We start from the raw sequence: 71,917 nt of genomic DNA, 5'->3' as shown, positions 1-71,917 counted from the left end.
ATCTTTATGGCTGAGGTCTCAGACACTTTCGTTTGGAAGACTATGACAGGCTGCTGTCATAGTGGGGATTGTTTCTCTGAGCTTAGTATTCATTCTTCCACGGGTAGCTTAAAAAAAATTAATCTTAGTATATTCTTTTATATCCTCTTACACTCTTTCTTAGAACTCTGTTGTTACATCCACTGTCTTTGGAGGCCTTTGTCTGACAACACTGTGATGAAATTCCCTTTCAGGTTCCATTTTGGAGTCATCCGAACAGTCAGTCTCTCTGGTAAAAGGTGGCAGATCAGAGTATGCGGCAGCTCTGGCCTGGGAGAAAAAGGGGGCTTTTCCAGGACACACAGTCTTCACAAACTGGCTCCAATCAACAAAGGACAATCCCGTGGTAGTTGACTTTGAGGTAAGAGAAGAACAAGAAAAACATTGAGATAGTAAAGCACTCGTCATTTAGCAGCTCTTTAGAGAGATCTGCAGGTGTTTAGTCTTTTAGGTTGGGATGATGCTGTGTGTGATATGAATGCACATACATATGGGCATAACATAAACATACAAAACATTTATTGGAACTACTTCTTGTGCCTGTCGGTTTATAAGCTACACCAGGTTTGCATCGTCCACGGACAGTTAGAGTAAGAGGGAGGAATACAAGTGAATTACTCCAGCACCAGCAGGAGCTCAGGCATGGGCAAGGGCTAGTTACGGTGCAGGAAAGCAGTGCACGGTGCTGGGAACACTTTTTTTCCCTGCGCTCTTTCCCTTGTCAGGTCTATGTTGCAAGGTATGGCACACAGCTAAACTGAAACAAAACAGCAGTCCCCTGGTATGTCTGTCCTGCTCATTTAATGCAGCATGCTGGAGCTGTTGTGAGTGCCCTGAGCTGCCTGGCTCCCCGGCTGGCACAGAAGCCGCTCAGCAGCAGTGGCAAAGTGCTTGAGGCAAACAGCAAAACCTGCCTGAATGCGGCATGCAATGATCTTTCTCCCACTGCAGCTTCTGAGCTCCTAAATGCAGTGTAGGGATGTCTCACATGGCAGGGACTGGGTGTAAGCAAACCCCACTTCATCTATGGTGTCCTGAATTTTCAGACATGGCATCCCACTTGGTTGGTTTTTGCACTGGTTCACAAAGCCCTAAAATGAGGAAATAAAAGCAATATAAACAGGATAATATAGATGTATAGCACTGTCATGCTCCTTTAAAGCATCCATAACTTTCAACACGCCTGAATCCTGTGTGATATGGCTTCATATGTAGGCTCTAGTGCCTTTAAAATCCTGCAGCTACCCCCAGCAGGACCCTACTGTGTCTAGGTAACTGCTTACTGAATGGCTGTCTACCAGGTGTCGCCAATCGTGGATTTGGTGAAGAACGTGCCATGTGCCGTGACCAAACGTCGCAACCTGAGGAGAGCCCTGAGAGAATACGTGGGCAGGTTTGACCCTTGCCAGTGTGCCCCGTGCCCCAACAACGGCAGGCCTGTGCTTTCCGGGACGGAGTGCCTCTGCCTGTGCCAGGCTGGCACCTATGGCAAAAACTGTGAGACACGAGCTCCAGGTTACAAATCAGGTATTTGGGATGATACTGTCATAATGTAAATATGGTCCTTCTGGTATCTATTTGTCAAAGACGAGTCTGACATCACCATCCCTTACTAAATCCATAGCACTTCTTACCACATGGTGATGGTCAGAAAGTATAAGAATAAAGGCAGGATTAAAAATAAAAAATCAAACTGAATAGGCAAGGCTCAAAAGAAATTGTAAGATGTGGTAAAAGATTCCTTAGCTACATAATTAAGATAATAGGAAATGAGCTGTTCAGAAATAAGGATGAAGTTGAGATCAAAGGTAATTGATGCAAAAGTTAAGAAGCCCATTCCTTAGTTTTCCCTAGAGCCTGCTATGCTTAAGACTAAACGGCTAATGGAGATAAAAATTGTTGATTACAATGTGGAAGGAAAACTCAGTTGTCTTAAGGAGAGAGAACATAATCATTATTCTGAAGAATTTAAAGAACAATTCCATGCAAACAGGTTTTTGAATGAAATTGGCACTAGTGCCATACCTACGGGAAACAGAAAAGACTTACAGTATTATATTTATTATTACATAGATTTATATTCCAGGACCAAAAGAGGACAGAAAGGAAAGTCACTTAGGCAGCTACTTAAGTCTCATTATCTCATAGTCACTTAGGTCTCATTATCTGACCCTGATAAAGAATTTTTTTGAAATAAATAAACAATTGAAGTTATGCAGATAGAGATTAATATAGAAAGTGTATTGCATGCAGAAAAGAAAGGGCATGTAAATAAAAATTTTTATATATGCTTCATGGTGGCACTGACAAAATACCCCAGGGGTTAAGAAAAGAAAGTAGTGTTTTAATTTATCTTGCTTGGGATGTAGATTTGGGGTTTAGACATGGTGTTACATCTCAGATTTATTTAATAACTCATTAAATACTGAGCTATCTAAAAAGGTTTGCAGCACCATGAAAACTCAAACACCTGTGTGTGCAATAGAATTAGAAAATAAGCTGCTTCTGGGTTTGAATGTTACTTGCAATCAAAACCAGAAAGGAAGACATATTTTAGGTTTTCATGAAGCAGCTGGAATTTGACTGACCATCCCTTTGGAAAACTTCACGTTCTAGCGACAATCTACTCCCTTAACAGTAACAATTTTAAATCCTCTGAAAACAGCTATTATGAATTTACCACCATCCCTCTTGTAGGTGGCCTTAAGAGAAATACTATGTACAGATCTACCAAAAGATGGGATTTCTTTTATTTCTTGCAGTTGCTGTAGATGGCCGCTGGGGCTGCTGGTCTGAATGGAGTTCATGTGATGCTTCCTTCAAAACAAGAAGGACCCGGGAGTGTAATAACCCCTCCCCAATGAACGGCGGGAAGCCCTGTGAAGGTGAACGGGAAGAAGAGGAGGACTGTTATGTCTCTGTGTTCGTGGATAGGTAAGAAGATGGTTGATCAAAAGATCTCCATAGTCATGGGCAGAGTTAAGGAGCCCTCCAGAGTGGCTTTGTGACTAGCAAGGAGAAATAGCAGACAGCTGTCCTGTCTGAACTTCTGTGGTGGAAGCTGAGAGAAGGAAATGTCTGAAAATCTTCACAACTTGCTTCAAGTTTGGATTTATTAATTGTTTATTCCTAGAAAATGGCTGATGAATTACATACTAAAGTATGCTTGTAGATCTCTTACACTGCTTTGCATGGCTTCTTGTCCAAAGCCATAGAGAACTCATCTGCTTCCGTTCATGGGAGTTCTCAGTTTCCGTTTTTTTAGTATGACATCCTCTTCTCCTAGTTGTTTAGGTCTGAACTCAGTCTCAGAGATAATTCCACTGAAACTACCAAGCTTTTCATATTCCTGCTTTGAGTATATCTGATGTACCAGTTTTGCATGGTTTCAACTTAAAATCATAACCCCAACCCCAAACTGGCTCAGTTTCTTGCATCCTCAAGAGCTAGGCTTTGTACAGATTCATTTTTTCTACTGGAACTAAGAGCCAAAGCAGGATTTTCATCGTCCCTGTTGTAATGACTACAGAGGAGATTCTGGAGTGGATAGGAGAGGATTAAAAGCAATGGGGTCCACAGTTCTTTGTTACTCATCTCAGTTAGACACCACGGGCTGTAAAGCTCCATGCTCACAGAGACCAGCCTCCTTTAAGCGTTGCCTGATGGCAACAGGAGGGTTTTGACTACACTACCTTAAATCCAACCAAAGCACATGGACTCCTTAGAGACTTCCTCCATGTGCTGTTCTTTGCCTCTTTTTCTTACTCTATAAAAATATTTAATGAGTTATGTTGATAGAAATTGTAGCCCTGTATCTACCTCTTCTTTACTGCTCTCACAATCTCCCTCCTATCAACACCTGCAACTTTTGATGTCCACCATCTTTTATTTAACAGAATAACGTTTTTTCACCATTGGGAGGCGGGGAGGGACAGGACATACTCACAGCATTCCTGTCCAAAGCTCCTGACATTCTGCCATAGTTATTTGGTGACACCAATGCTTAAGATACTTCCTTACCAGCACATTTTTACTTTTCAGAGGTGCTCCTTGTATAAATGATGATGAAGACAGGAGAGAAAAGGATATCTTGATTGGTGAACCTGAGTCTGGATGCTCCAGACCAGACCCACCAGAAAACAGCTTTATCAGGGTGAGCATGAAAAATGAGTGATACAGAAGGAAAATGTAGTAGTTGCAGAGCTGGGAAATTTTATAACTTCTTTACTACATATGCATGATACCCAAGCTAGCTACGGTGCTGGTGAGCATGTTGCTGTGTGTGTGGCATGCTGTGGGACTCTAGTCCACCAAAGTCCACCAGCAACTGAAGGACAGGCAAGGTAAAATCCATTTCAAACAGTGGTCCTTGAATCCTTGTTTTGTAACCATGACATCAGTTAATGCACCTGGACAACCATGTCATTATATAGGTGAGTGGATGACTCATATTTCAAAGTAGGAAAAGCAAGCATTCATTGCATCATACCATCAAGGCTTTTATCATTGTTTCTTTTGACAATGTCCAGTCTTGATACCATAGATTTTTGGAGGGCTTTTTTGTTTCTTTTTTGTAGAACGAAAAGAACCAGTATGCTGTGGGGGAAGAAGTTGAAATTGCCTGTGTGAGTGGTCATGTCCTCAGTGGCTATCAATTCCTTCGGTGTCTGCCAGATCAAACCTGGACACAGCAACCTGTTGAATGTCAACGTAAGAAAGAGAAAATTAATTTAGCCCAGCAACAAAACAGAAGTAGAAGAAAAAGACACAAAATAGATCTTAATACAGGTTTTAACAAAAGAATCTGTAATAATATTTGAAAAGATAGCATTTTAAGAAGGTATTTCATGTATTCACACTAGAGATGGCAAAACCCTACTGAGTCACTATATCATTCCTCTTTCAATTTAGAAGTGTTACCATTATGTGTTTTGTAAGGATATTGTAATATTCAATGCTTTAGAAAACCCTCAGATGGATGCTGTGAGGTTCTTCTCTTGTCTAGTTTTAAAAATCTTTAACAAAAGGACTCATCTTTTGTTTCCAGACTTATATAGATATCTTTAAGTTGATGACAGTTATGCTGAAGAAAGTTTTCTTAGAGGAATTTTTCTATCACTTTTTGTATTAAATGGATAATGTGTCTCTAACCACCCCCACCCCCCCAGGCTGCCTTGAAAATCCCCACGATAAATCAATGCCTTGGAGTATTTATAGCCCAATTAAGAATTAAGGAACAGAACAGACCTGGGTTTGCTAACAGGAGAGATTCCAGTAGTTTTCTAGAACTCAGTGTAATTTCATTGACTTAGCGATCATTTTATCAAAAAAATTTACCTGAATATACTTATGAGCTCTCTATTGCCATTCATTTTATTTTTTTTGTTATAGCTTCCTTTACAAAGGAAAAATTAAAATATGCTGTTAATGACACTTATTAATTTTAAACTGTAAAATTAAATTGCTCATAGTAGTATACATTAGAAACACACTGTAATTATTTAGTTGTTGACTTAAAAATATTTTTAAAGCCTATGACAGTGCACTGAAAATTTCTAGACTTAATTATGTTAAATATTTATTAGTTTTGAATGTCAGTCAAACGTTCAGTGTTCTTGAGCATCTTTATGGCTCTTCAGCTGAATCATTATGACTTGCTGTAAATATCCGCACACTATAAAACCAACAAGAATTATACTTTTTTCTTGTTTTTTACAGCCTCAGTATGCCTCAGGCCACCAACATCTGACAGTGTCACGATTTCCCCATTTAAGCAACAGTACAACATTGGTGAAACCGTGAAGCTGAGCTGCCGAGCTGGGTTTAGAGTCACTGGTCAAACACAGTATACCTGTGGGAAAGATCTGTCCTGGATACCTCCTGTTCTGAAATCTATTACATGTGAAAAAGGTTAGTATGCCTGCAGATACTTTACTGTTTCTCTACTGCTGGTACTAACAGCATGGTTTATTTTAGCTAGCTAGAACTAGGAGGCGGATGACTGGTTTTAAGACATATAGCAACTGTTCATTAATTTTGGTTTTACTTTGTGCCTCCCACAGTGCCATATAGCTTCAGCCCCAAATTTCTGCACTGAGTTCAGAATTTTTGGGTGCAATGGACTGTACACTTTAATTATGAAATTGAGATACTGAAACTGTTTTCTTAAAGACAAAACAGAACAAACCCCAGCTGTATTAACAAGACTTTATGAAAGCAAAGTAGGAGAATGCATTCTATTGAAACTTCAGCTTCTCTTCTTGTACAGCATTTTCCAGTGATTTTTGCAAAGACTGATATGTACTTGTGGAATCCCAACCACAGCAGTTTTTGACGAGAGAAATATGGAATAAATGAAATAAATCTGTTTTAGGTTTTACAGCAGGACTCTAAGATATTTCTGTTCACTGTGTTACTGGTTACAATAAGTCTCACTTTTGTTTCAGATATGCAAACTAAAATTAGTGGTGTTTGCAATCCAGGACAAAAGCAGGTTGGATCTCAGTGTGTTTGTATGTCTCCAGAAGAAGATTGTGGGTAAGTAAGTTAAGTACTTTAATTAGAAAAAGAGAAGTTGAAGTTTCTCCACTGATAGACCAAGAGTCCATTGTGACACAAAACAGGAAGAGTAAAAAAAGACAACAGCAATTCAGGGCTACTCTTTGTTCAGATATTAGCCAGCTATGCCTCTGTATCCAAATTACAGCCCCATTTATGGCCTATGAAATAAACGAACAATGACATTAACCAAATGGCACACCATGGCGCATCCTTCTAATCTACATTACCATCTGCTACTGGAGATCCCAACTCCTCCTTTTCTTCTCTTTATTCTTCCAGTTTCTGTATTTTCACTGTCATCACCTTGCTATAATAGGTCATGCTCCTTGTGTTTGAGATACACCTTTTTCAGATGAACATGCTGCAAAATACACTGTATGTTTCAGTCTCCAGAGCATATAAAAATATGCAAGACTTGGATTTATTGTCTCTTTACACAACATGACCTGCACAGACCATTGAGCCTTCAAATGAATAGAGGGTTACCCTAGAGGATTTTTAGTGAATGACTGGCCAGGATGGAGGTGTGTTGTGGGGCTGGAGATAGGGAAGACGAGCACAGATTGAATATGAGCTGGGCAGTTGTAGGGCTGAGATCAGCACACATTCCACCACAGGGCTCCCGCGTGACCGCAGGCAAGTCCCTTGGCATGGGATTCATCTCCTTCATGTCAATGCCCAAATAACCAGGTATCTTCTCTCTCAAGAGTCCTTGGGTACAGCCAGAGCATGTTCAGAGGGTGACAGACATTGTCAAAGGTACATAGGCAAAGTTCTCTGAAAACTAGAGAGGTTTTGTTGACTAAAGCTATAAACTTATCTCAGGAACATAAACAAGGTGAGCTGTATTGCTCCCTCTTTTTGGGAAATGACTAAGCTCCACAAAATGATGCTGCTTGGAAACGCCTGCCCTTGCTGAGAACAAATCCATTCAGGAACCAAGAGCAATACAGAAAGAAACTACATGCGGCATGGCTGGATTTGCCTGCCATTAGTCCCAAACTAACTGTGCCTCAGAGGCAGACTCGCACACACAGCTGCAGGGATGCATTAACGCAGACAAGCCATCCCAGGGCCTGTGGAAATTTCACATGCCTTGTGGAGGTAACAGCATCTCCTGTTTTCTTGTGCAGGCACATGTCCTTCACCTCCCATCCATTGGACGGGACCAAAGCTTCCTCATCTCACAGCACTATGCTGTATCAGGTCCAGGTCCTGCAGTAGTTGGTCTTAGCTGTCTTAGGTCTTTAGACAGATATCCAACTTGGCCATGGCTTTGCTGTATTTTATCCAATGCTGGTGGAGCATTTAGAAACATGGACAGCCTGCTAAAACATTTTTTCTTTATTCCTTGGGGCAGTCACTACTCAGAAGACATCTGTGTGCTACATGCTGTTTCTGAACAGAACGTGACCAAGCCCAGCTGTCAGTATTCAGCTGAAATGTGCCTCGGAGAGCAGTCATTTCATTTCTTGCATGCTGGCCCTTGCCATGGTGATTCCAACCTCGACTGGGCTATTGAAAGGGCAAAGCTCTCTACAAATAGCTTGAAGAAAGTGCCCTGTGGCTATGACACCTGCTATGACTGGGAGGAGTGTCCAGGTATGACTTCTGAATGGTTGGATTTTTCCAGCCCTTTGAATCTAAAAATAAAATGTGCTGACTCCTTCACTGCTTCAAGAATGGGATTTACAGGCATTGCGGTCCACCTGAGCAGTTTATGATGTGAGGTGTAGTCAGTCCCGTGTCCCTGCTCCCAAGTGTTACACTTAGATATGTGCCTTTTCCCTTGGGTGCAAGTGGTGTAGCATTGCCACTTCCCATTAGTAAGGCACAAAAGGAGCTTGGAGATTAAGGGAACTTTTTCAGGAGAATTAACATTTGAATCTTTAATCACAAAAACATAGTTGGCGATATTATTGCCCATTCCTTGTGAGGCTACTATAACCACTAGTTTGTACTTCAGGACTTAATTTGGGCCACACCTTCTATAGCATATAATTAAATTATGAAACTAAATCATGGTAGTACTTAAAAAGCAAGACTGAGGCCATCAGGCTTAATGGGATTTTAATGGTAAAATTTGCAAATACCCATATGTGAAAACCGTGTTTATTAAGAGTTTTAATGAACTGGCTAAGCTGGTGAAATCCCTAAGAGGATTATTTTATAAACACTGTTGTGCAACTTGGCTACTTACTATGTAACTTTGTGATAAGAAAAGTGGGTTTTCCTGTAAATGTCTGAGGTGCTGGCTGGCTCCACGCACATGAAACGCTTGCTAGGAAAAGGCTGAGTGGCAGCCATGCTCATTCCTTCACTTGCCTCCAGAGACAAATATGATCCTTATCACACCTTGTCTACTTATGATAAATAAAGCAACAGCAGTGTACAGCAATCCTAAAACCCCGTTTTGAAGATGCAAGGTTTCTGCAGCACAGAATTTAAAGTAGGTGGCTGTAAAATTAGTGCATGAGATGTTGTTCCTTGTGGGGCTGAAGCAGAGGGCACGATCAGGTGTGCCCCTTGAGGGACATGCTGTGGTGGAGCCTCCAGGCACCTTGGGCTTCTGGGAAGGTGGTTATAATTTAAAAAAATATTATGCTTATTTATTCCAGAGTCCCTAAGAAGCCTAGATCTGCTCCCACTGTGGAAGTGGCTTAAAGCTGGATCTTGTGCCAGCACCTCAGTGTTTTTCTCTCAAAAGCCTACAGAGGAGTGCTGTACAGTGAGGAAAAATGAGAAAGAGAGGAGAAAAATACATTAAATAAAATAAGTTTTCATTGTGGTGCTCAAGAAGTTTGAATTGGACTTTCATCCTCACCATCTCCCCAAAAGTCCTCTTTCTCATGAGTATGCACAAACATTTAGGAAGTGGAAGTTTTGGGTTTCCTGAGAATGGGTAGTTGGTATCAACAGAGAGGCAGAAGATACTGCAGTACCATGTGAAAGCATCTAAACAGAGGAAAACACACATTTCATAAGTTTTAAGAAAGGGAAGGTAGAAACTTAGTTTCCTGCCTAGGGAATTTGTGGGAAAGAATATAAAGAGTCAGAATCTGATTAGATTAGAAATGGGTAATGAAATAACCGGTAGGACTGAGCTTTACCACAAGCCAGCAGCAGGTAGCTTAGCATTCATAAAGGGAGCTTTAATGAAATAAGAGCTGACACAATATGGACCTTAAGACTCCATTTCACAGCAACATTGTGTGCAAGGATAATTGGAAACAGAAAGTCAACTTAATATCTTTTTGTTTAGAAGAAAGGTCAGGGAAAGCCAGTGGACAGAAATAGTTAGATACTTCATTTCTGCTTCTGTATGGGCCACTGCTGCTAAACCTGATATTTAAAGCTGCTTTTGCCTCTGTTCCTAACACCCTACCATCTAGTGTATGCACTATAGGCTTTTTGTAACTAATGTATCACAAACCTCCAATAGTGTTTTTCCCTGTTGGACTTCAAAATGTTGTCAAACTATAAAATATGTTTTTAGTCATCAGATCTGCATCTAAAATCCTAACATGTTCATTCCCAGAGACACAGACCCAGTGCTCCTGCCTGATGCCTTACCAGTGCCCTAAAGAAGAGAGCCGCCCTCACTGCATCCAAATGGAGTGGACAGGAAGGAGGAGGACAGTCAGTCATTGCATGCTGGCAGCAATGAAGTGTGCTGGCATCAAACTGGAGGTGCTGGAGCAGGGGAGCTGCCTGGCATAACCCGTCAGCTCTCCTGCCAGCCACCACGATCATCCCACCATGTGCAGGCTGAGCCATCCTGGGAAAAACTTGGCTAGTTGTGAAAGGACAAGTAGATCAAAACCAAAGGATGAAAAAAAAAATAGAGCTCACTTAGATTTTTGGGAGAATGGTGGCAGTGGGCTTTTTTAGGTCTGAAAATGACCTGGGGTGTGGGGTACAGGGACTGCTCTCACTGCTGGTAACTGTGGATGTGCATGGGGTGGGAAGGAGCGGATGGGAAGGGAGAAAGAGGAGCATTGCCTCTGGTGTCCCCTGGTGCTGGATGAGATTTTTCCTTTCGTCAGCCATTTCTTGCTTTGTCCCTATGCTTGTGACTGCTGTGCATCCTGGCTGTCTCGCTGGCTGAGTACCTGCTATGTCATCCAGGCAGGCAGACCAGGCACTTCAGCATCATTGCACATTCCCTCTGACACTTAATGGGGTCATGAAGGAGGCTACTTGTATGGGCACTCATGGTACAAATTTAGGGAGCAATACAAAATACTGAAAACCACAAATAGGCAATGACTGAGTGAAGTCTTCAAAACCATGTGATTTTTAATCAGAGTAAGTGAAAGGAGGAAGTGTTTGCTTTCTGGGTTGGTTTGCTGGTTATGAGCCTTAGACACCATTGGGGAATTTTTATGGTACCCCTCAGCATGAATTAAACACACATTTGTGCTTAAATATAAAAGAAAAAATTAATGAACAATGCATTTTTCTGAGTCCTACAGCCATAAGCAGTTCTACAAAAAGTCTGCAAAGATGCGGCACAAGCAGATTCCTTGTATACACTTGCACCAGCACCAATCCTGAGAACAGTTGCATGGGGCACCTCAGCCCGCCCATGGGTCCATCACCCTCCCAGCTCTGCTGCCAAAGGTGGCCCCTGAGCTTGGGTCCCTGACCACTCCCATTCCAGGATGGCTACAAGACAATGCTGAGGCTGTTTCTTATCTCATTACCACAGGAAAATTCAGTCCCTTGCAAGGAGTCCTTTCTCTGGTATTTCTGCTTCCAGCCAGTTTAACCACTTCTTGTAGTTGGGCCTTCTTGCCTTCCATGCCAGATCATTCCTCAGTCACAAATTACTACTGCTGACCAGTTACAATTAGAATTTCCCCTTCAACACTCAGAATTTTACAAAACTGAGGACTAGAAACCTGCCTTCCAAGAAGCGGAAAGCTGAAAGTCACTTTTTTTTTTTTCCCCAACAGTCAGCAGAACAATGAAAATCAGGGAAAAAAAGCATGTGAAGTGTCCATTGGTGAATAACCTGTCTTATGTATAAGTGTCACAGCTTGCCAGGGGCTAGGCAGAGTCACCTGGGACCTGGGAGTGGGCTGGATGTGAAATGGTTATTTTCCCTCTAAGGAGGTATCAGACACCTATATTTGGGATGTTGCCAGGCTCCCTAAATCTGCAGCTAGTTTCAACTGGATGGAGCTCAAAGAAAAGAAGCAACTAATCCTGCTGCTAAATACAATAAAGCATTATGTTTCCTTGCTTAAAATGTGTAGTAAAAATGATTATAAAAAACTGACATAGGTTTGCCTTTTAGTTCTATAGCTCTTTCCTCCAACTGAAGATATATACTAATATGTTGATGATGGTCTAGGAGAGGGCTTGAAATTTGTTTGTCCTCAGGTTGTTTTTTAGTGCCCTTATTTATTCTTGCTCGTTGCATTCTGTGGGGGAATAATCACTCAGAATGCCTGTGTATGCTTTCTGCACCCTCAACAAGCAATGAAGATTTCTTGCTCCTGACCCTCTAACCTTAATACTAGCTTTTAATTACAGGAGTCTGATTCTAGTGTGACTGTCTAGCAATGTTTCTGATTGATAGAAGGAATTTTTTTCCCTGCCACTTCTCACCATGATAAATTGCCAGATGAAGTTATTTTCTGGTAAAGAGAAGGCAGCTGAGAGCTCCCTGGCTGCCCCCATTTCTCCAGCACCTCTGGTCTCAGAGTGGTTGTGTGCTGTGCGAGCACTTGTGTTAAGACTTGTTCTCTCTTGCTGATAGGGATAACTCCCGTATTTTCTGTTTTACAGTTGAGCATTATGGCACAGAATGGAGACATCATCTGCCACTCACTAATAAGGTGGTGATTCAGCCCTAAACTGTATCCACAGGAAATCTGCTGCTTGCTGAAATTAGTGGGAGTTTTGCTGTTGGCTTGAGTAGGGTCAGGACTGCACTTGAAAGGACTTTGGGTTTGCTGCTGTGCTCTGTCACAGGGGTCCCCAGCCCGCACATCAAAGACTGCAGCTCTTTAATGTTTCCTGCAACAGCTATCTTTTTCTTGGATAAGCTCTCCTCTTCTGCTGTGGTAACTTATATTAGGTAATGATAGAGTTTTCTTGTTCACTGGTGGCAGGAAATGTCATCCCTCCTTTGCCATTATAAGCTCCAAGTAACGTTATCTGGCTTGATGAATCATTGCCTTGGGTCATAAATCATAATTGGGGAAGATGAAGCAAACCTGAACTGAATCTATCAGGGTAACCAGGGTCACAGAGACCTTACCAGTTCTTGAAGGACAGCTTTCTCAGTAATGCAGCTTCTCCACTGCCCAGAAAAATTCCATCTATTTGTTCTTAACGTCAGAGAACAGGCGTTATCCAAAATGAGTATAATGAGCCTTCCCACTGACGCAAAGTTCCACACATCCCAGCATATCTAATTTTTCACTAGCACAAGAGTATGTGAAGTGTATGTAGAATACACTTACCACAGTGAGACAGCTGAGGCACAATTCAATGGCTGGACAATTAGCAGCTGCTGTTGTGGGCTTCTGTATAAACAGTTATTGCAATTGCAAAGTAGAATGCAAAATTTGACCAAATATAGAAGGGAACTGAATATATATAGTGTCTGTTATAATATTTATCCTTATGCAACCTCAGAAAGGGGTAATCCAGAGTTTGCTTCAAGGGTTTGAAGATAAGGCAGATATATAGGTTTAAATACCAACTAACTTTTGCCAATGAGCCACTGCTTAGTTACAGCAATTACTGTTTCCTGTTACAGCTATGACAGAAAATATCTTGTATTAAATGTTTGAGTCCTGATGTCTTTATTTCAGCTGCTATGTGAGAGGTAAACATCTCTTAATTTAAGAATTTGTTGCAAAATATGACTGTGACTATTAAATGTAAAGTTGTTAGATACAGTGAGCACAGTAGAAGATGGGTACCAGAGCTTTTGGCTGTGGCGCTGTCCCAGTGAGTGATAAATGAGAGGCAATATTGGCCAGTTTTTTCCCACTGAGTTCCTCAAGAGCTCACTGCTGGCCAGTGCACTCCTGGGCTTGCACACCAGGGAGTGCAGGGATGCATCTCCAGCAGCACCATAATTTGTGGCATTCATGATAGCTCCAACACAACGTATTCAGTTTATGTATTTAGAGGAAGAGGTCCATCACGTTTCTCCTCACCCAGAGATCCCCGAGCAGTAGGCTTTGGCTAGTTGTTTCAGAAAAGGGAGGCTTCAGCTATATCTGTAACAGAACTGATTCAACTCCGCTGGTGGAGTATTATGGGATAAAGATGCTACAAATAACATTGTTTATAAGTTAAAACTTAACTAGATTTAATAAACCCTCTGCTCAGAGGTGTCAATTTTACTATAAGGGGTCTTTCAACTGGCTCCCAAGGCTCTGTGTATTCATGCGTGAGTAGGTGTGAAGATTTTCGATGTGGAGGAGCCTGGGCAAGCTGATCTTCCTTTCTTGGTTACTGGGAATGAGACGCCCCTAAAGGTGTATATCTGCATCCAAGCTAATCATCTTTGGCTGTCCTTTTAGTCAGTGGAGGAGAGAAACAGTCCCTTAGAGGACAGGATTTCTGTCTTCTTAGGTAAGCATCTAAAATCAGACTGGGTGAGTCATGCCCTAAAGGTGCCTGTCTTCCTCTGTTGACTGTGAAGGGAGCTGTGGGGTGACTAGGCCAAATACAAATATTTATGCTATAGATGTCAAAAATTGGGTGAAACTAATCCTACCTCTTCTATTTTGAAATGTGTAGATAGATATATATTTAAAATACGTAAATATATATATATATATACTGCTAGCATTTAATTTCCAGCACTGCATTATTTGTCTTCCAGATCAGTGCCATTTATATTGCCACTTCTCAGGAATAACTGGCTCCATCCACAAAGGATAAAAGCTATTGTGGGGCTCTGCACTGTGATAACTCAAAGTTAGAGACTGGCTCCCAAAACGGTGCTGAGCACCAAAGGCGGTGCCTGTGCTTCCTTCCCATAGCATGCTCTGTGAACCAGAAACTGTCGAGCGTTATTCACATGTGTGTGGAAGAGATGAGCATGTCTGTATGAGACACAGCCAGCCACTGGCAAACTGGGGATGGGATGATTGAAACGTGTTGTGCCCTGCTCATTACCCAATGGGTCTTGGGGCCCAGTTGTTCCAGGACCTGCAATAACCAAACCCAGAGCAGAAGGGACTTGATTTTAACACGTTGGTTTTTAGATGAAGCCTGGTTGCCTTTTTTTTTTTTTATTATCCCTCCCTAGAGCCCCCTTACATCCTAAGTTGAGAGTCAAGGGGTCTTCAACCTGACACAAATGATCTTAAAGGAAGTCAAGACATTACTGTAGAGAGATATGCTGAAATTCCCATTTTGCTTTTGGCAGCTGTTACTTCCATAACTTGCAGGGTAGCAGAGCCTTTCACCCATCATCATCCTTCGTTGATGAAATCATTTACCCAGAGCACATAGGGTATCTCAAGCGTCAGGGCCTGAGGGCATCAGCCACACTTATGGCCCAGACCAGCTTCCCACAGGCCTCCCCCACCCTGCCCATGGCCCAGGACCCCATTCAGTCCCCCGAGGCCATCAGGCCCTGCCCTGCCTGGCCACGGACCTTGTTGATTGGGATCCCTGCCCATGGGCCAATGCCCAGCTTGGCCTTGGCCTGGCTCCATCCCCAAGGAGATGCTCAGGGCTGGGGCTGCCCAGCTCCCTGGGTGTGGGGTGGGACAGGCCTGGGCTGCGGGCACTGCCTGCCGCCTTGGGGGTCCCCAGGGAGCCCCTGGCCCCTGTGGCACCCTGACAAGAAGGTAAAGACGTGTACATTTAGCTGGAAGTCATAAAAGTGTCACAAAGTGTAAACGTCTAATGATATTTTCTTTATTGGGCATAAAACACGGTTGCCGATGACTTTCTCCCTTTACTGCTCTCTGCTGCTGAGATCTTGCTAAAATAATGAAAACAATCTTCCTTTTTTATTAGATCCTTCTGCAAGCATAGTCTGAATAGTGCAGATGATAGGAGAGCCTCAGATTTGTCGTGGTGATATCTTACTTTTCAGACAAATCAGCTACAAAAGCTACCACATATGAGTGATGGCGGGTAACTGGGCACCAACTGGGAATTTCAGGCCCCTGATGAACAAGTAGGTCTTGTGAAATGCTGCCTCGGAGACTTCAGGCCCTGATCAATGTGACCTGTGTGTTAAAACCCACTCAGGGAGAAAATAAAGTTGATTATCTGCTGTTTCCTCAGCTCACTGGCTGTTTACTTGTCTCTCAGGAAGGCTTCCTGACATGGCACTGCAAAGCAGCCGATCCATAGCTTCAGATTACAAGTCTGGAGAGAGAGCTGCAATTAACAGCACAGCAGAAATTAGAAGATCTGTTCCTGGAAATCAGATCTGCTAGAGACAACTGAAACTTATAGCAGAATAAACCATAACTGTTTGAAAACACTTGATTACTTTTTTCCTAATTTCCACAATTAATGTTTACGATGCACATGTATTCAGGATGATGCAGGTTATAATAAGCAGGTGGCATAGGTGCCATCACCACAGCCTGTCTCCAGAAATGAGTCACTGAATATGCTGCCAGCCACTCTGTGGGGTGCAAGACTGAGGAAGCCCCTGACTGCATCGAAGCCCATCGATGCTCCCCCAGGGGCTGTGATGATTGCTGCCTGCCACCTCCTGCTGCCTTTCAGGGGAGCTCAAGGGATAAATCGTAATTTTGGACAAGGCAGGTTGGATCCCAATGCATCCGTTTGACTACAGCTGAAGACTGTGGGTAATAATATGTGGGGAAGTTTGGTGTTTCCATTCCCTGAGATTATTACTGCATGAGATAAAAATAACCAGAAGCCCTGAAAGTGCTGTTCTAAAATAACCCATTAAAAATGAACCATGCTTACAGCCAGAGTGACGTGATTTCAAACCTGAACATGTGCCAGGTAGTGCTAGACTGCACTACAGAAAAATGGTCATCTTGGTTCACCAGGGCCATGCACCAAGAAAAATATCTATGCAAAAAAAAAATGTATCCAAGGACTGCAACAGGAGCAGGGACAACCAACCATGACACACCCTGGTCAGGCTGTCCGATTCAGCAAGTGTACTTTAGATTTCAAGAGGCAGAAGTGAACTGTCCTTTTATCAAGTTTGGGGGCTAAGGACTTTTTCTGCTTCATTTTAAGTTTTTCTCTGTTGATAGTGACAGCTCTGGAGACACCTGTGTCCTTGTCAAAATTGCAGAATAGAAGAGAATGAAGCCACACTGCCAGTATTTAGTTGAAAATATCTAGATCACCAGTAACTGCTCTTTCTGTGTCCTGGTCCCTGTAATCGTGACATTGACATGAATTGGTGTATTGAAAAGATAAAGTCTGCAGTGAGGACTGGAAGGAAACACCCTGCAGGTATTACACCTGCTATCACTGGGAAATACATTAGGTATAACTTTCAAATGCCTTGATTTAGGTCTCACATTTTCAAAGCTAAATTTGATGGTCAGTCCTTGGATTCACAGAAGTTTTATGACTGCTGGTTACAAAGCTTTGTACTGCATGTAATGACTTCCTGATTTCATTTGCAGAGGTTTGGAAGGTAGAGATGAGTCTGGCAAGTAAGGACTTCTCTTACGAAACCATTTTGGGAGCTACTGTTACTAATAGCAATCATCCAAGAAATAAAAATGATCTAGCAAATAAATAGCACTTTAGAATTGGACCTTAGCAAGGCTAATTTTCTGGAATTATTTCAGAAATGTTTCTTTATAAAACAGTTGTGCTTAAGATTTCATTGCTTGTTTCAGTTCAGGATATTTTGCAAGTGGAGTGTTTTTAGTCCTGTGTCCCCAGAAGTAGCAGAGTGGGGTCACCGTAACACTGCAGCCATTTCTGTCCTCTGCCAAGCAGCCTGGTTGTGTCTGTGCTGCTTAAACAAAAGATGACCAGGTCATGGGCTTCAGGAAAGGGCACATGGTTATCCTTCCTATTGAATTATTTAACATGGTTTTGGTTTGTGCTAGCTAGTCCTCCCCCAAAGAGCATTTGGGCCCAATTCAACCACTCACATGGGCCAAGGACTGTTTCCAGCAAGGCAACTGTTTTTGTGGCGGGGGATTAGCTGGCTGGATGTGAACTGACCTACACCCCTTTGCCTCTGGGATTGTAAAATGAGGCCTGTCCAGTTTTATTTACTGTTGTAAGCACTGGTTATTTGCTCTTTCCCAGGAATTCCTAGACTTGATTTACTTTATTAACATGCCCGTATCTGTTTTGAAACTCTCTAGCATGCACTAGGGACAGACAACAGTCCAAAGGGTCACTGCTCAGGGCCAGAGAAATGTTCCGGTTTTTGAAGTATAAATGAAACTTGACAGTAGTGTTTCAGTCATCTAGTATCTCTAAATGGGGCTGGGAAATTTCAAGAAACTAAGATCTTTTTTCAGTATTGGCTGAAACCTCAAGCAATGCTCTGTATGTTCCTTCAAGCTTTCTTCAGTTAAATCTGCATAGTACAATACCTGATGGTATCAGATGATTTATGATAATCATCTCATATCCTTGGTTTAGTTCGCTAGGGAATAATTTCTTAGTAAGTACATGTGAAATCCCGGGTTATTTTGTTAGCATCTGTGAATACATGGTTGTTTTGTCTGTGAAATTCCTCTGAGAGTTACTCTGTCAACATTTGTTGTGCAATGCTTTTATTTACTGTGTAACAGGGTGAGAACAGCAATAGGTTTTCCTGTAAATGTGAAATTTTTCTTGGCTGACAGAATGTGCAGAGCCTTGCCAAGAAAAAGCTGGGTAGTGGCTGCATTCTTTACTGGCTTGAGGGGTATGCTTGGGTGTGTGCGCAGGTATGTGTCTGCACACATGTGCAAAACCACACATTTACTGGAGGGGCTGAAAATGGTTTAGCACTAGCCAACACCACCACATGCTCCCATCACTGACATAGCCATGGATGTTGCAGTCCCCATTTAGGCTGCAGGTAGCTTGCATATGTGAGCATGCACAACACAGAGACTTCACCAAAGACTTAATCATTCTTGCCCCTGTAGGTACAAACTCAGTGTCAGGACTTTGGCTTACTTTTTAGCCTTATGGTATATGTCCTCTCTTTCTAAAATTAACAAAGCTTGTAAGTACTGAGAAACATCTTGAGTGCAGCAGCAAAACAGCACGAGCAGTCAGTCCTTGCCAGATGCAGTTGTGGCTGGCACTGCTGGCGCCGGCTCTGTATTTGTGCCACCTCTTCTCAGCCTAAAAGCTGGCTGAAGTCCCAAAGCGCTGCCCTGTGCTGAAGTTAATCCATCCTGATCTCCCCAGGGCTTATTAGTTCAGCCACTATATTACCCTAGTGCAGCTCCAGGGTCCCCAGACCAGGCTGTCTTGTGTCTAGACAGTTTTAAGAGCAGGGAGAGTAGATATGCATAGCCTAAGGCCATCTCTGGGACTTATTGGGATTTGGCATTCTTGGAAAGGCATTTTATTGGTGAGCTTCCATAAAATCTGTTAGAGGAAACAATGTAGAGAGAAAAAAAGAATAAAACTCCAACTATTCTGTAGATAATGCCCCCAAATTTTCCCACTGAGAGTCACAATACCTCTTTCTCTTGCTTCAGCCAGTGTTCCAAGGATTAGAAGCAGTCTGATTGCAACTTGGTGGGAGCTTCACACAGAAAGACAATATCCAGTATCTGTGTGCTGGGAGCAATGGTATATACTGAAACAAAGATGGCAATCCTGTTTTCAGGGAGATATCAGCATGTACATATCCTGGGAGATGATGCAAATTAATTCATTCTCACTTGAGAAATGCCAGCCTCAGTGTCTTTTTTCTATTTGGAGAGGATTTACAGCAGCCTTTGCTGCTACATGTGCCTGGACTAATTGCATAAGTAGAATGCTATAACCTGCTTTATGCATGTGACAGTACTTACATAGCTCTCCTCATCATAAGATTTGATCGCCTGAGTAACAGTTCTCAAAATACTAGAACATTGCTTGCATTTGTTGGTTGCCTTTAGATCAATAAAGCCTGCAAGTATGAGCAATTTCAGTTATCATCATACATTGCATGATTATTCAGAAAGCTAATACTACAGTCACTGTCGAAGTCTCAGTGTAATTGATACCAACAGGAAAATATAAAACCGTGACTTTGCTTTACCAGAAGATCTAGTCTGGTTAAACTACCACTCTGCTGAAACACACAATTTGCAGCTGTTTGTCACTGCTTCCCTCTTGCTAAATTTTATTTCATATATTCATATTTAATACAGTTCTTAGAGGCTTGAATATAATAAAAATCCATTTAGAGAAGTGCTGAAGTGAGTTGATAGTTTTCTCTTGCCTGCTGTGGGGCAGGACTCTGCCCACTTGTCCCTGACCACAAGAAATGAAAACAGCTGCATGAAGAACATATGCAGGAGAGCAGGACCCGGAGGCTGAGCCCCGAGCAGTTAATGTGTCTCCTGAGTTTGGCCAGAAGATCCAGGGTACCAGCACCATCCTTCTGCTGGTCAGAGACTCTTCTGCGTTTTGCAGTAGAGAGAGAAAGTAATCAATAGCATTTTATATTCCTGTGCCTCCTGTCATAAGCAGTAATGGCTCTGCTGTTACTTACAGTGGCAGCTCATCACAGTGAGCAATGCGGCAGAGCCACAGTGTGGTGGAAATGTAGCTGATCTGTAATAACTGTATGAATATGGTGATGCAATGGCTTTAGGGGCTGACAAGACCAGGGCAGGAGGTTATTGATTAAGCTTCTATTGGAGCTGGAGGGAGAACGAACAAAGAAGCAATGCAACAGCTCCCAGGTTGAAAGCAATTGGCAACATCATCAGGTATAGACGCCTGTCCCCAAAGAAATTGCAAGCATGTTTCATCAGATTATGAACTGGCAAGTGAGGGAAAATAGAAAGATAAGCCCTACAAGAAGAGGGATGGAATAGTGGAAGTATGCTTGACCAAAGCTGTCTAAAGAAGGCATTAACAGAACAGGAGAGAAAAGCGACTTCTCAGTGGTCAGGAATAGTATACCTTGTAAATGTTATTTACACCAGCTTTTTAATGTTTTTAAGTTATGTTTTTCTTCTAAACATTTTTGTTTTAGTTAGAGATGTTTTGCTTTAGGCGGGGAACTAAACTGCTCATCCATTGTCACCTGGGTGGTTCCTGCCCAGGGCTGCAGATCAGGGAGTGCTTCAGGAACCACAGCCTCCCACTCCACGTGTCTCTCACCCTGAAAGGTGGAGGATACCTATGAGTGCCAGAGGGTAAGTTCAAGGAGCTGTGAGAAGCATACCAGGGATATATACAATCTCCAGTGAAAAAGAGATTTGCAAATGGTAGCTCACACTATCAGTGCTACCATTATTGGTTTAACAACAGCAGGTTAGTTGACGTTACTTGCTCTCCTTCAGTTAGTCTCCAGATGCACATTGGTCCCAAATCTTTTCCATGTAGGCAAGCTCCCATCTGGGAGGGAGACAGGAAGCTTCTCCTATGTCACTGTATAGGAGGAGAAAGTGTCTGTCACTCTTCAGGTGTTCATTTGCTGCTCCCAGATTAGAAAAGGTACATCAGAAGAGCTTTATTTTTGCTAAGTTTCTGCTAGCTACTTGTCTGTTCTGCTTGGAAATACTCCATGACTTATGCTTAACCTGGGGCCACTACCACTCTGTGCCAGTTCTGCTGTATCCTTCCCACCTTTGCTTCCGGGGCATCTCCTTCCTTTTCCAGCTTGCCATTTTTCAGAAAGGGAGACTTTTACAGTGCCATTTGAGCAGGAGCCTATCTACCTATGTGCCCCTTCAATAGTATTTGAACTTGTTGTCTACCTTTTAACAACATGTAACGGAATGTTAGATGTCCCAAAGGTATTGATTCTTTAATATCTTTCATGAAAATAGGCAGCTGGGTAGAGGAAGATCTCTCCTGTGTCCTCCCCATGGGAAAGGATGCAGTGTAAACTTGTTCTTATTCATCAGAGAATCTGTAAAAAAAATTTCCTAGAAAATCAGGTCTTGATAGTGCTGCTGCTTAGGCAACCACTTTTTTTGCAAGGAAGCAACTAAAGCTGAATTTCACTCCACATGCTGGTACTGTTTACCAAATAGTGTTAACTAGGAGGGATTTTTTCAGCTTCACTGTTTTATAAAGGTCTCTCCACTGTGTCCTTGTATCTGCTGCTCTGCATCAGGTAAGCCTTTTTATTGAGCAGTTTGTGATGGTATCTTCCAAGTCACTGGCCTCAGATGATCCCATAAGTCTGGCTCATCAGTATGGATAACAAGTTTACCTTACCTTGATCTGAGTTAAATTTCGTCTGCCACAGCATTGCTGAATTTCCCAATTGGTTTCTGTCTCCCAGCAGCTTCTTATAGGGTAATATTTTTTTTTAGTTGAATGTCATGTGCAAAAATTTAGCTTGCTGTGAGTTTTCTCCTTAATTCTTTCTCCTTCTCTCTTCACACAATATATAAAACTGTTGGTCCCTCTACACATCCCTAGGAGAGTCTCATCGATAATAAGGGCATATGTTTACGATAATGTATGAACATTAACATTAAGGTGCTCCGTCTTGAGACATATATGCATTGCAGGTCTCATTGGATCTAGCATCATAAACTGGGAAATGTGAAAGCAAGGCAGAGTGATGCTCTCAGTAACTTAAAAGAGCCCAATTCCTGTAAAAACCTGTTGTCTGCCATGGAAGTGTCCTGCAGCTCTCTGAACTGTTCTTCACAGTTCAGCTGTCCAAAGCTCAGGTCATCTAATACCAAATTCCTCCCAAATATCCTAACATATGATGATGGGGCAAATGCTCACCCGATGCTCAGGTAAAACAAAGGGGTTTGCCACTCTCTGCCAGCTAATTTTGCTAAGCTGATTGACTCCATGGAACCATGGTCCCCTCTTTTTTCTTCTCATCTGTTGCTAATTCATCTGACTTTGCTTTCTCACCAAGAGAAAACATCCTGCAGATGCTTGTTAGTTTAACAACAGTAGGGTGAAGAGGTGGACCATGGTGACTGGGGATGCTTCTGTTCTGAAAGGGACAAAGTGTGGCCAGCAGATATGCACACGACAGGGATGAATGAACAATTGGACAGATCATCCTCCCAGCCACTGGTCCTACATGAACCTGGTTTTCCTTCATTAAATAGTCATATTGCTTTGAAGAATAGTTTTGCCTACTCACCTTACTTCTTCCTCCCTCACAAGCAGCATTAGACGGTCAGCTGGTTGTTGTTTTTTTTTTTTTTTAAAAAAAAAGGCATCGTGTCCTCAGATTTTCAGGAGATGATGGAACTGCAGGGAAAGGACTGTGGTGTCACAGCACGAAGGGGAGCAGACCCTCGCTGGAAACCTGTGGACAGGTGGCTGGGAGGGAAAGGGTCTATGAGGTGTCTACATGGAAGGAGCTGGTTGGGCTGAGAAGTAGGAAGGGAAAAGATAGAGTGGGTAATTAGAAAAAGGAGAGTTAAAGGATTCCCGTGAAAATTCAGATGGCTCAGATAAACAGTGAGATGTAAGGGACTGGATGAAGCATTTGAAATGCAGCTTTCATTAATATTTTGTCTGTCTTAAATTTATTTTATGGATGTGGAGGTCTGTTCATGCTGATGTATCAAGATGGTTATCAGGCAACCTTATTGTTTTTTTGAACTCCTTCTTAAGCAGGAATTCTCAACATTTCTTGAGGCCCTGTGCTGGTTTTCTACATTTCCCTATGTTTGAAGACGTGAATCACCAAGTCACTGTTATTTCTGTGCTATCTATCAGGAAATTTCCAGGTGATTTTCTCTTGCCTCCAGCAGCTATGGAAGCTACTGCTACCCAGTGGATTCGTCATCTAATCACATGTTGTGTCAGCTGCCCCAGGAAAAAGCCTAGAAAGTGTGGACAAGAGAGTTGGGAGCAATCACGGGGCAAACATCAGGCTGCTCTCCAAACATGCTACTCTTGAGCATATAATACAGAGCAAATAACTGATTAAATTAATTTGGCTTTTACATCTATAAGCTGTTTGCAAAAATTTACAAGCCGCTCAAAAAACAAAAAAGTGTCAATAAGTTCCAGACAGCATAAAGGTCAGGAGGTCCTTTCAGTTAATGCGGTGGCAACCTTGCCCTCCAACATAGCTGCTCCCAGCAGGGGGAGTCACCAAGGGAAATCACACTGCTCCTGTTCTGGCTTAATCCTCATTGCCAGCACCACGGAAAGCAAAGCTTTTCCAGCTGAGAGTAGGGTTTATGTGAGGAAGCTACAGGTACAAACACGAAAACCAAGAAAGATGTTTTATCTGGTAGGTATTTATTGATAGTGAGAAATAAAATCTGTCACTTAAAAAGTATACAGGCTTCCGGCTGATAATATTGCACTTGCTTGATCACCCACTTACTATCCAGCCCTTTGTCCTTATTCGCATCTGAGAACAGTCAGGAGGTATCAGACTGCCAGGACAGATACCTGAACGGACTTGCAAGGTATGCGGTATGTGAGCAAAGATGTCACTGCCTGACTACACTAGACAGCATGCCTAGCGGTGTAAGGAAAGAGTGTGAGAGGCTCCTTTTATTTAGGAACAGTCTTAGAAGATTGTCCAAAGGTATCTCCAGGGGGACTGTAGGCAGAGTGTCTCCATTTCTGTGAACATACGCTTTCCCTAATAGCTGCCTTTGAGAAAGTTTTGCTGTGGTGGAAGGCCTCTGTGTGCAATGGTCTGTAAGCTAACTGGTCTTGGCACAAACATAAATGCATGTGACAAATGCAACAGAGTTACCTGTGCTTACAAATGTAGCTCATTATGATAGCTGTCACAATATAAAATGGCGATTTTCATGAAGCAGTTGTGTGTACAAGAAGCTGCAAGCACAGGAAGTCTTCTCATTACTTTAAGCTGACTTCACTATTAATGCACATTGCTTTGACCTTTAAGAGCTTCAGGCTCAGCAACAGGCTCAATGCTGTGCATACTGTTTGCTCAACTGAATAAGGTACAATAGGAAGAAGTTAATTTATTAGAAGAGAAAAATCATGCCTCTTACTTTGTAAAGCCTATTCTTTTTTTCTGCAATCTAAATCTAATCAGTGCATGCATATGTTTGTGTGGCTTTAAGTAAAATGTATTTACAATGTCAGACAATGCAATCCATCACTATAAATGCTACTTTGGCAATTGCACTTCAGCAACATTTTTTAATTCTGATGGAAATGTGAAGTAAACTTGCCAGTGCTAAGTCTGGGACCTAAGCAAGAGCCCTGTCATGAGTGGTAGCAGCAAGTGTGGGTCTGCCTAATGAAGAGCATCAGGCCCTGATTCAGAGCCGACCAGAGCTGATGCACGCAGTCTCATCAGCTGTGGTGGCCTTCACAGCAGAGCTTACATTTGATAGAGCAAGGTTCAAAGTATGTCCTGCCCAAGAGTTGACACGTTTTGACATACCCCATGGCAACAAGCAAAATGAACCGTAACATATCTTATTTGCCCTGTACGTCACAGGGCCTTATGCTGACAAGGGTGACAGTTTCCCCCTGGCATTTGAGCCGCCCAGCCTCACACTCCGTCATGGTCCGACGGGCAGCAGAGCCACTTACTTCAGCACAGATCTGGATGCCTCCCTCCTCGCACGACCCGTCTTCATCACAAACACAGCTGTTGGATTGCGCTAAGCAAAAGCACAGAGGAAAAATACTCAGAATGGCATCCAAGTCAACAAAAAACAAACTGAAATTTTTCCAGAAAAACTGTAGGATTTATAGCAATTTTCTGGAGGGTGCTCAGTGCAAGAAAGACATCGACCTGTTGGAGCGGGTCCAGAGGAGGCCCACGAAGACGATCAGTGGGCTGGAGCACCTCCCCTGTGAGGATAGGCTGAGAGAGTTGGGGTTGTTCAGCCTGGAGAAGAGACAGCTCCAGGGATACCTTATTGCAGCCTTTCAGTACTTGAAGGAGGCTTATAAGAAAGATGGGGACAGACTTTTTAGCAGGGCCTGTTGTTACAGGACAAGGGGTAATGGTTTTAAACTAAAAGAGGGTAGATTCAGATGAGATATGAGGAAGAAATTTTTTACAGTGAGGGTGGTGAAACACTGGCACAGGTTGCCCAGGGAGGTGGTAGATGCCCCATCCCTGAAAACATTGAAGGTCAGGCTGGATGGGGCTCTGAGCAACCTGATCTAGTTGAAGACGCCTCTGCTTATTGCAGGGGTATTGGACTAGATGACGATTAAAGGTCCCTTCCAACCCAAACCATTCTATGGTTCTATGATTCTTCTCCTAACCAGAAGTAACATTAGCTGATACTCAGGTTCAGTGGAAAAAAACAGAAGTGGAAATGAGTGGTGCACTGTCTGGGGCTTTCTCTGCTCAGAGAGGCTGATTGTGCTTGTGGAAAAAGCTTGCTCATGGTGCCTGAGATACTGCTCTCAAAGACTTCTCTGATGTTACTGCTTGAATTGGTTTGTGTATCTACTGCTCCGGAGTCCAGATAACATGTAAGATGAGAGATCTGTCCTTGGACAGTAACAAACTGATCATGCAGACACTTACAACTTGTATCTTTATTTACATACAGGCTGTTTCACTAAGATCAAAGGATCTACTCCTGCAAATAAATGTGCATAGTTGTATCAGTGACAACAGTTAAATAATCAGATAAGAAGGTCCCATCTGAGATGTATTTTTCATAACTGTGTCTTTGTTTTGGTGTTATATGGGGTTTTTTTTTGCCTGTGTTTGTCTCTGCTGAAGCTCCAGCCAGTTTTGATTATCTTTTCTTGTTATTGTCTGTTCAACCCTGTTAGACAAAACAGATGAACTCCTATCAAGTAATCTTTATTATTTTCAAAATATGACAATAACTATGCCTCTATCTGGGGCACTTATAAAAACCTAATTTACTTCTTTATCTTCCCCTTGCTGGCAACCCTCCATTGAATGCAATGTAGTGTAGGACACTCAGGGAAATTAGATCAGGGAATTTGAAAACTTCCACTGCAGACAGATTGCAAAACGCTGGGACTATTTCCTCTGAGGGAAGAGACATTTGATCATCATATGAGGAACTGGGCATAGGCAGTGAAGTACAAACAAAAGTAAGTGGCTTTCCAAGATACGATAGAATAAGACATTCAATTCCTTGCCCTAAGATGCTCCTGGGAAGACTGCTTGTCAAATTTCAGGAAAGGATTAGCTGTTCTTGTGGGCAGTAAGGACTTCCACAATTACTGTGTTAAGGAATTTAAAACAGGTGGATACAGTGAAAAAAGAGTAGGGCAAGGGTTTCACCTAAAACATCCAGAGGACCAATAGGGTAACCCACTTAATAGGGACTAGGAATAAGCTTTAAACTTCCTTAAACTAGGAATAATATCCTGTAGATAGTGCATTTTGTTACGATATCCTGCAGGGTTTTCTCTTCCGTGGTTGGAGCTTCCTGCCATGTTTGGACACCAAACACCGGGCTGATGGTTTGAACCAGCTTAGCAGAAGCCTGGTGCTTCTGGGAGGGTCTGGAGATACCATACCAGTACAGACCTACAGCTAATGTGTAACTGGGGGTAGAGATATCATTTTCGTCATATAAACAATTTTGCTTACAGTTGTGAAGAATCTCTTACCGTCGCATTTTTCCCACGAACGGCATGATCCACATAATATTTCAGCTGCCTGAGGTGTTCTGCAGTCTTCTGCATTAGTAAGGGAATATTTTCTGCCCATGCACTCCAAGGCATGCATCTTGCAAACAGTTAAAGGTGTGTTTCTCTTGGTTCTTTGATCTGTAGCACAGGTGTCCAGGGAAGGACTGAAAACAAAAGCAGGGATCACGCCATTTAAATGTGTTTTATCTTGGTACCTCTTAAAAAGAGCTGAAGGAATGGAAAACATTCAGGGTCCAGTTCTAATTTTGCTGTTCATTGAAGTACATCCTAAGAGTGCAGCAAGGGAACTTGAGACATAGACATGTGAATAATTCAGACTCCTTTCTTTTCTGCAGGATGCTGCACCTCAGCAGAGCCAGGAGGACAGGGATATTACTGAGAATTTGCCATTGCCCTCAGTAACAGTGAGAGTGAGACTTTAGATAAAAAGAGTTCCGATCTCAATTATTCTCTAATATATTACACATGCATGCATCTAAGGACACACACAGAAAACATTTCATATACACATAGTGATATAGACACACATGAACATATATTAAATATTTTATATTTCTTAATTATAAGACATTAGAATATACTTAAAGACCTTTTCTCTGTTGTCCTTTAAAAGCCTTAGCTTTTACTAAATAAAATATTATGATGTAACATCAGAGACCAAAGATATTTCTGGAAATATGCATACATCTCCACAGAAATTTTATGAAAAAAACTGCTCTACTTATTCAGGGAATTTGCTTGTTTATTTCTTGAAATTCAGATATTGTTCTAACACACACAAAAATTAGCTTGTAAAAGTGGTAATAACAATTCTTGGACAACCTTAAATAGTGTTTGCTTTGGGGACAGTTCCAGGAAGTTGTTATCATTTGTGTTTCATGCTGTAAGTGTAGGAGGGGAGGAAAAAGCCCTTCCATTATTTCTGGATTTTAATCTCAAACCCCAAGCTTTTCCACTTATTCTCAATGCAATCAGGGGCGTCTGTGTGGAGTGAACCAAAAAAGTGCCTCTGCAGAACAGGACATGCCTGTGCTCTCCTGGAGGCACTTCACAGTCAATAGATAAGGTGCTGCGCAGAGTACAAGAGAGCACTCCCAGGGGATGGAGAGCTTTGAAATATGGCTTCAAAGGCTTATTTTCAGCACAGCTCCTTCTTTTGAGCTCACAAACACTCCCACAGAAACTTTTAGTGTCTAATGGGTCAGTTCTGAGGGTCAGCCTCAGCTAAACAGGTGTTTGGTGGGGATGAGAGGCTGATGGCCCTAATGAGCTTCACAAGGCTGCCTGAAGAGGAGGGTAACAGTCCCCGTGAAAGTGGCTTCTCAGAGTAGGGAAGAGGAATTTGGAAGAGGGAAGGTCTAGTAATAAAGTCCTGACTCAAACCTTGCTCACTTGCTGGTCAAGTCTTAAGGTAATTTTTCTTTTTTTTTTTTTTTTCCTGGGAATTAGGAAGTGGGTTTCGGGAGATCTATAAATAAGGCACTGAGGAAAAGTGCCTGCTCTAAGCTTTGGGAATGGTTCTTTGAGAGACGGTTTTGAAGTCTCTTAAAAGAGTTGGCTTTACAGAAAGTTTAAACTACCTGGAGATTAAACTACTTGCTGGAGCATGTCCAAAGAAGGGCAGTGAAGCTGGTGGAGGGTATGGAGCACAAGTCTTATGAGGAGCGGCTGAGGGAGCTGGGGTTGTTTAGCCTGGAGAAGAGGAGGCTGAGGGGAGACCTTATTGCTCTCTACAACTACCTGACAGGAGGCTGTAGCGAGGCGGGGGTCGGTCTCTTCTCCCAAGTAACAAGCGACAGGACAAGAGGAAACGGCCTCAAGCTGCGCCAGGGGAGGTTTCGATTGGATATTAGGAAAAATTTCTTCACTGAAAGGGTAGTCATGCACTGGACCAGGCTGCCCAGGGATAGCGGTTGTGTCCCCATCCCTGGAGGTATTTAAAAGACATGCAGATGTGGTGCTTAGGGACATGGTTTAGTGGTGGACTTGGCAGTGCTGGGTTACCGGTTGGACTTGATCTTAAGGGTCTTTTCCAACCTAAATGATTCTATGATTCTGATTCTGCCTGTAACAAAGTGCACCTTTAAGACATTTAAAATTTCCCATGGAGTTCATTAGCTGAGCAAGAAAACTTTGCTGCATCTACCTGCAACCAAATATATCTTCAAAGATTATTAACTGTATTACATGTCCTACTTAAGTTAGCATCCTCAACTGCAATGGATCCCTTAACGGCTGTGCTTAGTCAAAAACCAGCCATTAAATCCCTAGTAAACTTTATTCTCTGAATTTTCCTTGATGCTCTTTTGTTAACATAAAGAATTAGGTTAACCCTCTTATTCTGAGGCACAACAAGAAGAGAGCCCGATGGATATGCAGCACCAAGGAGCTGATAAAGGAAGCTGGTGCATTTGTCTGCATTATATTGTTTGCTTGCCTGGCTGCACAGCCTATGAGGTAGTGGTGCACTGATTTATAATGTGAAAGTTATCTTTACAGACAGAGGTATAAGAAAAACTTAATCTTTAAATATCATCTTAAATTTGGAAGAACAAAGTGTGATCCAGGGAAAGCATCTAATCTGTAATTTAGCTGTTTATTATGTTTAAAATTGTTCAGATGCCTTCTTTATTTGCCTGAGTGATAAATCTCAATATCTGAGTCTTAAGGTCAAAATCTTGTATACAAGGCACCTTAATTTAGCTGAAAAGATTAAGGCCAGACACAAGTGCACTAATCTGTCTTCTTTGCATCACTTTAGCAACACCCAAAAGAGGGGAGGGAGACTGATTTAAACAGCTGCCGAAGGCGCCACCCAGGGAGTTCATGGTCCCATGTTGCCAATCTCTCGCTGTGGTATAATCCCTCAAACTGTCTTGAGAGTGCTTCACATATTTGCTATAGCTGGGTCAGCTAGGAGAAAGCCAGTGGAAATCAACATGTTCACATGCATAAGAAACAGGATGGAGAATCTGTACTCATGAGAGAAATTAATAATTTGCACTCATTGCTGACAAAGAATGTTACAGGGCTGGGAGTATCACAGCAGTGCAATAAAAATTATTAGAGGCAATGAAGAAACCTTGTGTAAAGTGAATGTGAGAAATTCAATACCTTTTACCTGAAAAAGAAGGCTTGGATAAGAACAAGCTTTTGCTAAAGCACATATTATGAAAAATTAAATAGCATATGTAAGTCAGCAAATACCTTCTCTCCCTTTCACCTACAATGAGAGGCAGGCAACTTTCAGTAAAACTAAAAAGTGAAAAATTCAGCATGCTCGAAATCATTTTAACTTCTTAAAATTATATTCAAGACCATAAGTTTTAATATAACACAGGCCAAGAACTCTTAGGAGAGACATAGATGCTACACAAATAAATTTGGAGGAAAAAAGAGGGGATAGTACTTAAAAATTATCAAATCTCATGTTTCACTGTGGAGACAGTCTTTAGCTATTGGAGGCTGGGGTTTCATCTGTATTAACACACTAACTCTGCTCTGACCCCTTGCTTGCACTAGGGCCAATTCACACAGAATAGCTGGTGTCCATACTGTTAAACTCTCTTTGCCCCCAAAAGACGGGAACTACATCAGACTGGAATGGTCCCTGACCTTAGTAACTCCTGTGCTGTGTCTGTGAATTATCCAGGAGTTGGCCCTTGCCAAAGCTCTACCAGGAGCTGCTTTAGCAATTTAGCAGCTCTGGTGCCCAGGATCACTCCCATGCTCTGATGAGGATAGAAGTAGTCTAAGGCACCACATCATGAGGGACAAATTACCCCTCACCAGGCTGTTGTGGTGGTCTTGTGCTGTCATGGGAAGTCTTGGTTGCCGGTCTCTTGGAAACTGAAAGGATGTAGGATGGTTCTGAAACCACGGTGTTCCTGAATTCCCACGTGAGCTCTTGTTCCCAGCTCTCTTCTGAGCAGAGGCTGCTACTGGAAGTCATTGCCACAGCAAAGCAAGCCAAATTACTTCTGCTCTCTGAGGAAGGACCAAGATCTGCTTACATGTCTTACTCCTACAGCCTCAACAGGCTGGCAGATTAGTCTGCTTTGACAGCTGATGATTTATCCTTCTATTATTAGATGTGTTATTTAAGACAGAGTGAAAAGATGGCTTCAGGTAACAGAAATGACTGTTATCTATCTTCCTGCCATTTCGAACATAATTATAAAAAATAGAAACAGGCAAGTAGTAGATTAATTATAACTGAAGCCTGAATGCATAACTGAATGTAATTCATTTAACTCTCAAGGTTATTGTGACTCTGCCCAAGGCCTTCCCTAGCATTGTGGACTCCCTTCATCTTCTATGTAACTAACCTCAACACACCCATGAACCGGAGGAGGGGTTGTTGCCTCACTTTAATGAGTATTGAGACAAAAAGAGTAAGACCAGATTACTTAAAATATTTAAGTGTTTAAGGATAGGATAGAGTCTTAGCAGAGTTGTTACAAACCTGGCACCTATCTTCACATGTAAGACAATGGCCTTATACACTAGGGAATCTACAAGGCCTGAACTAAGCTCACCAATTTTAATTTTGAGACGTTGAGAGAGTGCTAATTTTGGCTTAGAACTAGAGTCACCATTCAGGGCACTCTTGAGCTATGTGGCTGATGGAAAATACATGTCCTCCACTGAGAAATTCTGCTATCTTGAAATCACTTGAGACAACTTCAAAATTTCTTCCTCCTACTACACAAGGATAAGACAAGTTTGGACTGTTATCCTAGAGTTTCCAAACTGCTCAGCTCCTGCTGTGACATAAACCTGGCCAGATTTCATATCCAGAGCTCACGCTCACAGTGATGACTTTATAGGAGGCTTCATCTGGTCTATGCAAATCAGCCCCGATGTTGCAGTACTGAGCTCCTTGGCACATCTGGCCATCAGCACCAGGTGGTATCAGGTGTCTTCTTGTTACTCCTCTGTTTTGCTTCTGTTACCTCCACGTTTAGCAAAGAACTGAGAGAGTTACTAATTTCCTTACATTTCTTCTGCATTGCTTATTGCAGAATATAGGCTTAGATCAAACAGGAAACAATAAACTCTGGTCTGCAAGTTATAAAGTTAGGAAAGATGACGTGACTGGTCTGTGCAAACTGCTGTGTAAATGGGAGATTAGATTATTGTGCCTTTCATAACTCTTCAATCTGTCAGCAGGAAAATCTGCTTTATTTCACTAGCTTACTGCTTTGATGGTTTACGTCCCAAGGGCCTCAGCTCTAACTTTTCCTCAATCTTCTAAATCTTCAAAATATCATTTTATCTTTTTCCATCATTTTCACAGATCAAGCAGAGCTGAAATTATGCCTTCACCTTCTGTCATCCAACCAAATTCCATCACTGCTAAAACCCACTGACAGCTCTGACAAGGCAGGTAAGTGATGAACAGGACATTGATTGAGCTGTAAAGCAAACAAAGTACAATGCCTCCTTCTCATATGAGTAAAGCTTTCTCATCTGTCATGGACTGAAGACTTAAGAAATGTAATTGGTCTTGAATAAAGTGAGAAAGTCATTGCCAAATTCAGCCTGAACTTACCCACACTCATAGGGCATTTTGCACACACATTGCGACTGATGTACTTTCTCCCATGGCTGACATTTAGGCTCTGTCACTTCTGGTTTCACACTGGGCACTGAAGTAGAAGAACACAGACAGTGCTATTAAGGGTCAGAAAAACAAGGGCTGTTAAAGGTCTACTCTGAAATTATCCTATCAGTTGAGCTTAAAAGGCACTGAATTATACAACCATGACATAACGCCACATCCTGCATGTTCATTAAAAGTGTCTACTGCATGGAAGGAATCAAAACTATTAAAAAGATATGATACACTTTGCAAAGTTACTGTTCAGTAATTTATCCATAGGTCATGAGTCAGATAGAAGGAGACAGGTACTATGTTCAAGCTTAAATATTCATCTCATTTCTGCAGCAGCTGTTTGTTTCTGCTAAACTTAGCAGTGCTGAATAATAGCTGGCAACAGCTTTACCATTAGGTTTCAGAGTTACTGGCTTCACTATTGTCACTAGAAAAGCTAAGGCTCCAAAGTCCTATGTAGAAACGTGAACCTGAATATCTTTATACACTGATGGTAATGGAAACTACAAGTTCCATCATTAGTCCTCAATCTGCACTAACTTTAAAAATAAAAGCAATAGTGATTCTTGCGGAATTTTCATCATTGCACATGTACTATTCTTTGACTGCTGAGCTCTATTCCAAGCTTGAAAATTAAATAGGCCTTTGCTAAACATTCCTCTGGAGATTTCTGCAGCAAGTAATGGCATGACTTTGCTATATCCGTATGGACACACTTTCCGAGAAAGCTTTATCCTTATTTGTCTTTTAGATTACATGCCCGTAGTTTTCTACTTCAGCATGAAACCTTAATGCCCCTGAACATTGTTGTCTTGTAAAAAAAAAAAAAAAACAACAAACCTCCCTTACAGATGAAGACTTGCTAAGCAAAATAGACACGCAGAAATTGCCAGATAAGGAAAAAAAAGTTGCAGTGCATTTCAGTACAGACAGCAGGCATAACCCTGTCTTCCCGCAGAGGGGAAATTTCCACCAAAAATCACTGCATTGTCTCCATCCCTGGGGCTATTTGTGGTATAGTTGACTGTTACTGACACTATTGCTGACTAGATACTCTCATTCAAACCTAGGTGTGCCACTGTGTCTCTGTATACATATCTTAATTTTTACCCTTCTTCTCTCATATTTCTTGTTTTTTAACTGTTGTTAAAACAGTTCTCTTATTCTAATCTAATAACTGCTCTGTTATTCTAATCTAATTGTTGTCCCTTTTCTGTTTTTTTAACTTTTGTACTAATGTAATGCCCCCATACAGCCAGGCACAAGATGTTTCTAAAGAGGGAAGCATTTGAAACTGTTTCTAATTATTACTGAAATTTGAATACGTGTTGTAATAAAAAAAAAAAAAAAAATAGATGAAAATCAGTCACTAAGGCTAAGCCTAAGGAATAATTGGCAACAGTCCTTCAGCACTGGTACTTCAGCACTTCAGCACCAGTGAGCTGTTTATGTACAGCTATGTTATTCCTTCTGAAATCCTTACACTTCCTCTGTGTGTGGATATGACACAGTGGCAGATGACTTACATTGGGAATCTCACAGGACTGTTGCCTGACTGTCACCTGTCTCTTCCCTCAGGTGAGGCAACCTCAGGCAGCAGTTGGCTGATAAGGAGAGGACAGACGTGAAATGAAGGAGACTTCTACAACAGTGGCTGTTGTCCCCAACAAGGGTCTCCCCAGGGATATGAGAACATCTGGGATCTCTGGTGAAGATGCAACTGGCTTGAAGCAGCAAGCTGCTTGGATGCCTGTATGTCACTGATCCGCATCATAGGAGTGCTCAAGAGAAAGCTGTGTCTGCCTTCCACAGCTGGAAAAGATGACTTAGACAGAGATGCTCTACGCTGTAGCCCAGTTCCCTCTCTGCCAGTGCCTGCCAGTATCAACCCAGAGCTTAGAACAGCTGTTACTATGAATTTGAAGCAGCATTTTCCCATTGCTTCCAGTTCCTGGAGGTTTCCTCCACATCAGCTGTGTGGCTGTCAGATGAGCAAAAGGAGTCATCCAGCCCTGTCCTCCTCTGCTATGAGAGGCTGTGGTGCACTGAACAGCTTCCAGATAGAAAAGCCGTACCTCTAAGGTGCACCTCACACGGTGGTGGTGCTACACAACATGGGTGAATGAAGTATACTTGGGTGGCAGAATAGGCAGCATACATCCCAGGCAATCTCTTAAAATATCATTAGTGACAATACTCGATAGCAATATGGGAGTGGGAAGAAAAAAGCTGTAGGGAAACCTCACAAGAAATGTCTTAAGGCATCTTGTTTGAGCAGCCCACAGAAAACACGCTCCCATTTTCTGTGCTTCCTGCTGGTGATATAAGTATGGCCTCTCTATCACTATATCAGTTATAGCTCTGTCTATATCTTGTCTACATAAGCCATAGTCTGTCCAGGAAAGAAACTCCTGCTTTGCACTTGCAGGACTGCAATGGCTTACCTGGTCTCTTGCACTGGATATTCTTCATGTCAGGAGACCACTTGAGACTGGGCTCGCACAAAATGGACCGTGCCCCTTCTAAGTGCATGCCGTGTGGACAAGAAAGAGTTATTCTCTCACCAATCTCATACACAGGTTTCCATGGCTCTCCTTGCAAACCCCCCTCAAGGATGGGCAGGAGACATGCAGTTTCTAAGGATTGAAGCATTTAAGATAGCCACAGTGAATCAGTGCATTGCAGAAAGCAGCCACATACTTTATCTTTTACTAAATTCCTTAACAATTTGAATGGTAAGATTAGCTGATTTTACTGTAGAAACATATCAATCATGTTAGTACAGGATATTAACTCATCATACCAGCCAAACGTGCAATACCAAGGACAGAGTGACAATATCTTCTCCTACTGCCTGCAGGTCCAGCCCTAGCTTGAAGAGGACTTGTCTGTTCTTGGGACCCATGCTTCTGTTGAGGTTCATACTAGAGAGTAACATCCTAGTAGAGAGAGGTCATACATACAGGACCCTGGGAGACCATGTACTGATACACAAAGAGATGGCATTTAAACAGTGTGGACTAGCATTTGTGGGCAGTCAGTCCACAGTGGTTGGAAGGAGTAAAGGATGGTGTTGAACTGCAGGTCTGAAAATTCCCAAGTCTATACGATCACACTCAAAGTTGACTCACAAATAACACATGCAGGGAAAAAAAAAGAAACCCTAATGGTTACTGACCAGGTCAGAGGAAAAGAGTGAAGTGGGGAGATCATCCAAGATGTAAAGTGATCCTTAGAGTTGTGTTCTTATGACAAGGCGGTTATTTGAGAACTTTGTGGTTGCCCAGTGCTGCCCACTGGACCTTTTTCTCACTTGGCTTTAGACATAGACTCCTTCCCATGGTTATTGGATATAGCCACAGTACTGAATTAAGCAACAAGGATGTAATTCCTGGACTGGAATTTAGTCTCCCTTACTTCCAGCCTTCCTTAAAACCAGACTTTATGGGCATGTTTCTATTTTAGTATTACAATACCGGGATTCAAAATAGAAGTCAATTTAGACCTGATTATGTCTAGGGAACTGGGAAATGCAGGTTTGTATTTTTCCCCGTTTGTTGTTGGACAGCAGATGTTCAGAGATGTTTCACTGGAATTCAGGAATGGAGGTGTATTTCAAAATGAGAATCAGTTAGACATACCCTGGCAATATCTGTCTCCAACTTGCCACTGTAAATTACTGCCACACTTAGCAACAGGATCACCAACAAGAGAATATCCATGTCTGCAAGCATAAACAATGCTTTTCCCAACAGGGTATGAGTTTTCAGCATTCTGAAAGAAAAGGAACAGGTGAAATTTTGGATATACAATCTAAGAACCACCAGCAGTGTTGAACTCTCTTTGATTCTGGGATGCAGTAGCTGAGGACAGTGAAAAGTATTAATGCCACTCTACAATGCACTGATGAGAGTGTCTGGAATACTGGGGGCAATTCTGGTTATCAATAGTCAGCAAATGTGATTAAAAATGAAATGATGCTGCAAATAAATTGGTAGAATACAGAATATTTGGGCTATCTTAAATTAGCAAAGGGAGGGTTAGAGTTGAAGGTACCCGGTGACAGGGGTCTGACAGTGGTACGTCAGTGATGGAACAGCGCTCTCCTGCTGGTGTATAAACTGACTGCAAATATGGCTGTTATCAAACATTAGAGGGGGAATATAAGCTCTTGAACAGCCTTCCAGGGGGATCAGTGGAGAATATATGGCTTTGCTAATTCTTAGGATGGCATGTTATCTTGCTAAAGGTTAATGTGATATGGTCACTCAAAAGAGCTGGATTTGAAGACACAGGTCTTTTCTCATTTTCTATCCCACTCTCTTCTAAGGAGACATCTTACAAAAATTCAGACTACTCCACAAATTGCAGGGTTTTACCTGTAGTTTGTGAACCAAAAAAATCTATATAAGGGACAACTATTGGTTACTCCAAAAAAAATCACTGGCAAAAGAGGGAGCACAAAATTTTGGATCTTGCCTCAGGTTACAGTTGTGCAGGGACAACTAATGGATTTTGAACTAATCCTTTTACCTATTTATTGAGCAAAAAGACTCTAGACAACCTCGTAACATGAAGAAAGCATAATCCATTGTTCCAAGGGAGGAATTTAGTCTCCCTTGTTAAATAGGCCCCATTTACAGTCAGCCAAATACCTTGCCAGCTCACAGTTTCACCAGGGAACAAGAAATGCAATGGTGAGTTACAGGATGTAGAGTGAAGATTCCTAAAATCTGTTTATAATTTTGCTATGGTCTTGCTGGATGACCTTGGACGTTTACTTTCTGTGCTGCTTTTTCTCTAGTTTCCTGTGCTTTAATATGTAATTCATGTAGGTCAGAAAATTTTTAGTATGTGTATAGGGTAAAGGACAAGTAGATTACTTTTCTCTGTAGGTACCATTGTCCAGGAAAAGAAAGATTTTGTTCTGGTTTTGGTGGTGGGGCTTTTTTGTTTGGTTTTGTTTGTTTTGTTTTGTTTTGTTTTTATTTTCAGTAAGAAGTCTTTGCTACTGTCATATAAACTTCAGCCAGGTAGAAATGCAGAGAGAGCTGCTATATGGTAGCTTTGATACTAAGCTTACCAAGATAAATACAAATTTGCAAGTGAATATCTGTATTAACTGTAATAGAGACACTGCAGGTAGGGATAAGACAGATAACAGAGTAATAGAAATCACTTACTTGAACAAATCCATTTTCCAAGAGAGGAGGAGGCGAACAGAATTCTGTAGGTGTTATGGATAAATCAAAACAGTGTGGTTCAATCAAGCTATGAAGCAAACGAAAGTACAATTTAGTTTGAATTTAGTCTCCCTTCCTTTCAAAATTCTACACTTCTCAGTGAAGCCCATTTTCAAGACTATTATGCGTCCCATTTACATCACAATTATACTTAAATCAGGCACTGCCAGGCTATCTGGGAAAGTGCTAAATAGAATGGTGTCAAGTTTACTGCCTTTACCGCATTTTCTACTCTTACCTCGTATCAGATTCACAGCTTCTGAATTTAATTCTGTTTCAACTTAAATATGAAAGCTCAGTAAGTGATCTTCCCCCTGAATTCAATAGCTTATGCACCCTTCTGAAATAAATTTTTAAATCTTCCTGTAGTCGTGCTCTAAATGTTTTTTTTCTGCTTACCGAAAATGCTGCAACTCTTCATCTTCACATGGTCTGCTTTCATGCTGCTCTCCTATGCAGGCCTTCCCACCACCACGCGGGGAGGGGTTGTTGCAGGTTCGACTTCTTGATTTCCTTCCCCCTGAACAAGGACTCCAGGAAGACCAGCAGCTCCAGTGTCCATCAACAACTCCTGTGCAACATTTGTGAATATTTCACATTAAACCACTCTGTAGGTGGTTTAAAAGCACAAGCTGTTCAAAGCTAGTGATGGTCCAAACTGTGCCCTTGCAGAAGATTCCAGATTGCAGTGATCTAATCTTTCACCTTTCTCAAACTTGCCTTTTATGCAAGTATAATTCCACAGAGTCTATATGTTATCAGAGTCTGAGAGAACATAAAAACAGCTATCCGCTACAACTAATTACAAAATTATAAAGCAAAAATTTTTGAAGCTATTGATACTTATTCATTTAGTATATATACTTACTTATAGAAGGTTACATTTTGAGTGGTTAGTATTGTCCACTGCATTTAATAATAATAATAAAAACAGTTCTTTGTTAAGTACTGTTTGGACATGTTAAGCAAAGACTCAGGCTCAGCATGACCCTCCCCATGCTGTGTATCTGCAGCAATATCTGACCCAAGCAGCCACTGCACATCAGCCACTCATTCAGGTTGTGCAGTGGGACAAACAGACTCTGGAAGCAGGAGAGCACACTTTGCCACTTCTAAGCTCTCACAAGTTTAAAGAGTGCTGACCTGGCTGATCTTGCACGAGAGTTCCCAGCTCACAAGCAGCTCCAAAGGTGTAAGGCTTGCAGTAACAAACACACCGAGTTCCTTCCACAGCTGCCTCACCACCATTCTGGCAAGGCTGACATTTGCAGGGATCATTTTCAGCCATATATTCTTCAATGGCTTGTTTTAGGTAGTGCTTCTTGACTGATGAGCAGGGCACTTCCTTTACCAGCTCATATAATGGTGTCAGCTACACACAGTAGAGAAACATTTCTGTTAAATAGTTATAATTGGGATATAGGAGTTCATGAGCACATTTCGTCACACAAAATAATTTGTGATGTATGCTCCTGCACATGGGAGTTGACGGATGCTCTAATTCGCTAGCTAGCTAGCTAAAATCTTATGTTAGTATTTAATATTAGCCTTTTTCTGGAAAGTTGGGTCTGCTTAACAGCATCCCTTGAAGCTAGTGGTAGTTTAGGCATGTTTAGACACATTTGAGCTATGAGATTATGGTTGAGATAAAAGTGTAACATAAACCACCAATGTACAGTAACCCGAATTCCCACCCAGCTATTCCCAGCCTAAAACGTTGGACATTTAAACAATCCATTATGATTTTTCATTGAGCAGTGATTGAAGGTATCAATAAGCGAAAACATTTTGCATTCTTATTGCCTATTTTATGATATTCTGTGCCTTTACATTTAATTGAAAACCTCCTCACAGAAACCTTTTGGGTTTATACTGTTCTTCAGCCTGTGGGCAGTTCCCAAAAGGGACTTAGACAAGGTAGCAGTGAATATGGCCATGTCCAACTTTGAAATGTCTGGTTTCCAGAATCTCCAGTGATGCTAAACTTCTGGATGCAGAGAGGACAAGGGATAAAAAGGATAAACAGAAGTTGGCAAGCTGAGTGGAAGCCACAGAGACCTGCCAATATGCATTTCAGGAAAGAGACCATCTCAAATCTGGGCTTTCTCCAATACCAGGGTGACCCTTTATTCTTAAGCAGAACTCCACTGAAGTCACTGAAGGCTGGTAAGATTGCAGGTGTTGACCTGCCAAAGGACTTAGATTTGTGATGCAACTGATCACATTAGCTTCATGGCATTTTCTTCCTGTGAACTTTTCTTTTCTGTTTTATAAAGAGATCTAAAACCAAAACGATTGCAGACTACAGCGTGATTAATCATCAGCTATAGCTTAATCATTTCTCCCCTTGAGGTGATCCCATCTGCTCATCTCTGCTTCAGGAAAATAGCCTTACCTTTTGCTTAATTACTCTGGGATAGTCTGTCACTGATCTGGCCCAAAAGGAGTATCTCTGACTGTTCCCAGCAGGATTATTCAGCTCTAGATAACTAAGGCCAGCAACAGCACCTGGGCTTCCTCCTTCTATGTAGGGGTCTCCTTTAATCTTATTACCACTGCTTCCTGTAGATTCAGGATGGGAAATACAGAAAATACCAGCATTGCCATACTTACAAATGGAAACAGAAGCAATACATGCAAAAACTATGCTAGCAAGTAGTGGACTCATTAGTGCAGATCAACCACCTGTGCTTGGATCTAGAGCTCTGACATTGATAACATATAAGAAGTATCTGGTTTTGCAGCTGTCTTGGCAGCCCTGACTTAGGGTGTCCAGAAAAGTGCTAGTTACTGGGAAAGCATTAGCAATGATTGATGAGTGTTGGAGAGCCTTGTAAACCAGGCACTTTGTGTCTGGGTTCAGCATGTTAAGATAGAGTTCAACAAAGCTCTCAACACCTACTCCTCTTTTTGGCAGCTATTTAGGAGGAGATGAACAACTGTCAGTGTTAAACATTTACCTGAAGAAGTCTGTAGCAGTTCATCCAGTTTGGAGCACTCCACTTTCTTCTTTTTCACAATGAATGCGTTCCAGCCTGATGTGGTGCACTGGTACATGTCTGTTATGCTCATACCTGCAGATAATTGATCCATTAACAATACTGTACACAGAAAGTGTGTTGGACTCATTTCCAAGTTTCCCATTAACTTAAGATGTCATGAAGCATTTTGCCTAAATTAGCAGGCAACTAACTAACACGTCCTGTGGGAAGGTCCATGTGTTGCTAAAGGCTATGGATGGAGGCTGAGAGATGGGAGGTATATCTGGAAAAAGTTTATTGTTTGTTTCATCTCTTTTCTCAGCAGTCCCTAATTCTACAGCACTGCTCCACACTGAGTACCATTATACGTATCACTCTGGTGTTTGCTCTGTTTGCAATTCATTTTCCTTTACACAGTTTTACCCAACCTTCATCTTCAAGTAACTTTAGCTTTAACATTATTTGAGATTTAGATTGGCACTAGAAATCAAGTATAGCCTGATGAGGTAATTAACCAACTATTAAATCTTTGCTACCCAGAGCACTGCAGGTCACAGATATGGATCTAGAACTAAATGTTGTGGTTTGAGCACTTTTTCTAATCTTCTTTCTTTTGTCTGTGAAGAGAATGTGGTGACTAGTAGAAGTCTCTTACTTAATTTTAGATATTAGCTGGGAGAACATGCAAATAAATTTTTATTTTTGTTTATTCACTTTGTTTCTTGTCACAAAAACTCTAGTACTCTACCTTCTGCTTTCATTTTGTCAGTATCCATATAAAAAACAACTTTGTAATGTCCTCCTAAAGATCCAGAGTGTAAGAAATGAGTCCCAAAATGTTCAATAAGTCTTCGGTAGACGCTGTACTCATAGACAACTGGAAGGTTGGCCAGTTCCTTCCAGAAAGGCTCCGCAAGAGTGAGAAAGTCTGGGCGGTTGTTAATAAACTGAGCAACTTCCACACTGTTCTCAACAACCATCAGTTGCTTACTCTGGGGGAAGGAAAAGACCTCAGTCATGCTCCATATCAATATCATGGTGGTTTCTACTATCCAGACGATGTGCACGTTATATTGGCTACTAACCAACACCTTTACAGAGCTGTTAGATATGTCTCTAAAAGAATACCCTGAAGCTAGGAAATATCTTTTGGACTTTTATTTATAATTGCTGCAACATCCTTCTTCTCCTGTGTACCTGAAAGCTGGCATAAGGACAAATAAGAAAGGAAAATACCATTCTTCAAAGCTAAAGGTGGTTTCTAACACCAGCAGCCTGGTAGTAGCAGGTTAAAAAGCCTGGCCTGAAAGCAAATCAGAGGCACCAGAGAGGTCTTCTTTGCATCCTGTTTTGTCTAAAGGAGCCTTTCTTTGTAAGGGGCTCATCCATTTTGAGGATGCTGCTGAATTATAAAATCCTATATGTCTACACAATGTTGTTCACCTCAACCTCTCAAAGTTACTTTTGAACTTTGTTATGCTAAGTCTCAAAATATGTCATTGTTAGTGTGGTAGAATGAGCTTGTCCTCTGTCAGATTGGGGGCCATAAAATGTATAAATTTGTTACTTGATTTTATTTGCTATAAGATAGAGGTTATACTTCATAACGGAGAGTTACTCTCAAATTATTTATATAATGCTCCTTTTTAAATAAGTCAAAGGCATAAGCACTGTCACCTCCTGGCTCTTTAAGACACCAGATCTCTCTCTTAATGGAGTTCTACCAGTGGAAAATGTATTATAAAATAAATTAACTTTAATCACAGAATTATTTCAATTTTTTCACTCCAAGATACTGACAGAGGTAACAGAAAAAAACAGGGCAGTAAATCATAAGAAAAAAATGGAAAAGATTAATCAATTATGAGAAGAAGCCAATGTTTTTCTTCCTAAAATAGGGAGGAAAACAGTTAGTAAATAAATAAATTACTAATAAAGAGGTAAAAGGGAGAAAGTAAAACCAGCAGCCAGCCCTTCTTAATTGATAATGAAACCAGTGATCTCTTTGTAAAGGTTTTATGGGATTTTTTCTGTCATGCACTTTGTGCCAAAAATATCTGGATAAAATACATATTTGCATCTCACTATAAAAACACATGGAAAAAAATGATGAAAATGTTTATGCAAAATACTAAGCCCATGACAACTTATACATACCTTTTGACTGTGTTGCAGAATTTCATTCTGTGAATATCTGTGTCCACTGTTTGAGTTTTCATACCTCTCTGTGTGTTTCCTATAAGACCAGCTGCTGTTGAAAAACTCATAACTGAAATCATTCTGAATTTTAACCTAGAAGATGAAAGATAGAATTCTGTATAAAGAACTTCATGATGGATGTTAAAAATGGTAACTTACAGAGTAAAGCAAGTCCTTCCTGATGCAAAAAAATACGGTGTGTTTTTCAGGCTGAATCCATTTCAGATTTCATAAAAAGTACTGAACATTATTGGAAAAACATGATATATATGTATATTTTATATATTTGTGTATTATGTTATGAAGTAAAGTACATTAAGGTTTGCTTGACATGCTTTTGACAAATGTGAGACAAACCAGATCTCTGGACAGTGACTTCATGCAAAGCCTATCTCTGGAAGATCTCCACAAAGCACCCCAAAGCCTTCTGCACATAAAATTTCTTAGGGTGATTCAGGCCACTACTTATGCTAAGGAGATGGCTTTAGATTCAATCTAACTGTGAGAGAATTAGAAATCACCTCCAAGGAATTACAATTTTTTTTTCCTTCCATTTTAGCAAGATATACACCAGTTTGTATTTCAAAATAATAAGTGACTGCAGAGAGGGAACCAGTGTCATTCAGCTGCGTTTTGGGAAACCTACCTGCCAAGAGACCCTACAAGCTTTGCATCATTCTCCCAGTTTTAATCATGACTCTAAATATACAGCTGTGCTTAATGGAAACATACCTGGAAAGTATAAGCAAGAACGCTTTCACTCAGCCTGTAGTATTCTCTCCCATCACCGCTAAAGACCTTTCTGCATTGTCCTCCAAAGCTTTTTGTATGAATGACTCTTCCCCTAGTCTCACCAGTAATGGCATCAAAGCTACAAGAAGAAAAACACGAAAGATCATTAAGACAGAGAGGTAGCAAATTATTTTCCAGGAGGCAAAAATTACAGAGCTATTATAACTGAATACTGTATCTGCAGATTAAGATCATAAGCTGATTTACCCAAGAAAAGGGGATATCAACTGATAGATTTCTATACCTGCAGAACTGCAGTGTGCATAGCATGTTACAATATGGAAAGCAAAACATTGCTCTTGATTTGTCAACAAAAATGAACGCATATCAATACCTCTCAACACTGAGACATTCATATCTATCACAACTGATTTTATTACGTTTCGTTGTTCCAGCAGTTAATGGAACACAGAGACAACAGGGAATCCATTCCAAAATATTTTTTGTATTATATCTGAATTATATCGCATACTAAGTGATACAACTACGCTAAAGAAACTTAAGATAATTATTTTGCTAGGTTGCAGATGGGATGTATAAACAGAAATCCATATGGATCCACAGTACTAAATGCAACAGCAATGAACAAAAAGAATGAGCATTGCTGGCTCATTTTTTCCATGATGACAATCATGTGTTATTGGTTGACATTTCATTTTGTATCTTAAAAGATGTTTTTCAATAGCAGGAATGAAAGATAAAAAGCTTTATTCTGTGCTTCAGATCAAAGGGCCTGTAGATTCTGGCTGCACTGAGCCACTGGCGTGATGGAGGCCATTGTACTAACACTTCTGCATATGGGACGTTTTACCATAGGCCCAGGAAGCCTATCTCTACAGCCAAAGCTTGTAAATACAACAAAAATGTAAATGCATTTGGCACCAGTACTACTGAGCCTGGCACAGAACATATTACCCTTTTCCTGTAAGTTCTGAATTTGGAGGTGTTTTATCAATATCACACACAGTCATCTTCTCTTCACATCGATCTTCATCTGCACCATCTTCCTCACAATCCTGATCTCCATTGCACACAAGAGATCTGCTAATGCACTGACCTAAATCAGAACAAAAATGCACGGGGAAAGAAGTGTTTGTTCGTTTAAAAATAAATCACCTAAAATCAAAGAAAAAGTCCCACTTATCTGCTACATTAATTAGCTTGTTCACTCCCATGGTGAACAGTCTGTGCCCAGGAGGGCTTGTGAAACAACAGTAAATGTAGACATAAAGCAACAGTGTATAGTACACTTGAGGGAACCACAGCCATTCAAGGCTTATGATATATTAATAAAACAGTTGACTTCTAGATTTATTTCCTGAGCTTTCATCCTTTGACCCTACCACTTGTGATTAACTGTGATTGTCTCTCTAGTAGCACCAAAATGTGTTTATCATGTTGCTCTGTGATAAACGTCTACCTACTGAAATAATGTGCTTTTTTGTGAAGGTAATGGAAGCTGCTTGGATGCAAGGACTGTTTTAGGGAGCATTAGTTTCCATGACCCAGGTGATTTCCAAGATGTTTGGATATGGCCTAGAACAGCTTTGAACAATCACATCTAAGGTTGCATTCCTGAATTACCTTCTCGTAATGAAAAAAACTGTACTCTGCGGCAAATTAGTACAGCAGACTGGCTTAGGGAGGCTACCAGGACTACAGCATATTAGCTGCAAAGCTCTGCAACACTCCACACAAAACTAAAAACACGTGTAGTTGAGGCTGTAAAAAAAGAAATATCCTCCTAAATCAAATTTATCTATAGGTCAAGGGTTCTGCAAAGCCATTGCCCATTTACTAAAGTTCAAAGATAACGAGGTTATCTTCTTAACTTTATGATCAGAAAATGGTGAAAAAGATCTTGGATGGTACCTGAGAAACACCTGAACCGATCACCACAGCCATCCTCTGTTGGGCATCCCCTTGTGGGGGTGCATGGTCTTGTTTCAAAGGCATCCCCAGAGCAGGGGTTTCCCCCGTACTGGCCATAAACAGCTACTGTCCGTCTCCGAATCTGAATGCAAATCAAGAGAGATCTTAGAAAATCCAAATGCAAATCAGGAGTAGTTCTCTAGTGTCAAGACAATGCTACCACTCTACAGATGTCAAGAAATGAGACATTCATTATTTTTTCTGAGAACAACCACACTTGGTATTACCACAATATGGTAACAAACTCACAAGTTAATAGAAAGACAAGTATTTTATCTACTAGGTCTTTAGACTGATGCATAAGCTTGGCTGGTTAGTTCAAAAATGTAATATGTAACTGAAACCAAGAGAAAGCTGCTGACAAATTTCAGTTTTGTTTTACATTTTTAATAGGACCCGTCATGCCTGATACGAATTTGCTAAAGTTCTTCAAAGTAAACAATGTCATTAAGGAAGATGATAAAATCTAACATCAAGCAGGCTACTTTTTGCTTCTAAAAAGGATAAGTACTGTCTCATGGCACATCTTTAAGTTTGACTAATCCCTCCCTAATTGATGCAACATCAAAGTAAATGAGAAGGAAAATCAAAAGCAAGTTTCTTGCACATCAGTAGAGTCACACTGTAAAAAACATCAACTTGTTTTCATTGAGGATAATACTCTGCAACCAAGTTTTCTTTCCTTGAGACGTGACTCCACTAATGAAAAATCAACAGAATTGGCACAAACCAGCATCAGCAGAGGAATGTCTCAGTTTACCAAACAGTTCAGTTGAGCTTTTTGGAACTACCACCAAATTAAAAAGTGCACAAGTTATTTTACAACATGAATATCATAGCTTTGAAAGGGAATGTATTGGGTACAGATTGGAGGATTTCCCTTCTGAGTTCTTTGTTCTTCAACCTTCTCATTCTGCTGGGGCTTTTGTCTGACACCTGATTTGGGGTTTTAAAGATACAACAACTCCTTAATTACCAGGAAAAAAGCATATGCTTAGGAAGTCATGAGTACAGAAAAGGTGTGCCCGTCTATACCTGCTTTTGAGTACAGCCATCACACTCAGACCAAGGGCCAAAAGAATTCCAGCGGCAATGGACTGGAGGGGAAGAGCTGCTCCAGTAGTATTTTTTGCATTAAAAAAAAAAAAAAAGAGCAGAGGAAAATCATCAGGGATTTCCATCCATAAGCATTAGGGCAAAACTTTCCTAAACAGCAAAGCAGGCCTTCAATAACAATTAGAAGTATGATCAGGCTCCCTCTAAAACCACTTGGATTTGCTTTTCATGTGTAAGAATGAAATCAGTCCCAGCTTGGGCTTTCCAGTCACTTAAAAGAAGAAACTAGATACATTCATCTAGCCTGAAGATCAGCAAGGACTTTGTGCAACCATAACACAAGCTTCAAGCTTCAAAGACCAGCTTCACATTGCCAAGCACGGAGAGGCCAGATGGCACGTGGAGATCCGTAGGGAGCTGCCAGGGTCTGTGTGTGTGCCATGGCGTGCAGCAGACCTTCCCGTGGCAGCTCTCAAACAGCCAGTTTGCCCATGGGAGGCATTGAGGCTGCTACCTGCCCCCGGCATCAGGGCTGGCCTGGGGCAAGCTGTGCTGCGTCTCACAGCTGTGCATTGCTGTGGCTCACACCACTGCTGTGTGCTCTCTTCCCAAAGGGTGGCTGACTCCTCTGGGCAGAGGTAAGGGACAGCATAATGACTCACTCTTGTCACCACGGATGGCAGTGGCAGCGCTGACACCAAACAGTGTCTCCTCTCCCAGAAACTATATCTGAAGACCCCTTTAAGCCCTGCCCATGTCATGCACCAGAAGTTGTCTGTTAAATTATATATGCTTAGTCTTCAGCATGTAATTTACTGAAGAAATATTCACCTGGAAAAAATGGAAAAAAAGCCTGAAACTTCCAGCAAGAGAAAAATCCCCAGCACCTGAAAAAAGAAGAGCAAAAGCAAACTTACTTTGCTTTTCTGCTTTTTCTGTTAGCTCATGCAGCTGTTCTTTCTGCAATCTTAACATTAGTCTGCTTAAGAAATAAGAGAGCATCACACTGATTTTCCTCAGCTTTGTTGTGCAAGTTGTTTTTTAGTTTTATTCTTTCTTGCAATACTGCCCAATTACAGCTAAGTATTTCTCCATATAAATTAATATTTCATTGGACTTGCCATATTCACTTCTTCAGTACAAATTAAGTAATTGTCTTACCTTCATGCTAGATGAAATACTCAGATATCCAGCAATTACCAGGGAAAATGCACTTCCACTCAATTCAGCAGCCACAAGAGTCAGTCAGTCTGTCTGCTACTGTACGTCTCTTCTCACTCTGCCTTGATATTCTGTTTTTCTTTCCCTAAAAAGGCTGAATATTGCCCAGGAATTTTAATGTTAACCCATCTAGTCCTCTCCAGGGACACAGCCTGCTTTGGGAGCTGCTCAGTGTTTTTAAGAGTTATAAATCAAGGCTTGGATGTACTGACAGGGGCTGGCACAAAGTTGTGAAGAGTGCTTACTGGAAGAACAATTGTCTTTTCCTTATCTTCTTTCTCACAGTTTCTTTCCTCTGAACAAGACTTTTCAGAGATCCCAAGCCACTCCTGGTGTCACATACAATACACCACAGCTATGTCCCCAGCTTCAGTAGGAAGAGCTGCTCTAGAGCTAAGATGATGTTGCTAAGGTTTAATTTTGATCACGGATCTTCAGTCTCCACTTCTGCAGTCATACAGATTTTTGTGTATCAGTTCTCACACTGAAAATCAGCTTACAGCTTTGAATGCAAGTTTTGGCCAGTTCTGGCATGGTCCTGCCTGTGAAAGACTTGCTGAGACCATACACAGCCCCTAATTTCAATGACACATCAGCAGCTGGCTTTTTGTGGGGACGCTTTTACAGAAGTAAGAGCACTTCACTTTCTCTTTCCTCATCTTGCCATGCACTCTCATTTTTTCTTTTGACTTTTTTCACTTTCCAGAACTGATCCATTCCAGTAACAGCAAGAAAATGCCACTGCTGGGGAAATTTACATGAATTTATCCTAGTGGAGCCTGGATGAAGCCCTCATGGAAAAGCAGCAGCCTGGTCTGAAAACTCTTCATATACTACATCTCAGATACTACATCTATTTTCAACAGTTTAACACAGTCTTCAGAGAACTAAATGTTTCATGTCCCAGCATCACTACATGGTGGCTTTTAAACCCCACACTCTGTTGGCATGGTCTGCTTTCCTTAAGAAGATGCCTAGATCTTGGGTCACATTACTCCATCCATGTGAGGGATGCCTATGTCCACTCCTCAAAAGTTAGCAACCCCAGAGCCAATTTAGCTAAGCCAGAGCCTGTCTTCGAGACTTTCCAGGTTTAGTAACTATGAATCTCTGATAATGTAATTCATATCCTTTCATCACTTCTGTACATATTTTACTGCTTTTGATCAAAATCCTCATGCTCCTATTAAGTTTTATGACCTATTTGTGCAACATCGTCCGTGGCCATTTGCCTATGAAGGAAATGATTAAAACTGAGTTAAGCCCTATAATAGCTGGCCCAGAATACGGGAACTCTGATGAATATTTTATTTCTCCAGACATGTCTTGATCTTCCAGTTAGCTCTTTTAATGGCTTAGATAGCAATTTCACTTTCTGTAAGTACATCATTAGTGATAATAACCCTCAAGATAAAGATATATTGTAACTTGCTCACAAACAAAACATGCAAATAAACATAAAAGAGGAAAAATACAGCCAGCAAAGAAAGTACATGTGGTGGTTGGGGTCTGCTCTTAATTAATGGGTAGTAAAATCATTGATTGTAATAGGTATCATATTCAAATGAGTTTATATTCATGGAATGTGTTCTTGCAAGAAGCATTTCAGCAAGACAAAAATGTTGCTTTGGCAGATGCTGTATAATAGTTCTTTTAGCACACATTTTCAGGTACTTCAGCCTAAAGACTTTATCTTCGTTCATTTGGAAATAGGATCTTGCTTTTTTATTGATCCTGGCTTCAGCAGTAACAAAAGCAAAGTGACTGAACCGACAAGGTGCAAAACAGAGAGAGGTTAGAGCTGGACTTGTGTCGCTCCTAGGACTGCAAGTCCACAGGTCCCTTGGCACTTTACTGGTTGCAGTGGATGGATGTTCAGTCTCCTCTACAACAGTGTGACTGTGAATAGTTGATTATTCTTTCATTTCATAGAGTAACTTTTTTCTACTTAGCATTTAGGCTTTGGACCATTTAGATAGTTTCCTACTTTTGTGTGTTATTGATACTTAAGGCTACATGCAGTTGCATGATAATCTACTTACACTGCAATTTTGTGATGAGAGACTATGCAGCACTTATCACAGTCCCAGTCTGACTGATAGGCACTTCTACAATAACATAAATTTTAATAAAAGACCTGACTGAGGGAGCTCCTCAATTACTTCCCTTGACTGCATGGTACTGAGGGATAGAGTGTAACTTACAGAGAAGAAGGGGCTGATTTTCCCTTCCTGTTAGTGAAAATGACAACAATCTACTAACCATTTTGCAGTTAAAAATGTGTGTTTTATCATAGTAACTTCAAGTTCTTGCTAAACGTTTCTACTGTCTATTCAGAAATAAACTGTCTTTAGGCTTAAAAACAATGTTTTAGAGTGGTAAAAGAGGAGTAGTTTGAGAGACACAAAGAGTTAGCCATAAGGCAAGGCATTTCTTGTATTGCTCCAAATGATAATTCTAGCACAAGAATGATTAATGCAATGCTTCACTCGCTGGGCTAATGATATCCTGCCTGGTCTGGAGACAGCATGAAATGGTATTGTCTGTATTCTACTTCACACTAAGGTCAGCCAGAATATAATTATATCAGCGATATTTCCCTGTAGACTTCCAGCCTTTTATAGGATTAATGCTAAGGTTACTCAATAGTTTACCAAGCTTTAAATAGTCTTGTATCTTCATTGTCCAAGTTCATTATGTATTATGGCCCTAAAGACAGTCTGTGCTCTGCGACTGCTGCAAATGCCAAGGATCCAGTGACAACTGAGTGGAGAAAGAACATCTTGTCATTATGTTTTTAAATTGTGAAATTGACTTGGAGAGTTTTTTTGATTTGTTTCTGTTTGCTAATGTCATCTCACTTTTTTTAAAAAAGTGTTTTAATCGCCTGTTTTGCTTTTAACGTATTTGTCACATTTCAAGGATTAATGACAATGCCTTGGGATGTGTCTCTATGAAATATGTCAAATAGCATTAATGCCGTGCTAACTGTAATGCAAATGATTCCCTCTCAGGGGACCTCGTGGAAGGATATTGCCTCAGATACTGGAATCCATATGCTGCAGAAACTATGCCAAACAAACAAGGGCTGTGAGAGTCCTCGTTTAAATGAACTGGGTTGGAAGAGAAGAGCTCATATTATTATAGCTCAAAATTCAGAGAGCTTTAGTAGTATATATGTAATAAATTAGACTTGTCCAGAGCACAGACATTTCAGCCTGTGTGTACACAAAGGTCATCGCTGGGCAAACAAATAATCACTGTTCTTTAGAATTAGGTTCTGATCTTAGGACACAAGGCATGGTGAACAAATTTAGCACCTTGAAACTGCCCCAAATGGTGAGTTACCATTTTTTCCACATCTTCCCTTGCTTTCACTTCCCATCCTCCCTCACCATGTGTTCCCTCTGCACATCTGCTGCTGGCTTTGGCACACTTCAGTTCTCTCTGTGAGCCAGTTTAATTTATTACAATGACAGAAAATAAATCCAGAAAAAAATCTAGGTGGTTTTGTGCTGTTTTAATGAGTTAGATCATCTCCCAGGAAGGTCTGGTGAGCAACAGACCCAGGGAGAGGGTAAAAATGTACAGTCCTGGAGAAGAGAGAGGGAGGAAAAGAGGTGGGAAGTGTGAGAGGAGGGAGGGCAGCGAGACAGCCTTCTGCTTGCAGATGCAGCCAGCTACTGCATCTGCTCAAGTGCCAGTGAACCACCACCTTGCACAAACTCTTCTGGTTGCTGCTCACCCTAGACTAGCAGATATAGACCACCCCGCTGCTCACTACTTCACAGGGCTCTCCTGGATAGGTTGGTGGCATCCAAATTCACCATCCTATCTAGTCATCGGTTGCCCAGACAGGCCTGATTTAGGTGTTCATTGAAGCTAAATATTTATTTTGCATTTCTGCCATTACTGATACTTGCCTCCCTGAGATGTCCCACTTTCAGGCTGAAAGAAACACTAAGGTTCAGCCCATCTGTCTTTGGAGATGACTGCAACCAAAGTATGGATAATAAATATAAGTGAGATTTTCAGTGGCCTTCATCATTGGGGGTTGGAAGCAGGCTTAGGTTCACCCTGAGTCCTTCTCAACCTGAGTATTATGGCCACAGAGCTCACAGGGGTCAGGGCTTCTGCACATGCTCTTCTGAGAGCTCACCTGCCAGCTGTGCGCAGAACCAGAGGTATTGTGTCTACAGTAGATCTATACACTCTCACATGCCGGCCCAGCAACAGAGAGGCTCACACATACATAAAATAGGTGAATTTCATGAACCAAGGATCTGGTCTCATGATTTTAGCACTTTAAATAAGCTAACACTTTAGTCACATGAAATGGGCTAAAGTGGAAGTAACATTGCGTTTGTGTTAATAGTGACACAATCATAGAATCATAGAATCCCAGGTTGGAAGGGACCTCAAGGATCCTCAAGGGTCATCTGGTCCAACCTGTGCAGCACAATCTAGATGAGATGGCCCAGCACCCTGTCCAGCTGAGTCTTAACCAGCTGAGGTGGGTCTTAAGCGTGTTCAGCGTTGCGGAGTCAACCACTTCCCTGGAGAGATTATTCCAATGATTGACCGGGCTCATTGTGAAAAATTTACTTCTCATGTCCAATCAGAATCTCCCTGGGAGAGACTTGTACCCATTACCCCTTGTCCTCACCATGTGACTCCCTGTAAAAAGGCAGTCTCCATCTTCTTTGTAGCTCCCCTTTAAGTACTGGTACATGGTGATGAGATCACCTCTAAGCTTCCTTTTCTCACGTCTGAACAAGCCCAGCTCTCTCAGCCTATCCTCATACGGCAGGCTTCCCAGACCCTTGATCATCTTGGTGGCCCTTCTCTGGAGCCCCTCCAGCCTGTCCACATCTTTTTCGTATAATAGGGACCAGAACTGTACACAGCATTCCAGGTGCGGCCTGTCAAGCGCCGAGTAGAGTGGGATAATGACTTCTTTGTCTCTGCTGGTGATGCCCTTTTTGATGCAACCCAGCATCCTATTGGCCTCCTTGGCCGCAGCAGCACGCTGTTCATTCATGTTGAGCTTCCTGTCCACCAGGACCCTCAGGTCCCTTTCCACAGAGCTGCTCTCCAGCCAGGTGGATCCCAGTCTGAGCTGCACTCCTGGATTATGTTTTCCCAGGTGCAAGACCTTACACTTGTCCTTGTTAAACTTCATAAGGTTCTTGTTAGCCCACTCTTCCAGCCTATCCAGATCTTCCTGCAGGGGGGCTCTCCCTTCCAGAGTGTCTACTTACCCACTCACTTTGGTGTATTCTGCAAACTTCATCAGGCTACACTTGATCCTGTTATCCAGATCACTTATGAAGATATTGAATAGCGTTGGGCTCAATATCGATCCCTGGGGGACCCCACTTGTGACAGGTTGCCAGTTTGAAAAAGAGCTATTTACCACCACCCTTTGGGTGCGGCTCACCAGTCAATTCCTCACCCACTGCACAGACCACTTGTCCAGGCCATAACGCATCAGTTTCTCCAGGAGGAGGCCGTGGGGAACCATATCGAAGGCCTTGGAGAAGTCCAAGTAGACAACATCAACCGCTCGCCCCATGTCAACTGAGCAGGTCACTTTGTCATAGAAGGCCACCAGATTTGTCAGGCATGATCTGCCTTTTGTGAAGCCGTGTTGGCTTTTCCCAATCATGTGCTTCATTTGACTAGTGATGGCCCCCAGGAGGATGCGTTCCATGACTTTCCCGGTGATTGAAGTAAGACTGATGGGCCTATAATTACCCGGATCCTCCCTTGAGCCCTTCTTGTAGATAGGGGTAACATTTGCCTTCCTCCAGTCCTCTAGGACATCCCCCAATCTCCACGACTTCTCGAAGATTATAGAGAGTGGCCCTGCAATGACATCAGCCAGCTCTCTCAACACCCTCGGGTGGCTGGCGTCAGGGCCCATCAATTTGTAGGGGTCAAGCTCCTGTAATAATTCACATACTAACTCCTTCATCACTGAAGTGTATACACACATAGTGTATAAAGGGTTGTATCAGAGGTTAAATCACATGGAGAACTGCAGAGCGTGTTCCAGGCAATTGATCCTCAGAGCCAGACAAGGTCAATTTTTCACAAGGATCCAACGATTTAAGTTTTTGTTGATTTTTTCTTGTATTCTTCTGTATTGTTTAACTATGAATTTAATTCTTACAGTTTAATAAATTGATAAGCAGCTTTATATGAATGCCTGAGACAGCAGTATCTTGAGTTGATGATTAAGAAGGTCTCTTTTAGCCTGATGTCTTGGTGCTTTTCAAAATATTATCTCTTTCTAGTTGTTCTTTGTAGACTGAAAAGAATGTCAAAAATATGCCATTAGCAACCTTGCCCATGCTTTTATATTTCTGGTTCTTTCTGCATCAGTGGTGTATGAGCATTATATATTTTAGAATTATTATTGCAACTAGTTGGAAAGCTAAAATCCTTCAAGCAGCAAACTTTGAACAAAACTCTTTCATCAAAGTCCATCAGTCTCCCTCTGAAAATTTCCAAGTATCGTGAAATTAAAACCTAAAAAATGTTTTTCAATAAGCGGAACAGAGATTCCTCTCCTATAAAGGAGAGTTAGGGAAGAAAATGAAGGCAGGACTTCAAAGAAACAGATCTTATTAGGATATATTTTTGAACTACAAAATTTTTAGGACCATCTGAAATTAATTAAAATTTTGCCAGCTTACTCAAGAAGTCAGTAATTAACCCTATCTGCTGCTGTGAAACTTTCTGGACCGACCTTTTGTAGATATCTTAGACTCATAGAATTGTTTACGTTGGAAAAGACCTTTAAGATCATCAAGTCCAACCGTTAACCCAGCACTACCAAGTCCACCACTAAACCATGCCCCTAAGCACCACATCTACACAGCTTTTAAATACCTCCAGGGATGGGGACTCAACCACTTCCCTGGGCAGCCTGGTCCAGTGCATGACTACCCTTTCGGTGAAGAAATTTTTCCTAATATCCAATCTAAACCTCCCCTGGCGCAGCTTGAGGCCGTTTCCTCTTGTCCAGTCATTGCTTGCTACCTGGTAGGAGAGACCGACCCCCACCTCACTACAGCCTCCTGTCAGGTAGCTGTAGAGAGCACTAAGGTCTCCCCTCAGCCTCCTCTTCTCCAGGCTAAACAAACCCAGCTCCCTCAGCCGCTCCTCACAAGACTTGTTCCCTAGACCCTTCACCAGCTTCGTTGCCCTTCTCTGGACACGCTCCAGCACCTCAATGTCCTTCTTGTAGGGAGGGGACCAAAACTGAACACAGCATTCGAGGTGCGGCCTCACCAGTGCCGAGTACAGGGGCACTATCCCCTCCCTGGTCCTGCTGGCCACACTATTCCTGAGACAAGCCAGGATGCTGTTGGCCTTCTTGGCCACCTGAGCACGCTGCTGGCTCATAGTCAGCTGGCTGTCGACCAGCACCCCCAGGTCCTTTTCCTCTGGGCAGCTCTCCAGCCGCTCTGCCCCAAGCCTGTAGCGTTGCTTGGGGTTGTTGTGACAGAAGTGCAGTACCCGACATTTGGCCTTGTTGAACCTCATGCAGTTGGCCACGGCCCATCGATCCAGCCTGTGCAGATCCTCTGTAGGGCCTTCCTACCCTCCAGCAGATCAACACTCCCACCCAACTTGGTGTCGTCTGCAAACTTACTGAGGGTGCACTCAATCCCCTCATCCAGATCATTGATAAAGATATTAAACAGAACTGGCCCCAGTACTGACCCCTGGGGAACACCAGGTTCCAGCTGGAAGCAAAGTTTAACAAATTAAGTAAGCTTTTGCAAACTTTCATAGAGACAATAGAGATGCAAAGCAGCGTGTAGAAACAGAAATGATATAGGTTCACTTTTGCTCTCCCTGATTCCAGGCGGGCTACACATACAACCATCAGACTGCAATAAATGAAAACACATATCAGTAGTAAGAAAGGGGTGATATAGTTGCAGAGATTCACCTGCAGAGAAATTTAGGTGTGCTCAACATTTGTTACTTCTTCTACAACAAGCCTATAAACCCTTAAAAATGGCATGATGTCCTCTTGCAAGTTATTCTGGTTTCCGTCTGTACTTGCAGTACAGTTCAAAGGAGAGGCATTGAAGCACAGGGTCAAAGTACTCCCTTAATATATATTTTTTGTGTGTGTGTGTAGGTGAATACATATCTCCTTCTGTGCCCGTATTAATGTTGTGCTTTGTTATTTCCAGATATAAAACTCTCAGACAATTTCTGCCTACCAAGCCATGCAATTACTGGTATGTACCAATTCTGATTAGTACAGAAAAAGTTGATTTGGAGTTGTCTAAATTGGAAATGTTTTTATCTGGTACTGGAGACCATATCACTAAATATCTTTGAAAGAATTTGCATTTCTGGAGATGGCACTTGTTCTTAATTAGCCTGTAAGCACATCCCATTCTGTGCTTATTTGGTTGAAAGACCATCATGAGAGGGATTAAAAGTATGGTGTTTCTAATATAGGCTGAGGTTCTGTAGAACAATTAATAGCTAGGAAAAAGTATTCAGCAAGCAGCAATTTAGAGCTAGCAAATGGCTTTGAGATTTTTTATAAATGATCAAAAAAGAGCTAAATACTGATCATTCCAAGGAGAGAATGCAAAATGTAAGGCTTGTGATAGCAACAGAGGAGGAAGCCTCCTGTTTCCTCCTTTGTGTGGTCTCATGGCAAGAGAAGTATGCATTTCTGCCCATTTATTGGTGACTATATAGTGTGTCTTCTGAGGCAGTAATGAAGCCAGGCCAGGGAAATACTGCCATGTAAAAAAATGCATCAGCCATGAGAAACGTACCTTGAGAAATGCCGGTGGTCGGTTTTGACTGAAGTCAATAACAAACTTGTAAAATGGTTGAGAGACTCAGCAGAAAAAGTCAGTTACCAATATTGTTGCTTTGAGGGTTATCACATTTTATTCTGCTGTTAAAATACAGTAAGACAGAATAAGTAGGCTTGGACTTGTCACAGTTTTGTGACCTTTTTACAGTGCAACATTCCTTCAAGCATTTTTCCCTTCTCAAGCAGCCACATTTTAGGCTACGTCTCTCCCTAACTTATGTTCAAGCATAACTGAAAAACAGTTCTAATTTACAGCAATTAGTTAACAAGCACTAACTAACATTATAAACCAAATCTAAAACTGTAAGTACTGGCATGTTCTCCACCATCTGTGTATGTGCTACAGAAGCTGAGTTTGCTCTGCTTCATCCAAAGACAGCCTTTCAGAGACAGAAAGGTGCTAAGGTGTAGCTCCAACCATAATAATGGGAGCTACTTAACTGGACATTTTGGAAAACCTTTCTGCATATCTGCTGCCTTGGCAGGCAGACCAGGAACAGCATCTCCCTGTGCCCTGCCGGCTGGTGCACAGCCTTCCCCTCCAGAAGACTGGCTGTGCTGCCTGTGCTGGTCCAACCTAGGGCTTGTGGCCACAGGATCGTGACCTCCACGTTGTGATCAGATAAGAAAAAGTTCAAAAAGCTCCATTTCTTTTCTGTGTCCTCTTTGCACGAACTAATAAGGTCAGGCACTGTTTTGTCCTCTATTTTTATTAAAGTGAAATAGTGTAAGAGCAAAATTGTACACGGCTGTTAGGGGAATTCCCTGATGAAGCCAGTATGCCTCAGTTCCAGTAAATGCAAAGCTGAAAATGCCTGATACAGGGAAAACATATTCCAGAATAAACAGAAGATAACATTTGTAATTGCAGAGTTGAGCTGACCTTTGTTGCAAAGCATTTGTACTTAGGGAAGGTTCTCAGCTGGTGAAAATAATAAAATGCAACGGTGATTTTGATGAAGGAAGGCAAACTTATTTTACTTGGGGAAACAGGCTTTATCTTCAATAAATATAGAACTTGCATTTGTCCACTTCGTTCCACTGAAAAGCCTTCTTTTCTTGCAGCTTGTGCCTCACATCCAAATAATAAAGGGAAACCCCACAATTCCATACGGTGTAAAGAGTGCTATGCAAGTGACAGGCTTTTAAAGTGAGCTTATATTTTTATTTCTAGAGAAGGGACAGAGTGACTAGGGAAAGCAGTCATTTGTGGGAGTCCCAGGGCAAGATAAATGTAGATTCTTTAGGATGCTTGAAGTGAGATGTGAGATAAAGTAAATAAATAACAAATAATATATTTAGGCTTATTTTACTAGTTTTCATATTAAACATGAGTGCCCCAGTTTTCTCCAATGTCTTCTTCTCTGACCTTCCACTTTACTGCAGACATATGTATTTTTTTCCCCTGAATGTTAGATCTAAAGTAAAACTTGAAATATATGAACAGTAAATATTTGTGAGAGGTAAATATGTATTTCTGAAAGACAATCGGATGCCTTATATTTACCTAATGCACATTTTGTGCACAGTTTTGTATTTATTCACACACTTGGATACTTTTAATTGCAACATACATGAAAAATTTGAAAACGTACTGTACCAGGTTCATGCTGTACCAGTGCTTTTAACACTAATAGGTGCCAGTCCTGGATGGGTCTTGTAAAACTGAATTACCTGCTTACCTTTGGAGACCGAAGGCACCATAAGGCACGCATGTGCATTTCTCCAGCCACCCAGAAGTATTCCAGGAGGAGAACAACAGCAAGTCATGTTCTAAGGAACAGCTGGTGAGAAGTGAAGTCATTCACATACTTTTACTAAAGATAAACTCATTTACATATGCACTTAAAGCATAGCTGAGTAACACATGGAGGGAATGTGATGGCAGAGATATACCTAGGCAAGCATGTAATTCTACATAAAAAGTGAGAAAATTGAGAGGGTAAGATAGCCAAATGTTTGAATCTAACTTTAAATTTAAGATGGCTTCCTTTTCTGAGCTTCTGGCAAAGACTTTTACTTCAACATTTCTGCAGGAAAGGGTTTTATTTTCCAAGCAGATGAAATTGTATTTCTTTTCCAAAGAGTATGCCCATGTATCATTCATACCAGAACATTTGGAAGTATAAAAGAATTGACATTGTAAGTTATATTTAGACACTTGGCTTCCAAGTTAGCAAATTTCAGCCATAATGTCTGGTCTTAGATATAGGCTGTGTCTAGCTATGAATCAGACAAGCTTTTGGAAATTTTTTTAATTAAAAAAAAAAAAAAGGAAAGAAAGCATTGCTAGTACTGCTAAGTGTGTACTATCCATGTGTATGCGCCTGCACATAGAGACAGACACATATATACATATATGACTGGGTAACATTTGCTTTTCTTTTGTTCAATAATAAATGTTCTGGGTTTAGTGCACTTTAGAATAATTCTGAAAATGCAAGTCAGAGACCTACATTAACCTGGGGAAGGACGGATGTTTAAAATGCAGGCCCGTCAAGCAGGCAAGCTTGTAAGGTAGAGGCCATAGCATTTATTTGGCCAACCACCATAATGGGAAAAGCAGACAAAATTCGAAGGCAGAATTTGTGAAGATCTGACCTTTTTTTCCAAGTATGAAATTGGTCAAATGCATTTGAGAACATGACAGCCAGGGAGATTAGAGATACAGTTATGTCATTATAGTTAGAGGCCTCTTATAAAATCACAGCATCACAAAAGTATGGCTGGGAAGAACCTCTGAAGATCATGCAGCCTGTTTGCCTTCCCACTACAAGATCCGCTACACCTAAGCCATTTCTGACAAATATTTGCCCCATCTTTTCTCAAAAACTCCAGAACCATCTGAAGGAAAACTAAGTCCAGTGCTTTGCAGACTGCACTGGTACAAAAATTTTCCTAACGACTAACTAAAACATTTTCTGCTGCAATGTAAGGGGAACGTGGTTAGAATCTGGGCCTTTCCACCTGGAATGTGATGCAGACTACAATTCTGGACTGTGGTGGCTCAAATGCTTTTTGTGCATCTCCAGCAAAAATTTTGTTCTAGGCTTGTGTATGCATACATTTGTGCATGAATAATGCAGCAAATGTTTAAGACAACAGTATCAAACAAAACAAGATCAATATAGGTCATTTTTTATCAAAATAATAGTAACAAGACAAAAATATTTAGTTGTTATACAACTGAGAAGAGAAGAAAATGGCTGTCACCCTGTAAAGGAACTTGTGGCTTTCTCCTATGCAGCCCTTCTGGTGCTCAGCCCAAACTGCCATACAACGACCTCTGCAAGCTTGAGGCTAGCCAGTGAAATCCCCTCTGAGACTTACTGCTTTGGTGCAACAATGCAGTACAACCCTGTAATGAATCTAAGTATAAGCATTAAAAAAATAGGGAAATTTTAAAATTCTGAATTATGCTGTTGCACTGTGTAACAGATGTGTCCCAGGTTTGTAGCTACCTCTGCTGTACAGAATTATGCTGCCCCTGTTCCCCTAGCTAGATGGAACAACAAAGAAAGATTTTAGTGGGGTTTCTGGTGGGGAAAGACCCCGGGATCCCCCCCAGCTATGCTAAGGCAAAGGTGAAAGGCAGCTGAGGAAATGAGTGAGGAGCTCTTGCTCCTGCCATGTTTGTGATGGTAGTCATGCTTCAACCATGACCTACCAAGTATTAGTGCCACCCTCCAAGCATTGTCAGTGGCCTGAAGACTACTATCTGGTTTCTCTGTACAATGCTAAGGAGTGGTAATGAAAAAATATTGCTCTTCTAAAGTAACTTACCTGTAGGAGCACTCCTCATGAGCGTTATAGAAGAGATGTTATGTGATCATCAGTATGAATCTATTCATGCTATCATAAATAGAAAGGATGATTGACTATGAAAATTTCTAATTCCATATTAAGAAAAATACTCAGAGACTTTCTTTAGTGTGAGTTTGCGTAAATTATTTTTATTATTAAACTCTGGCATTGGTTTCTATGTGCTACATGTGAGGTCATATTTTGTGTGGGTTTTTATGGAAGAGTCTCAATGCACAGAAAGGGTATGTAGTTGTGATAAACGGGCCCTTCGTTTCCCATTCAGGACTGACTGAGGGAAGCAACAGTATCATGTAATCATAGTATCTTAGAATCATAGAATGGTTTACGTTGGAAAAGACCTTTAAGATCATCAAGTCCAACCGTTAACCCAGCACTACCAAGTCCACCACTAAACCATGCCCCTAAGCACCACATCTACACAGCTTTTAAATACCTCCAGGGATGGGGACTCAACCACTTCCCTGGGCAGCCTGGTCCAGTGCATGACTACCCTTTCGGTGAAGAAATTTTTCCTAATATCCAATCTAAACCTCCCCTGGCGCAGCTTGAGGCTGTTTCATCTTGCACTGTAGCTTGTTACTTGGTAGGAGAGACCGACCCCCACCTCACTACAGCCTCCTGTCAGGTAGCTGTAGAGAGCACTAAGGTCTCCCCTCAGCCTCCTCTTCTCCAGGCTAAACAAACCCAGCTCCCTCAGCCGCTCCTCATAAGACTTGTGCTCTAGGTCCTTCACCAACTTCGTTGCCCTTCTCTGGACACGCTCCAGCACCTCAATGTCCTTCTTGTAGGGAGGGGACCAAAACTGAACACGGTACTTGAGGTGCGGCCTCACCACTGCCGAGTACAGGGGCACTATCCCCTCCCTTGTCCTGCTGGCCACACTATTCCTGAGATAAGCCAGGATGCTACCAAATGTGTTTTATACACATTGTATGAGCTTTGTTATACAAAGAGTTTTCATAATTTTTTTATCATTTGCACTATATTTTAACAAGCAATTTCATAAGTTAGTGACAGCTGTTTAATTTTCTTCTATACATTTTCATCTTAAATAAATAGAAAGCCTTTTGTATTATACTCATTATTAAAGGATACAACAGCCTTTTTCATAAGCATTGCTCTTTGCTCATATTTTCTGTTATTGTCATAGAGATTTAAGAACTGTACAGATAATATTGTTTTCAATTTATTAACCTAATTTACTGTTACTGTTTAGAGAGTTTTTACCAAGTTGTTTAGGAGAAAAGTTTTAGTTGAACTATACTGTCATCTTGTGGTGACCAATGTTTCTGGTTCAAATTCCCACATGGAAGTTTTCTTTTCAAACTGAAGAATCTGGCTACTATACAAACAAATTTATGTTTCTTGTGGCTGCTTGGTAACAGATATTCAGTGTAGTTTCTTCCCCACTAATTCCAACCGAGGTGTCTACCTCTGCAAATCAAGATGACATCCAGAAACACAGGCATCCAGACTGACCCTCATGAAAATGTTGCCCTTGAATTCCTCAGTTCTCCTGTAGCCTTCCTGAGACGTTGTTACTCAGGTCAAATTGGTCAATAGCCAAGAGGATACTGAAAGGCATGCCTTTGATCTAAGAGGTCACATTTAGAAATAAAGACTTCAGCTTGCCTGCCTCTCTGAAGATAATTGGTATCAAGGACTGACTGGCTTCTAGTATATATGAAGCTTGTATCTTCACTATTCCTATCTCTCAAAGTCATCCCCGCTTGTGCAAAGGGCACTACATAAGTGGACAAATAAGTGATGCCATATGATGATGTCAGACAGGAATTGCTTGCATTTGCCACACACAAGTCCTTTCAGCAGTGTTCAAGTTTCATAGAACCATTACGACTCTATTTTCTGGAGCAAATCCCACCATGGTCACGTCAGGGACTGTATGGCTGTACTGCACCCTGGTGACAGTGAGAGGTGGTAGCATGGCATCAAACCTGTGCAGAACAAATGCCACTGAGGTTATATGGTGCTCGTACTCACCTTCCTCCCGACTGCCTAGCCAGCCCTGGTTTTGGTCTCCCTGTCCCTGAGCTGGACTTATCTGTAAGGCTGCTCTGCTTCAGTTGTGGGAAGGATTGGAAGTGGGCGATTCTCCTCCTCCCCAGCAAAGTGCCCCGGCAGAGCAAAGAAGTCAGGAAAGTCTATGGGCCTTGGGTGGGATCAGCTTGAGGCAGAGGCGCTTGTACCCTGGGTGGGCATATCCAGTCTTGCATTTTGCTTCTCTTTTTTAATGCCAACCAGATCCAACAGGCTGCAGAACATGGTGCTAGTGGATACAGAAAGGCACTCGCCTCCACAGTATTCAGTAAACCCTGATCTAGATGTTTAATAGGATCAGTGTTTGCTGGCAGCACAAAGAGTTGCTCCCATCACCAGACCCAGCTGGACCAAAAGTGCTGTGCGGAAGCTGTGATGGGACACGGGCTGCAGTGACAGGCTGCTGTTTCCTACATCAAAAAGACAGTGCTGAAATCCAGACACGACACCTTCTAAATTTTGGACTACTTCCTATGCATCAAAGAAGAAGGGTGAATTAGCCAGCGCTGGTGCCATTCAGCAGCTGCCAGTACATGAGCCTGTAGGTTTTGAGCAGGCTGGAGTTCACCATGGGTGGTGAACTCTGTCCTCGCCCGCGACATGAATGGGGGCTAAGAGCTCCTGAGATGGTACTGAGTCAGCCACAGCTCTGCCCATTCTCTACCCTAAAAGTATCCAGTGTTCCTGAACACTAAAGACAACTGCATGACAATACCAAAAAGCTTTCTTTCCTAACAGGTTTGAAGACATGTAAATGAACAAGATTATTTTTATCCTGAAAAGGACAAGAATAATTCCTCCGGCAGCATATCCATGCAGGCAGCCCAACCAACATACTTCCTTTGGAGGCTGTTGCCATGGCATCTGTCCAATGCCTTCACAGCATCTTCCAGATTTCTGAGATCTAACGAGAAAGAAACAGGAAAGGAGGCACTAGTTAAAAGACATACAGCAAGGTTGCTGGGAGAAATATGACTCCAGTCCAGCCTGTAGGATGTATTCATACTGTTTGAGTTAATTGGGATTTTTTTTTTTCTGCATGGCATTTCATCCATAGGACCCTGAGTTTTCTCTTTTGATCAAGGAAGCAAGGAAGACAGAATTGATATAAAAATATTTTTGTTAAGTCAGTCAGGGCAAAATTCACTTTACCTAACTTCAACCATCTATCTTTAGCTCCCCTTCAGCCTAAGGGGGCTGTCTAGGCTCCTGTTAGAATTAATGGAAGGAGAAGGGTTCCTCCCAAGGATGATTTTCCAGCCTACTTTAGACACCTAATTTAAGATGGGGTGATTTACCTGTTGGAACCATTTATCTCTCTCCTTTAACTACCGTGGGACCATGGATGAACTAAATGCCTGGATTTTCAGGTTAGGTAAAATGAATATAAGCAAAGACCGCTGCCTTAGGTGTTATTTCAGTGATAGAAATTGCCAACCAAAATTAAAGAGCTGAGTGAACAGCCTGGGCCACACCTTTGTGTGTCTGGAAACAATGCAGCTAAAGTCAAAATGGCTTTCTGCCTCATCCCTCAACCTTAGCAGGGGTCAAAAGCCTCCCAGCAGATAAATTAGCACCAAAGGAATTCAGTGAGGGGCCATGCTCAGGAAACAAGTGAGGATAAATTAACAGTGAGACAACTGTACAAGGCTGGTTTGTCCAGTAGTGAAAATGCAGCAGTCGGACAGAGCTTCACTGCTTTGGGGACTGTGCCACGGGATGATCCCTTTTTCTGGACAATGAGCTCTGTGTTACAGGGGTTCCACTGTTCATGTGTTCATCATGGGAGAGTTCTTCACAGTTTGCTGGCTTGTGGCAGGCTCAGACACCTATGTTTTGGAATCACTGCATTTTAATCAGTAAACCAGAAGCAGGAGTGAGATCTAGCCTCCCAGATAAAGCCATACTTTTATCAAGAGCTGTTAGACAAGGTTATATAGTTCTACAGCCAAGGATAAAAAAATTGGCTTTATCATCAACTTCTGACTTTGTTTGAGATGACAAAGTGTTGAACTGGTAGTAAGATAAACACAAATGTCTTCAGTTTCTGTCTGTACCTGTTATTTCCCCCAAATTAACTCTTCTAAGACAAAACTGCATATAGAGTGTAAGTCTACTGAAGATGTGTGGTAGGCTGGCATGTAAGAATTTAAATGGTGCATCAGACTAAAAACTGATTTTGCATTAATGACATCCACTGTGATGCTTTCGACTGCCACGTGGTGGGGGGGGGTCTGGGGTGGGGGGGCGTGGGTGGGAACAAGCAGAGCCAGCAGGGGCTGCCAAGGCAGCTCACTTTGAAAGTACGTATTACAGCCAAGAGTACCCTGCCCCTGAATTTCATTCATTAAAATAATTTCCATGGAAGATGTAAGTAGGGCCAGGACTTGACTCCGCAGCCCGAAGCGGGGCTGCGGGCACCTCAGAACAGCAACACGGGCACCATTGCAGAGAAGCAGCATTGGAGGTAAAAATGATGTGCCAGTACGGTGCATTAAACATTTTCTTTACCAGGCCGAGACATACTAAGACACAGACACCCCTCAGCCGTTACGGCCAGGCCCAGGCGGACACGGCCTAGCACACCCCGCCCACCCGCTTCGGGGTGGTGTCACCGGGGACACCCGAGCTTTCAGGGCCCGGGCCCCCGGGGCTCTCACTCGGGACACCGGGTCCTCGGGGTGGCCGGTCCGTCCCAGCAGGCCGGGGCTGGCGGGAAGGGGCGCCCACACGGAGGGGCCCCCGGGCACAGCCAAGCCGCCGCCGGCCCGGGCCTGCCGCCACCGCCGCGCCCCCGGAAGCGCTTGCCGGGCCTTAGCGGAAGCGGGGCGGGGCCCGGTCTCTTTGGTGCTGGCGGCCGGGGAAGATGGTGAGCGCTAGGCCACGGGCGCGGGATATCCGCCGGTATCCGCCGCCATCCGCCGCCGCGCCGGGCCCTGCGGGGCCGCGGGCCTCGGCTGGGGCGCGGCGGCGGCCCTGCGCCCTGCTGCGGCTGGGTTCGGCGGGGGGGCGGCGCGGCGGGGCGCCTGCGACGGGGCCGGGGCCTGGCGGCGGCGGCCGCGGCGGGGCCGGGGCCTGGCGGCGGCTGGCGCCCTTTCTGGCCCGGGTCGTGGCGCGGGGAGGCCGCGGTGGGGTGCGGGGCCGCGCTGCCGCCCGGCCGCCTCCGGGGTCTCCTCCGTGCTTGCTGCGGGGCGGGCCGGGGATAAGGTAGCCAGAGGGGGTTCGGTCGCCAAAGCCTCCTGTGGTGAGTGTGCGGCTGGTCTACGTGGAGCGAATAACCTTTCTTCAGGAAAAAGCAGTTTTCTATTTATCAGTGATGAGTTGGGGGCGATGAGAAGGGAGCTGGAGATAACCACTCGGTGGTTTCGTTTTATTTCAGCACAGGGTGGCGGGGGGGTTGGGGGAGGATAAGAAATGGCGACGAGAGGCGTAAGGAAATTGTACTTAAAAATGGAGTATACCTGTAGGGAACACTGAGTTGGTGTGTCAGACTTCAGCGTGCCTCTGACGTGTTTATTGTACTTTCCATTTGTGCTTGTTTTTTAAGGGGGCTTACTTGCAAGTGCTAGTGATATTTCCAACATGCCATGTCTTGAAATGCTTTTCAGACGAAGGGTACCTCGTCATTCGGTAAGCGACGGAATAAGACACACACCTTGTGTCGTCGATGTGGGTCCAAGGCATACCATTTGCAGAAATCTACCTGTGGGAAATGTGGTTACCCTGCTAAGCGCAAGAGAAAGTGTAAGTAACAAACTTTTGACTGACTTGAGTTTAAAAACCTGTGTTTCTTTGTCTTTTTCAATAGTCTGACTTTTTTCCAACCAAGGAAGAATGCTGTGTTATCTTGCAGTGTTTAGAGCTTTATTAAAAATAATGCTGATTTAACTATATTTTAACGTGCAGTATTGCTACATAGAAATTGACTTAATTTATAATTATTTTTTTGCTTCTGCCAGATTGAATAATTGTGCTATACAAATGTAATGTGCGACTTAATTATTTGCTGTAGGTGAGTAACAGTAACTTGTATGTCTTAGATAACTGGAGTGCAAAGGCTAAAAGACGCAACACCACTGGTACTGGTCGCATGAGGCACCTGAAAAAGGTCTACCGTCGATTCAGGTATAACATTTTAATACAAACTGGTGTGGTGTAAAATCCTGCATGGATATCACTTCATTATAAAATTCATCATTCAAAGTTAACGTTTTTATTTATCTTAGTACGTTTAACGTGGTGTGGTCTTTCTCAAATATAGCATGAAATAAAGGATGCCTTGTGTAATTTGCTGCATATTGCTTTGAGGATAAAAACGCTCACTGGCTGTTAATACACAGGGTATATAACAAGCTCTGATGTTTTTGTTAAGTGTAGATAGTACAGAACAGAAAGAGTATTGTAATAAAATGCCCACATTTAAAAAGATATGCTTTGTGTAGTATTGCCTCTATTTGTGAGTCAACTAAATGGCCGGTTGCACTGAGGTGTGGGATTTTGTAAGAGACAAGTCTTGAAATGCATTACAGTCCCCTTTTGCCCACAAAAAAAAACTGTTCAGGACTGGAATAACTTCAGTAGTCACTCTGTTGTTTGGAGTTCCGTTAGTAGTAAGTAGCTATAATATCAGATTCTGAAGTTATGGGTTTCTAAAACTTGTAACAGAGCTCTGAGCTGTACTTAGGAGGTAACAGTGGGGATATTGTACCGTGAAACTCATTAAGAATTCCTTCTGTATGACATCCCTGTTCTAAGATAGAGCTCTGAAGCTTCTGGCCTAATACACGAGAAACCTGGATGAAAAATACTAAGCAATTCAAGAGTCTTGGTGTAAAAATGTAGATTAGATTTAATACTGAAAAGTAGGAGTCTTTTAAGTCCCAGATGTGGCTGTAGTTGAGGGATCCATTCATCTTTATTTTAGTGAGCGCAATCTTTCCCAGCGACTGCCAGAAAACACCTGACAGTGTGCAGCTGTAGCCTGCTTTCCACCAAGTGTTGCTGAAGTAGAAATGTCATACTGAAAAGCGAGCTTGGGCCTGACTCTTCTCTTGTCGTGCCCGTCTTAATCTCTGATGGGAAGCGTAGAGGATTTCTGTAAGAAATTGATTTGCACTTCACAAACATGAAATCTTCCTACAAAGCTCAGTTGCTTAGTAGGAGCATAAAGTTAGGTGTGCTCCATCTGATGCAGTCTGCAGTGTTGACTCAGTTACTGAAATCTTCCTGTTCGAAGAAGTCAAATTTACTTCAGCACAAGAGAGCAAAAACCATACTGCTTATTCCAAACAGTTATTAATAAGATGTTTCTTAATAAAAATGTTTGATCGTATGACCTTCGTAGTGATTTCAGTGTATTACTGAGATAAGCTGAAAAAAGCTGGTGAACTTGATCTAAAGCATTACTTGTCAGAAAATAACCTGGAGCAGGAATCATCCTTTCAAAAAATGGTGACCATATTTCTACTTGTAGGAATGGATTCCGTGAGGGAACCACACCGAAGCCCAAGAGAGCAGCTGTTGCAGCCTCCAGTTCATCGTAAAGACTCATCTACTTGTTAAAATAAATGGTCTTATTCAGAAAATCTGTCACCTTTTATACGTTTTACTTCAGTGAAATGCAGGATTCCTGAAAATACGTATATTTACACACAGTTTCTTGATGGTATGCATTGAACTGATTCATTAAAAACAGTCCTTTAATTGACTTTTCATTTGATAGCACCTCTGCCTTGAAGCGGACCATTGTCTCTGCACTGAACTTAAAAAGAGGCTTGTATGTGTTACTCAAAGAACACATCTGCAAGAGAAATGGAATATTGGCACTGTGGACTTGCCCTGCTTGCCTCTTTGAGTTTCATTCTGCCCTAGCATGGAGAGTCAGCATTTATCTCAAAGATAGTAACATGAATAACAGCTTTATGTGCTGTTCTGGGAGGGAATAGTTAAAGAGGGATTCCCACTCTTAGCCATTTTTCACTGCTGCGTGGCACTGAAAGGCCTGCAGAAGTATTGGTTGTTCAGTGGGCCATCGCTTCTTTGCCAAAAAGAAACTCCCACGTGCAGAGCACCCATACTGCCAAGGCACAAAGGGACTGGAGGTCTGCTGTAGTTGAGGCAGAAGTTGCTTGGAATGGTCTGGGGAGGTCGGTGTGGAAAGTGGATGTAAACAACAAATGGTAGGTAGTATGATAGAGAAGTAAGTCACTTGTGGGTACGCATGAATTATGGATTGATGATGCATTTGTACCCTACATGGTGTGTTACTGGGCTGCTCAGCTGGCTTTCAGACTCAGCTTTAAAAAAGTGATTGCAGCACAGTAGTGTTGCACACAGTAATCACTTCAAGAGTTTAGAGGATTTTCAGATGTCTTGAAGAGAAAATACTAAAAACCCAAACACTTCTGAAGCTGTTCTTACTGTGATTCCTTTGGTTTCATCATGAATTTCCAGGAGTGCCGTACTGCTTTGTCAGTACTGAAGGATCAGCAGTTATCGTATCAACTTGTGCAAAATCACTGAAGAAATTTTCAGCCAGGTTTGAAATTGGAGTGCACCTGACTGCGCTTTCTTACATTTTTAGTATAGTTAATGCTTTTGGATACTTTAGTGTCTCTACTTGGGCTGTTTCTAAACAAAAAGAAATACTGCCCTTCTGTTCCCTTACCATGTAACTAATACACTGTACTCGCTCTGCTTTCAGCTGTTCCTTCTGAGAGTGAAAGTAATTGGTGGTGAAGCTGTTAAAATACATTTTGTGCATACTACACATCCATGTATTCCCAGGGCTCAGGAGTGGATCTGAAATGTGGTTTTTGGTGATATACTGGGAAACAGTTAAATGTTGGACAAAGTAATCATAAATGTGTCTTTTTGTTTTTACTCTCAGTGAGAATAATGGCTCAAAGCATCTTAAAACAGGCCAGCAAGGCACTAAGGGCTTGTTGGGCAACAGTACAGTTGGGACAGTGGTACGGCAGGTATTCTGCCTATGGGTGGGAATGAAAGCCTTTGCTTTGCAAAGTCTTACGTGATCTTTGTGTAGCGTGGGGTTTTTGTTCTGAGCAGCCTGTTACGCTGACCTGCAAACATGATGTAATGCTTTAACGGCAAGTGCTTAGCCCTTTGCTGCTGCTGCTGCTACCAGTTAACTCCTCAGTCTGTGGTATGTTTGACTTTTGCATCCTTCAGACCGATGCAGTGTAGCAAGTCTCACTTTTTAGACAGAAGTGTATCAGATGAAGGTTTCTCAAAGGTAGGTGTTCAAGTGACTGCGGTGGTGGAAGATTGATCAGCTTTGGTATGTCTAGCTCCAAAAGTGCAACTGCATGCCAGAGTTTAGAAAGAAAAAAGGACCCTTGTCAGCTTCTAAGTGGGAATTTTGCTTATTGCTGTGGAGCAGTATTTCATCTGTGTTGGTTCGTGTTGAAAGGATGACAAGACCTAACACAGCTATTCAATGCATAGTCAGCCATGGGTAACTAACTAATCCCTCAAAGGTCATTTAGACTTCTAGTACCATTGTACATCCTGCAAAGACGTATGAATAACAGTACCTGTTTTTTAGATAGGTTGTGTGTGTGAACTGGCAAACCCAATAGGGTGGTTGAGCTACACCTGTGTCAGTGTGAGATTGTTGACTCCACAGCAGGAACAGCTGGACAAGGTCCTTCACACTTCTGACCCCCCAGCTGTTCCTACCATCCAGTGTAATAGCATAAAGCGGTACTAATTTTACTTTACCTATAAATTAATACTACGTCCTCTGTTGCTGTATTGTGTGGGTACTATGGAGACGAGTCCAGTTACTTTTTCCCCAATGACACAAGCAAACAACACCCGCTAGATTATTGTGACCCCTGGAAATAGGAGAGGGTCTTAACATGTCATGAGATGCTCTAAGAGGAAAATGTCATGGGAAGAAGGGTGTTAGTCACTTTTCCTCATGGATTTACATGAAAAAGGTTCCTTGATGGATGACTGATTTGAAGACCTCTCCTAAGAGTAAGTTACTTTCCTATACGCAGCCGTAACTACTATACTAGATTCTTAAACTTCTCTGCTCTATTAAAATTTGATTCAGAGCCCTAAATGAGGACCTTCTTGCTTGGTGAATACAAATTGTCACTTGACACTCTCACTGACTCGAGATGTTTCTACATCAAAGCCCAGAGATGCTTTTGCCATGTGTGGTGGGCTGACCGTGGCTGGATGCGAGGTGCCCACCACGCTGTTCTCTATCACTTCTCCTCAGCTGGACAAGGGAGAGAAAATACAATGAAAGGCTTGTGGGTTGAGATAAGGACAGGGAGATCACTCACCAGTTACTGTCACAAGCATGTGGGGAAAATAATTTATTGCCGATGAAATCAGAGTAGGGTAGTGAGAAACAAACCCAAATCTAAAAACACTTTCCCCCTACCCCTCCTGACTTCCTGGGCTTAACTTCACTCCTGATTTCTCTACCTCCTCCCCCCAAGCGGTGCAGGGGAATGAGGAATGGGGTTGCGGTCAGTTCATCACACGTCTCCGCTGCTCCTTCCTCCTCAGGGCAAGATTCCTCACACTCTTCCCCTGCTCCAGCGTGGGGTCCCTCCCACAGGAGACAGTCCTCCACGAACTGCTCCAACATGGGTCCTTCCCATGGGCTGTAGTTCTTCACGAACTGCTCCAGTGTGGGTCCCTTCCACGGGCTGCCGTCCTTCAGGATCAGACTGCTCCAGCGTGGGTCCCCCGCAGGGTCACAAGTCCTGCCAGCAAACCTGCTCCAGCCTGGGCTTCTCTCTCCATGGGGCCACAGGTCCTGCCAGGAGCCTGCTCCAGC

General features: G+C 42.1%; 3 protein-coding genes across 3 annotated transcripts in view; 2 read left to right on the top strand and 1 right to left on the bottom strand.

The window, feature by feature from the left end:
* Positions 1–10,320, top strand: part of C6 (complement C6) — a gene marked incomplete at both ends in the record, with an annotated part of 21,941 nt that extends 11,621 nt beyond the window's left edge. The window contains 9 exons of the mRNA XM_082335387.1: positions 234–400; positions 1,341–1,566; positions 2,802–2,973; positions 4,081–4,192; positions 4,617–4,749; positions 5,758–5,949; positions 6,486–6,576; positions 7,961–8,202; positions 10,139–10,320. Coding sequence (XP_082191513.1) covers positions 234–400; positions 1,341–1,566; positions 2,802–2,973; positions 4,081–4,192; positions 4,617–4,749; positions 5,758–5,949; positions 6,486–6,576; positions 7,961–8,202; positions 10,139–10,320 — 1,517 coding nt within the window. The remainder of the gene's footprint in view (positions 1–233; positions 401–1,340; positions 1,567–2,801; positions 2,974–4,080; positions 4,193–4,616; positions 4,750–5,757; positions 5,950–6,485; positions 6,577–7,960; positions 8,203–10,138) is intronic.
* A 14,802-nt stretch (positions 10,321–25,122) lies between these two features.
* Positions 25,123–48,293, bottom strand: C7 (complement C7; the record flags this gene model as incomplete). The annotated part of the gene is made up of 18 exons (XM_082335386.1): positions 25,123–25,310; positions 27,265–27,449; positions 32,861–32,957; positions 35,368–35,559; positions 36,565–36,697; positions 38,107–38,194; positions 38,566–38,737; positions 39,310–39,538; positions 40,562–40,728; positions 41,127–41,240; positions 41,896–42,139; positions 43,305–43,439; positions 44,079–44,217; positions 45,054–45,195; positions 46,011–46,152; positions 47,106–47,181; positions 47,958–48,013; positions 48,288–48,293. 18 exons carry the CDS (start codon positions 48,291–48,293, stop codon positions 25,123–25,125), a joined length of 2,505 nt encoding a protein of 834 aa, XP_082191512.1.
* Positions 48,294–65,875: 17,582 nt separating this feature from the next.
* On the top strand, positions 65,876–68,800 carry RPL37 (ribosomal protein L37). The gene is made up of 4 exons (XM_082337106.1): positions 65,876–65,962; positions 66,702–66,837; positions 67,134–67,218; positions 68,567–68,800. Exons 1-4 carry the CDS (start codon positions 65,960–65,962, stop codon positions 68,634–68,636), a joined length of 294 nt encoding a protein of 97 aa, XP_082193232.1. The 5' UTR covers positions 65,876–65,959; the 3' UTR covers positions 68,637–68,800.
* Positions 68,801–71,917: the final 3,117 nt, after the last annotated feature.

The sequence above is a fragment of the Platalea leucorodia genome (genome assembly GCF_965183815.1).
Source record: "Platalea leucorodia genome assembly, chromosome: Z".
Taxonomy (NCBI): domain Eukaryota; kingdom Metazoa; phylum Chordata; class Aves; order Pelecaniformes; family Threskiornithidae; genus Platalea; species Platalea leucorodia.
This window is presented reverse-complemented; position numbering and strand designations above follow the sequence as displayed.

Coding starts and splice junctions, on each gene's coding strand:
- RPL37 (XM_082337106.1), top strand. Junction 66,838..67,133: donor TGCTAAGCGCAAGAGAAAGT/GTAAGTAACAAA, acceptor TGTATGTCTTAG/ATAACTGGAGTGCAAAGGCT. Junction 67,219..68,566: donor AAGGTCTACCGTCGATTCAG/GTATAACATTTT, acceptor TTCTACTTGTAG/GAATGGATTCCGTGAGGGAA.